Source organism: Onychostoma macrolepis, chromosome 12 (genome assembly GCF_012432095.1).
Source record: "Onychostoma macrolepis isolate SWU-2019 chromosome 12, ASM1243209v1, whole genome shotgun sequence".
NCBI lineage: Eukaryota > Metazoa > Chordata > Actinopteri > Cypriniformes > Cyprinidae > Onychostoma > Onychostoma macrolepis.
In genome coordinates, this window is record NC_081166.1 from 2660482 (window position 1) to 2732570 (window position 72089).

Sequence of the window (72089 nt, forward strand, 5' to 3'; positions counted from 1 at the left end):
TAAAATGTAATATATAATTGTTATTATATATTACATTACAATTATATCATGAAATAATATATATATTAAAATAAAACTAATTGATTATAATATAGGATAATAATAAAATACATAAAATATAATAATAAAATATAAAATAAAGCCAATCAGATACATTAGAATACAATATTATTATATTTATATTTGTTTTAATAAAATATCTGTATAATATAATTAATTATAATAACAGATATAATTGTGTGTATACAGTATTCGTTTTTGTTATTAATTACAGTATTAATTCATTTATAATAATAGATATTTCACAGCCCTGTATCCTTATCAGAAATAAATAAATAAATAATAAAAAGGTGATTGCATACATCCAAATCTACTGCAGCGGCCACTTTTGTCATCTGTTTAGGACTGTGTATCAAACAATAAATGCTTTTATCTCCCTGTTGTTTTCAGAATGCAGTGAGATAATCATGTCATATTTAATATGACCCAGCTTGTAAACTGATACGTGCCGGTGTGTCCTTGCAGGCCAAATAAAACATCGTTTCATCGTTGGTGCTAAATAACGGCTGCAAATTTACGGCAGGCGTCCTGAACTCATCGTAAGCACAGGACGCTTCGTAAAAACACCTCGCCATAAGTTTCAGAGGAGCTGATTTACCTCCCTGACCTTGAAACAGGTGCTCAGAGAGAGAGAAACAGAAAATGACCTCTCTCAGTTCTCAGCAGGAGCAGCGGATGAGTTCAGCAGAATAATATCAGCCAGAACCTCTAGATGTCAGACTAATGCAAAAACACCCAAAATGGCATGATTTACTTTGAACATGTTTGCGTTGTTTTGCCTGTTCAACACTCAAGACTGGATTTTGTAGAATCTTTCTGCAGCTTTTCTTCATATAATAATCATATAATGTCCATAGTCTGTCAAAACGACAGCATAGGTTATACAACTTGTGTGCTATATTTGAAGTTTTCTGGTGTGGTTAAGACACTAAAAATCAAGTTCTCTGTTTTCTCTTTTCTTCACTTAACTCGTGCATGATCTGCATTCATTCCATCTCAAACCTTCATCAAGGAAAGATACAAGAATATGAATTTACAGCCAGTGCAAAGCAGAAGTGATGTGCACTCAGAATATTTTAATATGCTATTAAGCTGCAACTTCAATTTCATTTTATGAATATTTTCCTTGGGGGTGGCAGGCATCAGCAGAGAAAGATAGAAATTTAAAAAAGATAAATAGTGCCATTAATCCAGAGTGTTTCACTTTCATTATCCTTGAAAATGAGGAGCTATTTTTCCAATGAAACGCTCCTAATTAGCTCCTTACACTTGATTCGCTAGCTAGAAAATGACCATGTTCAGAAAATTTTAATTTGTAATTAAGTGGCATTCAACATAATGTAATTTATCTTTATATACAGTTGAACTGACAAGCCACAGTCTGGATGTTGGTAAAGCTTTCAGAGGACAAACTAACTAGACTGTCTTGTCTTCTGTTGCTATAATTCACATGAATATGCATGATATGTATTCATGAAAGACGTGAGACACAACAAGGGGAACACAAACAACATACAGCGGACAATATATTTCCTAATATTTCAAAACTGTCCACGTCGCTCATATATCTATAATCTTAATAATATCAAAATCAAAGATTCACTGACCTATGAGCTGCAAAAGCTAATTTAATTGAATCAGACAATCAGGTTGGAGTATATATATATGTTTATTTTATATGTATTTATTTGTTTGTTTGTTTTTGTTTTTATTCATTTATGTATTTATGGCATAAATTGATCTTCAGATGGGATTTGAGTAAGAAATATTTTAGAAAACACATTTTCATTTGCATTTCACTCAATCAACAAAGTAATTAACACAAAGTAAATATTTTAGTATTTTTAAGTATTAAGTGTTATTATTAAGTATTTTGTATTTTTAATATATCTTATATCTGTTAGAAATCTATTTTATGTTTGCGTTCTGTGTAAAACAGCAAAATGTACACAAATATAATCAGGGTCATTACAGTACACAACAAATATTTTTGTTATTTGAAGTGCAAAAATAAAAAGAGATCATTAACAGAAATAAAATATAAAAAACGGTACTTGTTTAAATTTAGTTGATCCTGATGTACTGTATATATGTATGTGTATGCATATATGTATGTACATGTTTAAAAATTACAAAAACACCCCCAAAATGTACTACAACATTAAATACAATATAAAAATAAACTCTAATTCAAAATAATCACCAAAAGAAAAGAAAAATAATATATAATATATATATATATATATATATATATATATATATATATATATATATATATATATATATATATATATAATATTTATGATACTAAAATTAAATCCTTCTAAAACACATGGACACAATAAGAAATCATCCACTGATGTGAACTGGCATATTTCACCTTTTTAAATGTCATAATCATAATAAAGTGCTGTAGTTTTTCATTGATTCTTCTGCTTGTATCAGTGTGGAATAAAAGTGCAGGTAGGTCACAGAACACAGCGGGCGATCAGTTCTGCCTGAATCATTCATCAGAGCAAATGTGGAGAGAAATGGAGATCATAATGAGCCTGAGTCATTTTCTCCAGCTCCCATTACTGAACTGCATTCAGATATTATTTTCCTCTGAGTCAGAAAACAAAATGACAGACGGCGTGTGTCGTGTTTTACCCTGCCATTCCTCATATTAAGACTTAACTCACTCTTCACAGGGAATTTAGCGTGAAATGCCTTTATTATTGATATTCACTAAGGACGAGCATTGCTTAGACTTCCTGTTAGTGATATGCACACTAAGTATTCAACTTTGGCATGTCATTTTTGTTGCATCGTTTGCACCACAGGCAAGAAAGAAACATTAAATCATGTGTCTTGATAAGGAGGGGCGTGCTGCTACTTTACTAAGTCATTAGACTTACGGGTTTCACCAGGAAGATCATAAAACAAGCAGAGATTATCTAGGGATGAGAATATCATTCATAATTGATAGAAAACTTGCACAATTAGTACATTTGAAATCACTCGGATTGTTGAAGGCCTCACATCCACCTGCACTGCAGGATTACAAGTGATGTTACCGCAAGTCTCCAAATGCATCCATCTCTCTCTCTTTCTCTCTCTCTCTCTCTGCCCTCCCTCATTTTTATGGATGGATAGGACGGGAGTGTGTGTCAGGGATAATGGTTTGCGAAGAGTGAAATAGCAGAGAAAAAGGCTAATCAGCATGTGACCTCAGCTGACGGGTCGTTCATCTTCCCATCCGTCTGAATTATTTCCTCTGAAACTCTCACAAAGGGAAGCAGGACAATTTGTTTGTCTCGCAGTTGCAGTTTTTCTATAATCTGTTTCCTTTCCATTCCATCAAATTCTATTTTTTTTTTTTAAAGATGCAGTTCTTACAAACCAGCAGGGCTGATGACACATGAAACAATGGACATCTGTGAAATATAACACCTAATACAGAATCAATGACCTGAGCTCAGTCTGAATCATTGGAGGACATTTAAAAGGACAGTCTAAATATTCAAGATTTATTCAATAATTATTTAAACAAACCATAAAAATATAACCCAAATATTTTGGGGATCTGGAATTTATTTTATAATTTATAATTTTTTTTTTTTAAATGTTATTTCATATATATTTATCTCGTACTATTAATTGTAATTTATCTGAATGATAAACTGAAAAATAAATGTTTGTTCAAATTCAAAAATGGAATGTTGAAGTGATGTTCCAGGTGTGATGTCACTAACTAAATAAGAATTCAAAAATTTGAATATGCGGAATGGAGAATGATTTACATTACATGATTTACAAGTTTCTTCCATAACATTTCAGTATATTTTTAGAAAACATGCAATATAGTGCAGGCATCACAGTGCTTTCATAGTCACCGTATGAAAAAGAATATTGCAAAGATTCATCCCTCTCAATATTCTGAATCTTAAATCAGGCTTTTTGATATTTTAGTGTTCATATCAACTGGACAGCGGATGAAATCACACGCACACGTTCACAGAAACATGGAGCATTTGTCAGGACACGGCGATAATGGGGTGGTGTGGGGGGCTTATTCACACTATTCACAGACAATTTGTAAAGCGATGCGTGGAAGCTGGGCCGCAGACACCAGAACAGCTGGGGGTTGTGGAAGATGGATACACGTGAGCTGCGAGCGGTCCATTTCAATCTGAATGAAGACAAAAGAAGCACAGACGCTGCGAGTGTGTGTCCCGTCAAAGCCATTAGGTGACGATTTCAGGCGACCCAGAGCTCTCGGCTGCCACGTACACTCACACACACACACACACACACACACACATTCACAAGGTTAAATGGGAGTTCATAACCCCGGGCTAATTAGCATTTTTATGTAATTTCAAGTAAATGCTCTTTTAGTCAACAGCTCTATAATTAATTTACCCTTCAGCCCTGACATGAGTAAACTGACAGAGACAAAAAGTAAACATGTTTAGGTTAAAAACTGATGGAGGGAAAATCTTGTTTCAATGTATACATTTGCTGTATATAAATAGTGTTAATCAAGTAAATAATGAATAATAGTAAAAACACAATAGAAGTAAATGGGAAGTTTGTGTTGTGTGTGAATAAGCACCCCTATATATTTTCCTATGTGTAATACTTTTTAAAAACTAAAATTTCAAGAAGTCATAAACCATTATTAGCATTATTAGTGTGTCAAATATAGATTTTCAGCATTACTCTTTTTCTGTGCATGCATAAGCAATTTAATACAGAGCGTTCAGGCAAGGAAAACACATGGTTGTTAGGCAAACAGACATGAATACACACTCACATGAAGCTCGGCGTCGTCTCTGGAGGTCCCTGTTGGACAGTGATGTATTTAAGGCTCTGTGGGGTCAGATGGACTCTGTCCAGCACATCACCTGCAATCAATAGTGTTGGTAAAACAGCGCAGCCTGACACACACACACACACACACAATCACATAAACATGAACAACACAAGCTAACTCACATCACATGATCTTGTCCCACTAAAATTTCACACACTGTTTTTGGTCTATATTTTTTAACACATTTTATTAAATTTAACCAGACTTCTATGTGTGAACTGCTTTTTTTTTTTTTCTTTACAATAAATTACACTTGCTTTGATATTTTCTTATCTAAAACAATGCCATTCAAACATTGAATAATGCTATAAAAATAAAATAAATACATATTTTTTTAACAAAAGAAGTAAATATGTATATATATGTATATATATATATATAATGCATATATAACACTTTCTAATGCATTTATAAATATGCAATAATATATATAAAATAATGCATATATATATATAAAGAGCTGTTTTCTATGTAAATATATTTTAAAATGTAATTTATTCCTTGATCAAAGCTGAATTTTCAGCATCATTACTCCAGTCTTCAGTGTCACATGATCCTTCAGAAATCATTCTAAGATGCTGATTTGCTGCTCAAGAAACATTTCTGATTATTATCAATGTTGGAAACACTTGTACTGCTTCATGTTTTTGTGGAGACTGTGATAAATTTATTTTTCAAGATTCACAGATGAATAGAAAGTTCAAAGAACAGCATTTATTTGAAACAGAACTCTTTTTGTAACATTATAAATGAGTTTATGAGTTTACTTTTGATCAATTTAATGCATCCTTGCTGAATAAAAAGAATTAAAAAAATCTTACTAACCCCAAACTTTTGAACAGCATTGTTTATGGCAGTTTGGCTTCAAATGCAGGTTTTCTATTGGATGATAATTACAGTAGGCGGAGCTTAAAGACATCAATTTTTCTCTTCCTTCAGGCTGGCGGGGTTGATTCCACCGGTGTGCCATTCCTGCCCTGTTTACCTGTTAATAACTCCATGAGTCCCTCGAGCCGCCGTAGCCCACCTGCAGCACCGCCACACAAGATGAGCATGCCACGCCCTCACCCAGAGCAATGCCTGCTGGGAGCCGGCAGCAGATGTTTACCTGGCACAGGTGAGACCCTGAGATGAGACGAGAACAGCAAACAAGTGTTAAAGCATGTGTACAGCAGTTCACACACACACACACAGAATCCAGCTGTGCTGAGACGCCTGTCAGACCGAGCACTGAGCCGTAGACAGCGCTCAACAGATTCACCACAAAAACCAGCCGAGCTCCTTCAGACCACAGACACATTTGTATGGAAGAAAAACATCATCATTCCGTACGTGAGCTCGCTGAGGCCTGAGACTGGCGGTAATGGGCTGTTTATGTGTTTATTTGTTTGTTTGTTTGTGTGAGTTGGGAGTGAGGGAGGAATGATGAACGAGAGCTCGTTTCCTCCGCCGGCCTCCATGTCACAGGATGGATGAGAGCGGAGAGAGCGTTGCATCACGCCGATGGAGGGGGCACTTAATTACTCGTGATGGACTGATTGCGCCGCTGAGTGCCGCCCCGTGGCAGCCATATTGGGCCGCCCGCTCCGGGGTTCACAGGTTAGATTCACACCACAGACTTATGGGTAATAAATGTTCAGAGTCTAATTGTAATTGATCTTGGCGGTTTAACTCCGTGATTTCAGAGAAAGAACACTGCTGTCGCTTAACTTGTGAAAGTATGTTTTGTAAAATGAACGAAATGTTGAAGTCAGAGCAATGGAGACAGCAGGGTTCAGCTCCAAAACTTAGTGAGCTGACTGTGTAGGCAGGATTTTGAGGCGTTGCATGCACACTGCTGGCATCAAAACGGTAGTCAGCAGAATCATACTGCCTTTAATTAATTAAATACCTGGGAATATTTATTAAATAGTTTATTCTTGTATATATTGTTCAAAAGTTTGGGGTCAGTAAGTTTAAATAATATAATATAATAATAATAATATAATTTTATTCAGCAAGGATGCGTTCATTTGATCAAACAGAACACCATTAAGAAGAAATGTAGCAAGAAATCAATATATATCTAAAGGATCATGTGACACTGAAGACTGGAGAAATGATACTGAACATTCAACTTTGCATCACTGGAATAAATTACATTTTAACAGATATTCAAATAGAAATCCCTTGTTTTAAATTGCAATAATATCTCACAGTATAGTATTTTTACTGTATTCTTGATCAAATAAATGCAGCCTTGATGAGCAGAAGAGACTCAAAATCATTACATGATTTTAGGTGTTTCTCCCAGGGTTATTATAGCTAACAAACTAACTTTAAAAAAAAAAAAATTGTAATAAAATAAACATGAACTGAAATAAATCCTTAAAAACTTGTGACAAACTCCTACACTGTAAAAAATGTCAGTCTTCTCCAACTCAAATTTTTCTAGTGACTTTAAAAACTTAATTTTATCAATTGTGGCAACAGTCTGTTAACATCAGTTCAATGAGAAATAAAATGTTGAGCCAATTGGGAAAAAAGAAGTCTACCAAACCAAGTTATTGGACCAATTAAATATTTTAAATAGTAGTAGCATACATTTTTTGTTTTACCTAATTTAAAATGTATATTGCTAAAGCAACCTTACTGAATTGTTTACTCCCTGTTGTCCCAAAAGAAAAGGAAAAAAATATTAAATGATGATACACTAAACACTGCCACATTTTAATACTTTTAATGAAATATACAACAATATTGTGAAAATTCCTTAAAATTATAAATATATAGGAATTTTCTACACAGTATACCTTACAAAATCATGCATTTTAATTCTCATAAGATACACAAAGCTGATGAATTGCACCTTATACAATAATACATTCACAAATGTGCAAAAATGTTGAAAACACCATAAATAATAATAGTAATAATTTATCTGAGGTTACTTCAACCAGTGTTTTGGTTAACGTCACTGAATATTACCATTCTCACAAGAAGGTACTCTGAGCTCATGCAACTGCATATTAACTATGTAAACATTAAACATCAAATATCCTCACATATTAAAAATGTCAAAAACACCATCAAATTTAAGTAATGGGGAGGTTACTTCACCCAGTGTTTAGAGTAATTTGACATGAACTCTACCATTCTCACTCACAAGAGGTACTTTGAGCTCATGAAACTGCATCTTACACTTCAAACGTTTGCCAGAAAAACTCATAAGAGGTACTTTGAGGTTAAAATTCTGCCATTAATTACCCTCTTGTCGTTCCACATCAATAAGACTGTTGTTTCATCAAAAATTTCATCAATCAAATTTCATCATCAGATTTCATCAAAAATATCTTAATTTGTTTTCTGAAGATGAACAAAGGTCTTATGGGCTTGGAACGACATGAGGGTAATTAATGACATAATTTTCATTTTCGGGTAAACTATAATCCAACAATAATCCTTGTTGTACTCCAGGATGAGTGCATACAATAATCCAAAAAAGTACAATAAAATGCATTAACAAAGTCTCCTAAGTTGTCAAGCACCACCTCCTCTTCCAGGACAACGGAGATATTCAGCACACTTGACAGGGCCCTTGGAGTGCTACTGCTGCTGCTTACTATTTCAAGAATTCCCATTTTCATTACAGTTGTGTGGTTCTCCAATGGCTCTGTACTCTGTGTAAAAAAAACAAAACAAAACAAAAAAAACAGATAACAGATAACAAAAAAAAATAAAATAAAGATAAAATAGCAATGTCAATACTAATACTAATACAATACTAAGTCTACACTGGAATTAGCAGCCTACATTACACCGAACCATGTCTCATGGCAACACTCACTAAAGCAACTCCTCACAAATTACATCTAAGACCTAATAGTATTTGACACTAATATGGAATAAACATATATCCAATAAGAACTACTGTTAAATACTCACTGTGAAATTCGTAAGCTCGTGAGCTCAGACCTAGCAATGGTGGGTTACGCTAATGGGAACAAAAAATAGTTATAGCAGAAACGTATTCATTGTGTCTCATACATTTCATATATTCATCATAAAGTGAGATAAAAATAATTGAATTCAATAAATAGTAACTTTAGGTAACTGAGAGATAGGGGTGTGAGATATTGATATCTCAATATTTTCTGGGATTTTATCAATAATGATGATTAGACAATATTTTGCTGAGTGTGTTATTGTGCTGATATCTGAAGGACTACCGTGGACAGCTGGCTCCTAAAGTTTTTGATATTCTTCATAGTCTGTGTGGTGGTTAGTTCACAGCAGTGATGGAAATTATTCTTTTCCAATAAGTTTAAGGTTTAAGATACTTTAAATGTGAAATTAAAACCGCCAGTAGGTGGCAGCATGTCACTGTTAATAAGTGAGTCATTGCGATTGAACCGAATCATTTAAACGGTTGATTCATTCAGGAACGAAACAGTCATGTTGCTGTAATTGGAATAATTTTTGTTGGCGAAATTGAGCAATCCTGTGTCTAAAACGCAAGTCCCTTTAATATTAATTTCTTGTTTATTGAACTGTTGTATAAAATCAATATCATAATTGTAATAATGCTGCTTTTTGCAGGGAAAATGTAACTATATCATATGTGATCATTCTAAATATATTTTAAAGACTGAATAACAAAACAAAAAACGCACTGTAAATGCGCACTAGTCTAATTATCACGTAACGTTAATGTATTCGTGCACTCTGTAGGTTAGGCGTGTTTGGTTTGGTTTTTGCGATATATAGGATAATGTCAAATCCCAAATCCTTGAAACAACAATTACAATAATATCACAGACGATATATATCGCACACCCCTACCGAGAGGTCAGTATGGGCTAAACTAGGTTATAAACGCCAACATGACAACAGTAAAGGCGTGAATTCACTGTTATTCTGCAAAATACAATGTAGTACGTGAAACATGACTTAATAAATACAAAACTCAGTATACTCACCATAACTTTAATGATAGAAAATCCGTCTGTAAATGATGTTCTGTCGCCCTTCAGCATCGGCTCCGCTCTATGGCTCTATCGCGCACAGCTACGATTTCTCTCAGGCGCATGTGTACACTCGTTTTTTTTTTTTTTTTTGCTGCAATGCTTGTTCGTCTAATACAGATTTTTCACTTCTGCTCGATAGATTGGCTGAGCACAATTTAATATGTTCGGTGAATGTATTTTTATTTTTAACTTCAGACCATCAGCTAAAATTACTACAATGCATTTTATTTTTTGTTTGGGGATAATTATTGGGAGGCCATTTTTTCAAAAAATGTTCAAAATGTAAATTATTTACAGTGTAACAAGTTGCCAAGAAAAGATTTCTCATTTTCATTTAGTTTAACTTGATGTAAAATAACAAAAACAAAGTGAAATAAAAAATTATAAAAACTATATAGACATAGGCTATAAAAAACTAATAAAAATGACAAAAATACAAAAAAAAAAAAAATTAGAGAAAAAAACCCCCCTATAAACTACAATAGTATCTAATTGATACTAAAATAACACTGGTTCCTCCTAAAAATTGTTAGATGCAATAAAATTAGACACAAACTTGCCAATCAGAGCATAGTGTTGAGATCTCATTTGAGACCACTAGCATTTTTTTATCAAGAGAAAAATCTAAGTTTGAAACTTCAACAGATTTCGACACTATCAAAGAAATAATGATTATTTTATTTCTTATTATATCTCATAATAAAAATTGTTTTGCCTATAAAGAACACGTGTTGTGTGCAAATATGAGAAGCTGCATGAGAAACAGGGAGAAAGACAGACAGTATTTCAAGAGTGCAATTATTCATTCTCATTGAAAAACACATGTATTTATTTACCTGTCAAAGCATTATCTCTCAGTTAGAGGCGGACACTCTTCTGTTCCCCTTTCAACGGATTAATTACAAATTATTCACACAATAGTGGAATGTTTGTGTCCGGATAAATGATGAGAGTATTAGCATAACTACAGGCTCTAGAAGAGAGCGTGTCTGATGCCACGGGCCACACGGATGAGAGATGATGCCCAAGGGCCGACTTGGACAGACGGGCTGGTTCCCATATTGCACCGGGGTGCAAAAAAGCTGTTTTTTGACGCTTCAGAGCAGCGCAGCTGTGTGACACACACACACACACACACACACGCACGCACACACGCACACAGAGGCACTATGGACCTGCTTTAGGGCATGCACTGGGAAAACTGGTCTGTCACCATCTTCAAACTTCACATCATTAGCTACTGACTATAATCAATGCCTAATAAAACGCAGAGTCGATTAATCTAACGTCTGATTTGAGATGTGCTAAGAATAGATCTGCTCGTTTGACAAGAACACTTTTTTTTTAGTTCAGATGAGAGACAAGTTTGACCAGTAAAGCGTGAACAGTTTAAGGACTTATAATTTTCCATTTTCCCTTGACAGCAGCAGTGAAAAAGCCAGGCATAACCTCAACACTATTTATATTTAAACACTTCAGGGCACATTTAGGAATTCTTTCTAAATCTGCATTTTGTATGAACCACTGACTCTCATGAGCTGGATTTTACCTCCCTAGTGTGCTTAATATCAGACAGATTAACCTGATTATTAGCCTGTGGGACACTTCGGGATGAGCAAAATAAAGCAGAGCATGACTTGAGCTGTAACTGCACTATATTGGGTGTTTCTTCTTTTTCTTTTTATTTAAGAGTTATTTTTAGACTTTCTTTCTGCCTTTATCACAAAATAAGCGCATGCATAGATATTATATTATATCATATCATATTCCTCGCTACTTTGATTTTGGACATGAGATAAAAAGAAAGCGAGAAGGAGGGACCGAGAGACGGAAGATCGTCATCCTGCTGTTTTTTCATCTGTGAAGAATTTCTCATTTCATTTCCTAATTTATATTTTCAGCGCATTGCGTTTTACGACTGGCCTCTAAAAGGCATATTTCTGCGAAATCAGGTTTATGATCTAAAACGTGGGCTGAACAGCAGTAAAAGTTAAATATTGAACTTTCATTTCTCGGCATAATTTTTGATGCTTTTCATGGAAGGCAGTAACTTTAAATGGCCTGTGAATGTACTTAGACAACACGTGCTGAACACAGACACTACTGATGTCAAAATGCTATACTTCAGACTGATTTTTATCTAACAGAAAAAAATAAATAAATATATATATATGAAGAGTTCAGATGCAAAAGCCTCTAAGCTTCTAAAATGAGCATTTTTATCAGGCTCCTATGTTTAGATTCAGTACTATTTTTACTCTAACGGCAGTATATAGGTCATTTTCTATGCAATTAAAGTGAAATAACTGAACATAAATATAGGAGCCTGATAAAAATGCTCATTTTAGATGAAAATTTCAGACGGCACTTAGAGGCTTTTGCATCTGAACTCTTCATATATATATATATATATATATATATATATCAATAATTTTATATAGCCTAATATTAATTATTTTATAATATTTTTTATTATTATACTTGTTGTTGTTTTACATTTTTACAATGTTTCATTGCGTTTCATTTCATTTCACAATTTAGGACATGAATGAATGAATGAATGAATTTTTGTCACACTAATATGTTCTGTATATATGCCTATATATAGCTCTGCTGTCTGCATGCACATTTCTCTGGGAAGCACAGAATTGCATATGCATTGTGTGTGCGTGTTTCCATTTACTTACTAATATGCCTTTGTTAATAGACAACATATATCTAACAGCTAACTGATTCACCTTTTAATTTTGGGCCTAAATGGCAAGATCAATGGAAAACTGTTGTAATGATCTAATTAATTATGTCGAAATTAAAAGCGAGCGCAGAATCAATCTCTTGCGTGAAGCCTCCATCTGTCCCCTCACAACACAAGCTCGGGGCCCAGATCCCTTTATTTTACACTTTCCTGTTGACTTCAGGGTTTCATTATGTTTTTCTATGCCAATCGTTTTAGTGTTTAGTTAGTTAAAAGGTTTTAATTTCACTTTAAGTTTAAAAAGGTCTTGTTTAGCCAAAAAATCTGCAGTGTTAATGTGCCCATTATGTCACTGAAATATTTTATAAATATTTATAAAATTAAATTAAGTTAATAAACAATCGAATTATTATCATAAATTACAAAGAAAATCTAAAATAAATAAATAATAATAATAATCGAAAAATCGAATCTAATAAGAATAATATTTTATAAATAATTATTTCGGAATATGAAAATTATTTCCTACACGTTTGACTTTCGTGTGACGTTCATATGCATGCACATATTCAAAATAGTACACAGTGACAGAAATAATCATATCAGACTACTTAAAGCAGCTCTAAAATAGACGAACTCTTCGCCATTCCATAAGATGCATAACCATAACTGATAGCTTATACAGAGTCGCTCGGAGTCAGACTCACTTCTGCTGATGCTCGCTAATGAAGCGCGCGCTGCTCTGATCGATCAGTGACGTTACCATGAGAACGGGAGGCTGAGAGAACGAGGAAATATCTTCACCTCTGGCAAAATGAGCTTCCTCAATGCTCAGCAGAACGACGAGGGAGAACAGAGGAGAGCCGGAACGAACGGAGAGATCCATCTTCGGGATGAGTGTGTGTGGTTCCCGTCTGTGTTTGGAGAGGCTGAACAGCGCCGGAGAGAAGATGGATTAGTCACTGTCAGATCGCAAGGCCCTAATGAAATTAAGTCCCAAAATGTGTGATTTTTTTTTTTTTTTCTTCAGTTGCACGTCCTCAGGTGGGATCAATACCCATAGTGTTAATATTACTGTTACTATAAATATGTAAGAGTGACATTAAACTGTTAAATACGTTTTATTTCATTTTTTTTTTTTAATTGGTTTTGTTTTATGTTCTAGTTTATTTATAGTAGATCCATTAATGATTATGTGTGATTCAGTTTATTGCTGTTTGAATGCTTTTAATAAATGTGGCTTCCTCGTGTAGGCTATCTGAAACCCTGACGGACTCAAACACATAACGCCAAGTCCTGCTATGATTTACAGTGTCTGCTCAAATTCAGTGTGAAATTTCTCCAAGGGTGACAAAAACACTAACACTTAATTTTAGAAGTCTACAAAAAAAAAGAGCAAAAAACGCAGAGAGCACAAGGGCAGGGGGGAAAGGCTGGGAGGGGGTCTCACAGAGAGAGAAAAAAAACCCTAGCTTTGGGGAAGGTGTGCAACGGAGGGTGAAATTAGAGCCCGCAGTGCTACATATTGTACCAGAAGCTCCTCCAAAAACACCAGGAGAAAGAAAAATCATCCTCTAACCTAACTAGGAGGCAGACTAGCCGACTTGCCCCCTGCGTCCCTCAGAGATCCGTCCAAAACATTTCCACTTTACTACCGCTTTCTGCAGTCTTTATAGTGCCAGTGAGTATTTCATTCTTTGTTTATAAAATATCACCATGAAATAACTAAACATAAAATACATTCTAAAAAAAAAAATAATAAAAAAAAATTGTCACATTGTTAAATATTGCATGAGGTAATATTGTGTGCATTAATATTTTAAATAAAATGACAATTTCTCATAAATTTCACTTAAACCCTCCCGAATCTTGAAATTACATTTTGTAGTTAAATATTTTCAATGATTTATTTTTTAATTATTTTTATTTATTTTAGAATGATTTCCATCAAATCTGCAATTTAATATTCGTTTATTATATTTGCTTTCTCAAAGCGTGTTATTGCAGATCTCTGAGGGAAGTCGCACGGAAATAAGGTTGTGAATTATATCTTGTGAATTACAGGTACAACATCAAACAGTGAATAAAGGTAAAAGACTTACAAAAAGAAAAAGAAAAAAAAAAACTTTCTGTTTTTTCGCTGAGTCAAAAAAAGGTCCAGGTGTGTCTGAAAGAGGCCATCCCGAACTTTTCTGTGACCAAATTTAAAAGATATTCTCTGATATGATGAAACATTGTACACATGTATAATATTTACTTTTACCTCACACCTAAAAAAGTCTGAATTGAGACCGCAAATTAAGTAGGCTGCTACGTGTTAGAGATTTAGAACTAATACAGTAACAATACAGTGCTGCCTGCGATCAAGAGAATACAATACAATAGAACAGAATTTCAAAACTGTAACAATTCATTTTTCCTCAAATTCTGTAACGATGCAAAAAAAAATTAATATACAGTATATTTACCAAATATTTTTTTGTTGTTGTTGTTTTGTCTCCGGAGGATTTGGAGACGATATAGCGCCACCTACAGTCAGTCTCTGTCAGTCTGAGCCGATCCAAAGCTGCTCACCGCAGAGACGAGCGCAGCAAATCAAAACAAGATGGTGTTTAAATCAAACCATAATCACACCATCGACCTCTCCATTAATGACATCAGAGCTGCGCTTTTCCAGCAAGATGCGTATTTGGCATAGTATTTCGGAGGCCACAGCTGTGCGCTTTTATTCTGAGTGTTACTGTGAAATGTTGACTGAATGTGAAGGTTAATTTAATACAAACGCTCATTTTACGCATCTTATTACCTGTACGCTCGTTTGTTATTCGTTACGGAATTGATACGATTCATTAAGGACACGGAAGAAAATACGCAATTCTGATTTGACAGAATCCCTCATAAGTCGTAAACTATTATATCACAAAGAAAAGCAAATGATTTGCTCTCATCCTCGCTCAATTTCCACTAAACTCTCATTCACTCAGAGGCGCCGAGTTTCTCCCTCCCCTTTTGGAGTGACAGGCGGATGGAGCTTCATCTGAGCGAATCACAAAGTGCTGGAATCTACTGCCTTTGTCTCATACACTCATCCATAGTGGCGAAAGGGGGTCCGCGTGAAGGAGGGGGCTGGAGCTTTTACAAACCAGCACGAGCGACCCAAGTCCTTCAGTCCCGGGCCGTGCGCGCGTGCGAACGCATCGTGTTGTTATTGAGGGAAAGCTGGGCACAGGAAACCCGCAGTCTCCAATGGTTCTGCTATCTGTCATCCATGCGCAGAACCCAAACCCGGCAGCCCCGCACCTGCTAACCGAGACCACCGGGATATAAGAGATACTAAACACGCGGATGGATGGGACGAACGCTGGAAAACGAGTTCTGGGGAAAGCATGCGTGCTGAAAACATTTAAGCATTTATTGCTTTGAGAGCACTTTGTTCTGACCTAGAACGCACGGTCATGTCTGACACCTGACAAATCCTGCGTCCATTTGCAACTTTCCGAAGTTCCTTCCGCTCCTCGGCTGGATTCACCTTACATCTTCTCCGATTCTTTCAGTTGTTCTGTGTGTAAGAAAGACGAGACGGCGACTTCAGTTGATTATCTGTCTTTTCTCTGTTATCCGATGGATATTCACTGTAAGGCAGACCCCTTCTCCGCCATGCACCGTGAGTTACACTGGAGTTTATCTGGAGAATGTCTTTCACGTTTGAGCCAATTAAGATCCTCACTGGAACAGGAAATTATTAGGCTTCCGGATAAAAAGCTAAAAAAATAAATAAAATGAATAAAAAAATACACTGTTCTTATGTTGCATTTAGGGAAAATAAGATAATAAGTTGATCAATATAAAACAGAAACATTAAATAACTCGGTTAATAATCGAGATAAATATGCCTACGTGTGGTTGGTGGTGGAAATTAAAACATGCGGTTTTTTGCATTTTTATTTACCAAAAAAGAAAGTGAATGCAATTAATTGAAAAAGACCAAAATATTGACAATATTGGGGAAATTCCACTTTGATTTAAAGTAGTAAATATTCGTGATTTTTCAAAGCAAAAACTGTAAATTTGAAAATATAGGCTACCATAAGATTGCTAAATGGTTCTGCATCAAGCTTTGGACTTTTAATTGAATTAAAATTGAATCTTTTAAGAAAAACAATCAATATGTAACGTGATCAAACAAAACTGTTTAATAATTTATATCTAGGGAATGAAAACAATAAATGCTCGTGTAATTTAATCGCTCACCTACGAGTAACAAACCCCAGTGTTGTTTCAACAACCAGGACAGGAGTTTAATGTACATCACTAGAAATCATAGAGAGGAAAATAAATGTTAATTGTTCGACCCTATAGATAATTTGCGAAACGCTTAGAAAAATGCAACTGTGTTAGATCTACAATGGATTTAGAGATAAAATATATACAAAATATATATTTATATTTACGAATAGATATATTTATATATGCATTTATTTTTGTATAATAAATATAAATGCATATGCATATGATAATGTATTGCAATGTTTTAAATTATTATAGACTGTAAATAAACTGTAGTAATAATATTATTATACTAATAATATTGTAAATGTACTAATATAATATAATATATGTTTGTGCATGTGTATATGCGTATATATATACAAACGAAAATAAAGCAGGTCGGTTATGCAGAATTATTTCATCATTGCATATATTCGTTTGCGTCTGTTTATTCAGTAACGTGATGTAAGTACAGTCATTAGCACAAAGTGCGTTTGATTGCAATTAACCTTTCTTGCGTTTTCGAACTCGTGTGAGGCCGTACAGAACGCGTCTTTTGTTAATTGGACGACGAGCGTCACTGACGGGCTGTATGTAATGTTATGTTGTGGGTGTTTGTTGCTGTTGTCTCCGGTATAGGGCACGGGGGAGTGAACCAGCTGGGGGGGATGTTCGTGAACGGAAGGCCTTTACCTGACGTCGTGCGCCAGAGAATCGTGGAGCTCGCGCATCAAGGGGTCCGACCCTGTGACATCTCCAGACAGCTGAGGGTCAGTCACGGCTGCGTCAGCAAGATCCTGGGCAGGTGAGACCCTACAACATGAGATTTACTCAGTGCAAGACGCCCAATTGAAGAACAACGCCGCAGTTGATGTAAAGTGTGTTTTTCAGGTGTTTTGTGTTGTTTTTCTAATTTTTTAACCTTCACTAATTTACAATCAAATTTTAGAAGTATTAACGTAAGTCTCCCAGTTAATGAGCTCTCAACACACTGGGTGAATAATAATTCGAAAAGAATTAGCAACATGCTGCATGATGAACCACCCAACATACTGGCAAAGAAAATGAATTGAAATGAAATAAACTTGAGCTAAAGATCCATGATTTTAATTATTATCTTCCCAAAAACGGGTTTCCATATCAGACTGTAAAAATCCGAAAGTGCTTTAAATGCCTTTTATTTTCAAACTGAAAAAAAAAAAAAGCCAATAAATTTATTTTGGACATACGTGCTTACAAATCAAGTATTTGACTAATGATTTGAATACTTTTAAATGATTCATTATTAAAATAAAATTAATTTGCTAGTTCAGGCTATTTCAGCAAGGTCAACAACTAGAAGTAGAAATGCTAATGAGCTTGCCCATTCATTGCCTGTCCATTTTTATTAAATAAATAACGGATTTAATAATGAATTGATTATTAATCCAAAAATGTTTCTAACATAAATTGATTTTAGCTTAGCTTATTGTAGTTTGGTCATCACAGTATAGAATTCCGTTTCAAATAGATTTTTTTTTCTTTTTTTTTTTTTCTTCATCTTAGATTAATAAGTGGGTAACTAAAACAGATGGGCTGTTTAATGTCCTGCTGCGCAAAATTTTAAATTAGTATTCTAATCATATGATAATTTCCTACTAGTGCTGCTATGGGCCGTGTTAAGTAGCTTAGATAAAACATTTTCATGGCTTTGTTAGCACGCATCTGTTGTTTATTGTCATTAGGTTTGGTCAGGTTATGAAAATCAGATTTACACGTGTTTCTGCAGATATTATGAGACTGGCAGCATAAAGCCTGGAGTCATCGGAGGATCCAAACCTAAAGTGGCCACGCCGAAGGTGGTGGATAAAATAGCGGACTATAAACGCCAGAATCCCACCATGTTCGCCTGGGAGATCCGGGACAGGCTGCTGGCGGAGGGCATCTGCGATAACGACACCGTCCCCAGCGTCTCCTCCATAAACAGGTGAGGAAACCCAGTCATTTATCAAGAACTGATGTGCCAATAATTCAGTCTTCTTTTTCTGTCAGTAATTTTCGAGATAAAACGTCTTTGGCGTTTCTAGCTTCCGCCAAGAAGTTTTTAACCATATTAGCCTCTGTGGAAATCTGCAATAAAGTCATTTGATGATAGGCTATCTGTGTTTAATAACCTTACCTGAAAGTGGCCGAGAAGCGGACGGTTGCTATGGTTACCAGCTCAGGTGAAAGCGCAAACGTTTGTTTGGCGCACCTTGACTAACTATTAACCGTAGCTTTTAAACCTTTAAATTGAATTAAACCGCAAATATTTGAAACGTACCTATAGCCTATTTAAATGCAAAACTAATTCATTTGACGCCCCTCGACCTATTACAAATTATTAAAAAGTAAAATAACTTAGTAGGCTATAAACTTTAATCGAACCGTCCTTTCTAATTTACCCAGTCTGATCAAAATGGGACAAAAATGGAAATTATTTCCAAAACATTTATTTAAAAAGCGCTCATTTTGAAGTAAAAATGTTCTGAAATTCATTAGGCCTATAGTAGGCTAATTATCATATATTTTGGTTAATATTAGGCTGTCCATTGTTGCAGTATAAAGCTCTGTTCTGTGGCTTTGCCGGTGGTCTTGTGGATGAAATTCAATCCCCTGCTTCAAACTACCGCAACAATGACACACTGAAGCTCTAAAATCTCATCTGACCGAGTGAAAACCGATCAATGAACGGCGATCAGACCTGGTAAAAGAGACACAGAGCTGCTCGATTAGAGTTTATACCGCTATTTATCTGTTCCTTCTATTTTCCAAAATAATCTATATTAAAAAGAAGACTGGAGCTTTCATATTTCATCATTTTCAGATTCCTAAATTAATAAAATCAGGATTAGAGACTAAATTGCTTATTTGTGTATAAATTAATAGTCTAGAAAATACATTCTTAATGAGCAAATACTGCTGTGTTTTCCTTTATAACAATTCTTAACATTTTTTTTTGTTCCAACTGGAATAATGATCGATATTATAGCACCCAGCCTACAATATATGGGAAACCTGCAGTATGCATAATCCATAATCCAATATGATCCTATTTACATCCTTAAAATGCTGGTTTAGGGTGGTGTGTTAGACTTGTGTGGAAAATCAAACCGGTAAAAAGAAGCAGTGAGGCGCTGAACTTTGGTTAAGATTCACTCTTCCATAAAACCAGACTCTGCATTACATTTTAATGAGTCGATGGTGAAGAATAGAGCGCCTCACACAACAGAAGAGAAGGCTAGAAAAAAATTCATTTCATGCCTCATGGTCACCTAAAAAGGACCATTTCAACGTCTTTTGACATGAACTTGTGAGATAAATGCAAAATGTACGTTAATGTAATTACCCAAGCCTTTAAACGTCTCTAAAATCTAATTGAATTCAGTCTGGCTATTTTGAAACAGGAAACAGGTCTTTGTTTATGAGGGGAATTAAAATATGAATGTAGGCAAAAGTGACTCATTTTAAAGACTGTATTAGCAATAGCTTAACTTTGATGAAACACAATTTATTCCACTTTACGTCTGTTTATAGTTAACAGTATGTTGATATACTTATGCATGAAGCAATGAATGGATTATTGAATAAGGCTAAAACCAAGCTGAATCTGTTAATATAAGATCAAATTTTTTGGGAATTCTGATAAAAGTCAGCTTCCGACTTGCAAAAGAAGAGTTTGCGGATACATTAAGTCGTGGTGTACAATAAGAGAATCAGTTGCACCAGCAACATCTTGTGCTTTATTCATTAAAGCAAAATGTTGCATGAAAGAAAAAAGCCCTAGTCATGAGGGCAAACTGAGACCGGGCCTGTTGACAGCGAGAGGTTGATGTTCAGACTTGCAACACTTTTCTTTAACATACATTATTAAGTGTTACAGAGTTTCTGTTGTACTAAAGTGTCTTCACAGCCAACAAGTGACAGCAACGAAACCGGCAGACTTATAAAAACCTCCTCAACGGCGCTCAATATTATTGATTCGCATGTAAAGCAATTTTAATATTTCTTCCGAGGATTTTCAGACACAACCCAGACATTAATTCACTCTTCCAAATGACTTATTCGATAACAGAAACATAGATTGTGGATAAAGTCTGCAGATTTATTCTCCCCAGGCCATGCGAGGGGGTCAAACTATGGTTTTAAAGAGAGAAATGAAATATAATATTGATATGTTGTCACTGCACGTACTTTCCATTCTCTGTTTCAATGCCCCGAGGATACATCCTTAAAGCTGATGTTTATTTCCGCAGATATCAATATTAGCAGCACACTCATTTTAATGGAAATAAATTTGCTCTTTGAATAGTATCCGCGGTCTATTCTAAATATTTTTACAATCAATAATCTTCATGGGGCATGAAATGAAAAATACGTCACACACACAAAAAAAAAGGCATGGTTTTTGCATGCAGCACAAACGTGGCTTCCAGTGCATTTGTTTGCATGTGTCTGCTGAAACAGAAGCAGTGCCACTGGTGATGAATAGATCTAAAGTTTACAAACGAGCGTGACAGCGGGCCTTTTTCCCAAAGTGCCATTCAGATTAACAGAATCAAATGCTGGCGTAAGCTTGTACACCGCACTGAGCAACTATTGCTTTCCTGTCACATGTAATTTATAGCTTTCCATTTGCATCCCGGTACCCATGTGGCTAATTCAGAACTTTTTATCCTAGAGAGTCTAGATCAATAGAACCTCATCCACGTTAGAACCCATCCTGAGGCTCTCCTCAGGACCGAAACACACACATACACACAGAGGACGATTATCGAGGTGAATTGTTGTGATTTCATGCTTTGTTTGCAAGATCACTCAAGGCAAAAGAGCTCAGAGAGCTTTTCGCTCTATCTCACCTTAAAGGTACAGCGAGTCTGCTTCTCGCTCGGCTAAACGGGATCTGAACGTCTGCGGTTATCCGCTCTGTCTGCTCAGAGATATATAAAGTAAATCTGAGATTATCAGAGAGAGACAGACGGACAAAGCGAGGCACACTGCATTGGCTCTGGAGTTCCATGTGAGTGAATGTACGGTATTTACTGTGCAGGATCATTCGGACGAAGGTTCAGCAACCGTTTCACCCCTCACCAGATGGGACGTCTCTTTCCACCCCAGGACACACTATAGGTAAGATCACATCATTAACTCCAGGGGCCATCTTTGGACCTTTGTGGACAAGGTCATCCCTCCAAATCAAATTAAGGGCCAAAGCTTTCTGCTCAGAGCTGGATATTACCTGCATCTGGAGCAGATGACAGAAGAAAAAACACAATCAGATGCCTTCCTACTATGTCATAGTGGTTTAGTTCACAAGTACAGATGCACGCTAAACTTTTATCGTCTTTTAATTTGTTGCATGGCCCTGCATCATATTTTTTCCGAATGAAATCCACTACTTTTTTCTTACTAATTTTGAGGGGCTGAGTCACACTTTTTCAAAATATGATGCATTTCGTAGCATGTTTGCTTTGTAAGCTGCCAAAGTCAGTTGTATTGTTCCATAAACATCAGAAAAACAAACCATAAAAAAAATGATTTCTGTCTTCCTCTGAGCCAGATTACAACTATTTGTTTAATTCTTGGCCCATTTTTATATGTATGAATGATTCTGAAAATTATTTTGTGCCTAATCCATTTTTCTTTTGCAGATTGTAAGTCAAAGTTTTCATTTAGTATACTTCTTGTTTTAGTCGACTGCTTTTGTTATTGTAATAAGTGCATTCATTTATATAAAAATCTTCATTCTTATTTTGTGAAAAACTGTAGGAGATGGAAAGTTTTATTGGCATTTTTGAACTCAGCATCATCAAATTAGGTAATATTAGACATTTTTCTGCACATCAGCATAAATACTTGGCAGAGCTAAGTGTAGGGGAAAATTCTGAGACAACAGTGAAATGTAAACCAGGGAATAAAAAGAGAACATTTTAACACTCAATGGCATAAAATAAAGAAGAAATATACAAGATTATGCACATTTTAGGTGACTAATCAAATACAGGTAAATCAGTAACATTAATTATGTGACAGACGATCAGATTTTCTTGCTTTGAATCTTAAGATACTCTCAAATCATGCTGGAGAATGTGATCGTCAGCTTTTGTTCATGTAGCTCCAGTCCTGCTGTTATTATGCAAAAGAGAATTTGTGTTCATTCTGTGTTCATGCTAATCGTTTAAATGTAATAATATGCATTAATGTAGAAAAATCCCAAACACTCTAGTGGTCTCAGACTTTTGAAACCCAAAGTATCTTTGGGAAACAGATCAAATGCAAGAGATAAGTGATTCTAAAGTGATGTTATACACATGGGAAGAGTTTCCATCATCTACCTTCTCTCTCGCTCTCTTTCACTCTTTATAGTCCCCAGTACAGCATCTCCACCAGTCTCCAGTTCCTCCAATGACCCTGTGGGCTCCTACTCAATCAACGGCATTCTGGGAATCCCTCGCTCGAATGGAGAAAAGAGGAAGAGAGATGCTGGTAAATCTGCGGTTTCTCTCTTATTCACATTCTGTTGGAGGACATGCAGAAAAATATTCCTGAAGCCATGCAGGGCTATCACAATAGAATTCCTTTTATTTTTTCAACTTTAATCAGCAACAACAACTATTATTATTATTATTATTATTATTATTGCACTTTGTTTTTACATCATAGTTTTTAATATTGATTTTCATTTTTAATTCAGTTAATATTGTTACATTTTATTATTTCTATTTTTATTTATCTGTTCATAAGCGAGCATATGAGGTGTATATTTGGATAAGCAGAAAAACCTGCTATCTGATGACTCGCACTATCCACTGTGCTTTTGTATTATGCATTCACAGTCACTTTTCTGTTTAAATCTACTCTTTATTTTTGGCATATAATATTCAGAGCAGATTGCCCTTGAATGTGTAATGATTGGGTGCAGTATTTATCAAGTGTGTGATTCAGAGGGAGGCAGAGAGGGGTTTGATGTGGTGATGTGACCCCCACAGGAGCCCCCCGTTATTAATCTGCACTGCAGTGATTAAGAGAGCTTCAGTAATTACATGTCAAGATGATGTAGCCAACTAACAAACTCAGTCAAACAAGAGCGACAGTCTTAAGAGGACATTTAGCTCAAGGACCTCTCTCTCTCTCTTTCTCCCGGTACATCTGGTCAACTTTGCAGCCAATTCTGGCCAACGATCATCCACTTATTGTATGATTTCAGATTGGCATGCAATATATTTATTTCTTTTTTCAAAGAAAGTGATACTTTTATTCAGCAAAGATGCATTAAATTGATCGGAAGTGACAGAAATTATGTTTATCATGTTATAAAGGACTCCATTTAAAAAAAAAAAATGCTGTTATTTTGAACTTTCTATTCATAAATGCATCATAGTTTCCACAGAAATATGATGCAGCACAACTATTTTCAACACTGATGATAATAATAATAATAATAATAATAATGTTTCTTGAGCAGCAAATCAGCATATTAGAATGATTTAAGGATCATGAATGATCAAACGATGCTGAAAATTCAGCTTTGCATCACAGGAATAAATTACATTTTAAAATAGAAAACAGTTCTTTTAAATTGTTAGAATATTTCACAATATTTCTATTGTTACTGTATTTTTGATCAAATAAAAAGTCTTCTTTCAAAAATAATTAAAAGCCTTACAGACTCTGAACTTTTAAAATATTTCTTAAATACATAAGTCACAATATAAATTATTATTCATTAATATTTAATATTAATATTAATTTGATCAACAATAACTAATATTAATAGTACATTATATAAATGATTCGAAATATACTAAAATATAAAGTTTTGCATTCCTTTACATATCTCAGACAAAACTGTTTTATGCCTTTTGGCAAATCCAGTGACTAGTTTTACCTCAAAAGTTGCAATATAGTACAACAGTGAGTGAGAGAGAACTAAGAGAATTTATAAATGCACTTACATGTTTTCCTGTCTGCTGACTTAGACGTCACAGCTCACTGTCTTTGCTGGCAAAGGGTTTTGTGTACTGTGTACATTCACAGTCGCCAGAGTTGTCATGACGTCATTTTCTTGTGGCTCTAGAGAGATTATGTATGACATAAATGATGCATGGCAATAGGTGATTAACTTAACAGCAAAGCAAAGATAGCAGCATGCATGTCATGTGCCAACCATGCAACTGCCATTTACATACAGAGTTCCGCATTCAGCACCACGTGATCTGCTGCCCACAGAAAGAGTCGTTCTTGTGATTAGAGCGTTGCGCTCGCAGTCATTTGTGTTGCATTGGGTTCATCGGTTTTCTTGCTGTCAGATGCTGCAAGGGCGCAGGGGTGACATCAGCGGCGGCAGGAATGATGGGAGTCTTCAGATCTGCTTGTGTCTGTGTGTGCGTCTTTAAGATGATTGACTGTTTTGAGGGTTGTTCTCGGGCCCAAATGATCCTCTTGATGCGTGGCCATTTTCTTGATTTAAGCGATGGGGATGAAGAGGTGGAGGAGAGAGAGAGGAGAGGAGAGGAGGAGGGTAGGAGTATGTTATGTATAACTTCACAAACGGTCATGTGATACGTGCACACACACACACACACACACACAGCACAGACTGCAGACAACTGGAATCCAGAATAGGTGTACTTTATCTTTGCCAGACAAACCTGCAGCCACACACACACACACACACACACACACACAAACTCAGCTAAAGATGCTTTTAAAACAATGTCTTCCCTGCAGCAAAATCTAGTAAATCTAGAATGTAAAATCACATAATGCTGCATGTTTAAAAGTCAACATGCATTGTTGACTAAAACAAAAGTTGCCACTTTATAAGTAAGATGCACTGTAAACAAATGAGTGAATGACATTTTGAGTGAATAATTTCAAAGATTGCAAAAAAGAAAATCACAAAAATATTTTGATATTTATAATACATTTTCCTACATATTAAATTATGGAAGTAAAACGTACAGTAAGTTTACTTTGAAAAAATGTTCACTCAAATATTGCTAGTAAATTTCATTAATAATTACAAAGAAATTAATCTTGAATTTTGAAATTAAAAAAATCTGAAATACTATTCTCCAAAAATGTTTTATTTGTAACTTACTTTCATAATGTTATATATTTCCCCCCCTAGTTTTCACATTATAGAAGTAAAAAGTACAGTCAAATATACAGTAATTTCCCCTCATAAATACTACAAATAAATGGCAAGTAACACTGAATTAAACGTGAAATTCAGAAGTAGAAAAACTACACCAACGTGCACCAATAGTCTTTGTTTTTATTTACACGTAACTCCTTGAATTAAATGTGAAATGTGAAAGTAGAGAGGCTGAACTAGTAAAACATACTCTATGAATCCTTGTTTTATTTGCAGTGCATTTTACTTCCATAATGTGATGAATTTATCCCAGCTTTCACATTATGGAACTAAAATGTACTGTAAATTTTCAGGATTTACTGTCAAAGAATTTTCATTCAGAAATTGCTAATACATTTCACAAAGAATTACAAAGAAACGGTAAGTAGCATACTGAATTAAATGTGAAATTTTGAAGTAGAAAGGTTGGAATAGTAAACATAATCTCAATAATCTTTGCCTACATTTTTTTTTTTTTCAGTGCATTTTTCTTTCCCAAATTAATCAGGAAAACAGATGCATGAACGTGCATTAAGAAAGTGAATTTTGATCTGACTCGTTGCTTTGGACAGTTTCTTAAACCACCACACAAACAAGATGCACTGAAAACAACCGCTTTCTGAGAAAACCACAGTGAGTTTTTTTAACGCAGCACTGTCAGATGCAATGTAACAGATCTTAGTGGTATAAGGAGTGTTTTTTGGGTCCCGGTTGTGGCGGCACGCCAAGAGAGGCCAAGAGCTCCCGCGGTGCTTACAGTACGTTTGGAGTCAGCAGCGGCCTCAGACGCAGGGCCCATTACGAGCCGAGCAGAGAGATAATGCGCTGTGACACGCGTTATGTACACGGCGGAGCTGAGAGAGCAGGCCGCGGGGACACAGGTGTCACACCAGCCATTAATCTGACAGCGCTACTGTATTACTGCAAATTAAAAGTAGCACGATACAGAGAGAGAGAGAGCGAGAGACAGCTCTGCTATCCGCACGGACCCTGGCTGTCTGAGCCGCGGTGCTGCAAGTGACATTTAAGAGAATTTGCAATTCCGCCGAGAAAAGCTATTACGGCACAAATTAACATCTAACATCCACACATCCCAGCACCCCCCTTTACAGCTGTCTCATAAGAGCAGACCATTAAAAAGATGAGAGCAGTTTTACGCCGGCCAACCCAAGACACCACGGAGGAGAGAGCGAGCTGGTGCTGCGCAGCTTTAGCTCAGATTCTGAATATGTGTTTTTATTTTCATTACCATTAAACTGATTGTCTTGTGTTTATACTGGGAAATGCATTTAATCTTTAGTTGTAAAATTCCACTTTGGAATGTTTTTTTTTTTTTTTTGTCACAACATTATGGCTAGGATGTTCATTAAAAGATAAAAGTAAGAACCAAAACAACACAATATGGGAGGTTCTTGAAATACAAGCTTATGATTTATCTGCATATTGTTATTTTTTACATACATCTACAGTTTATGCTAAATGTGATGGTCACAAAGTAACAAAACAAGCAGTCCCATTACCCATTATAATCAACAAATCTGCCTACTGCATGTTGATTACAAAAGAGACTTAAAATTCATACACTATCCGTCCTAAATAATATGCAAGATTAGAATTAATATGATTTAATTATAAAAATAAGCATGACCAAACGATTCCCAGATGGCATAGTAATTCCAGTGCATTTTCAAGTGCATCCATACTCTAATTTTGCCAACATCAAACTATGTTTTTCAATTATGGCTAATATTTCATATGGCACTGCAGTCATAGAATACTATAAAGCAGTGGTTTTCAAACCTGTCCTGGAGGCACACCTGCCCTGCACATTTTGCATGTCTTCCTCATCTAACACACCTGATTCAAATCATCAGCTCATTAGTAGAGACTGCAAGACCTGATTTGGGTGTGTCTAATACTAAATGTGCGGTGCAGGGCAGGGGCAGGGGCAGGGGCAGGGGCAGGGGCAGGGGCAGGGGCAGGGGCAGGGGCAGGGGCAGGGGCAGGGGCAGGGGCAGGGGCAGGGGCAGGGGTGCCTCCAGGACAGGTTTGAAAACCAGTGCTACAAAGTATACTATATACTATAGTACAGGCTTTCCTTTAGCTTTTAAAAATCAAATTACCACAACTTTATTGTAGTAACTTGTTAGTAGTTGCTGTTAGCTAGTAAGATTACCATGTTAAACTTGATCTTGGACACAATGTTATTGTTTAAATTTAATTTAATTTTTTTCCTAAGTGTATATGTTTTATTTTTCTACATAGGATATGTTCCCCTCAGAGATAATTTTTTCTATATATCTTTACTGAATATGTTTATTGCAAGGTGTTAAGCTGACAGCTAGAAAAGTGCAAATGCAAATGTGCATTATAACTGGAGGGTTGCAATTCACATACTATCCATCCTAGATAGCATGCAAGATTACATTTAATATGCCTCAGTTATAGTATTGAAAACAGTATGTCAAACATGCACAGATGGTAACCTTTGCATTGGTTTATGCTTTTTTTAGGCTAGTTTAGGCTTTTTCAGGTTTTCCATGTACAAATGAGGACAAAACATCATTAAGGTAATTAGTTTCACTAGACGCTTGGATGCAAATGCAAATAGTACATGAAAGTGTTTTTACACCTTTGTACAGTTTTACTACACTCTCAAAATATGGGAAATACATACTTTAAGTCTGTAGTACAAGTATTCAAATTGGTACCCGTCCTAATTTACTTTTATGCAAGAAACCATGTAGGTATTGTATTGGTTTGCCACTTGGAAAGTCATGTAAAAAATCTGGGTCCTGCAGCAGACCCATAAGAGAAGCTGTGGAGCAGTTTCTCTCTCTCTCTTTCCCATGGGGTCAGGCCCTGTGGGTGTGAATCCTGCGGCGTAATGGAGTTGCTTATCTGCTCTGAGAGAGCGCGCTCCCTCGTTACCTCAGTCTTAATACTGACTCACGTCAAAAGGAATCTGCTCCACTCAGTCGCAGATCAATACCACAGCAGCAGGGCAGCACACATCGCAACTGTGCACCAGCGCCTCAAAGCCGGTGCCATTGAGGCTTCAGGTGAAAGCCATTACATAAGCACTAATGGGCAGTGTGGGGGAAAGTTACTTTTAAAAGTAATGCATTACAATGTTGCATTACTCCCTAAAAAAGTATCTAATGTCAATAAATGGGAAAACAAAATAACTGGCCGTTACTTGTTTGAAAAAAGTAACTAGTAAATTAAAAAGTAATACATTACTTTACTAGTTACTTGGGGAAAAAAAGTAATTGATTTGAAAATACTGCCTCATTCTATGACGACAGATACCCGTCGACTGTCTTGATCCACTGCGCACTTTAGTTTGGTAACCTAATAGAAACAGGGCAAAAGTGTAAAATGCAAATGTTAATAAAACAATATTTAAAAAAAAAAAAAACAGTATGAGACACAAAAACAAAAGCATTGCCATAATGGAGACTGAGCTCCATTAAAGTATCATAAAAGTAGTTTATATGACTTGGACACTATATAAAAAGTCTTCTGAAGTCATACGAAATCTCATTTGTACTTCTGCATATGCAAACTTGAATATAATGTACAAGGACAAAAATTAGATTCGAGAGCTGCTGTAGAAAGATTTCCAGCCAGTAATTTTTGTGTCTTATTCTTTTCACAAAGCAAAATATAACTTCAGAAGACTTCACTCTCAGATTAAAAGGTACAAAAGCTGTGACTGGAGAGTATCCTTTCTAAAGGTACACATCTGTACCTTATTTACCCCTAAAGGGTGCATTTTAGTACGTTAAATGTACATATTTATAACTAAATGGCACATATTAGTGCCTTTTTAAAAGGACAGCATTTGTACCTTTTTTTTTTCTCAGAGCGTTGCAATATAATAAACAATATCTATATCTACATCTAATATTCCTTGTAATGTTGTTTAATTTTTTTTATTTAAAACAGATTTTGCTGTAATATAATGATGTTGGTTCCTGGTCACAGTAGGAGTCACATGTGGATTCAGTAGTCGATTTTCTCTAAGCAGCTGAAGCGTTACGCTCATCGCTCCTGCCAGAACAACAGAGGAAGCCAGAGCAGTAATGGGCACACATGTGTGTGTTGCTCATCCAGTGAGTGGGAAGCTGTTGTCACTGGTCTGAATGACAAATGCAGTTGTATTGATCAGGTTTGTGGCCCAGGCTCCCTAATGGCACCTAATTAATGACTTCATTTGCCCCTGCGCCCGATACAGCAAATACCCACTCCACCTCAAGGACCCCCATGGGAGCTGTCCAAACAGAGCGCCTGCTCGGAAACATGCAGCTTTAACAGGCTGAAGGGGGAAAAACACATGGCTAAGTCAAGCATCACTATTACTATTGCTCAGAGACTTGAGGATGCCATTTCGGCATTTTATCAGCTACCTTGGAAAACACAGAGAGCAACATAGCAACAAAATGCAATACTATGGCAACTACAAAGAGCACACTAGTAACAGTATAGCAACACCCTAACAGCCAACTAGCTCACCCAACTAATCAGATAGCAATGCATCGCCCACTTAATACCCAAGTAATCATAGGTGCTCTCAGTGTTCTATGCTATGCTTATTGCTTAACAGCTTAACAACCACCTAGAACACCCTAGAAATGGCATAACAATGCCTTAGCAACTATTTAGAACACCCTAACAACTGCCTAGCTCAACCAATCAATCATATAGCAATGCATTGCCCACTAAATATCCCAGAAATCACACATAGAAACATAGAAATCACACAGAAACAACATAATGCCCTAGCAACCATTTAGCTCACCCTAGCAACAGCATAACAACCACCTAGCACACCAAATCAATCGTATAGCACTGCATTGCCCACTAAATACCCTAGTAACCACATAGCACAGGTGTTCTAGGAGTTCTATGCGCTGCTTAGAGCTTAACAGCTTAACAACCACCTAGAACACCACAGAAAAACATAATGCCCTAGCAACCATTTAGATCACCCTAGCAACAGCATAACAACCACCTAGCTCACCAAATCAATCGTAAAACAATGCATTGCCCATTAAATACCCTAGTAATCACATAGCAACAGCTTAACAACCACCTAGAATACCCTAGAAATGGCATAATACTCTAATAACTATTCAGAACACCCTAGCAACAACATAGCGACTCACTCAATTAGTCATAGCAATAGAAACACATTGCCCACTAAATATCCCAGAAATAACAGAGAAACAGGTTAACAACCACCTAGAACACCCTAAAAATGGCATAACAATATCCTAGAAACCATTCAGAACCCCCTAGCAACACCCTAACAACCACCTAGCTCACCCAATCAGTCGTATAGCAGTGCATTGCCCAATAAATACTCGAGAAACAGGTTAACAACCACCCAGCACCCTAGTTTTGCAAGCTTCAGAAAATGTAAAAATCTACTTGTGAAGACACACATACACACACACACGCACAAAAAGAGCAATGTCCAGTATGTGTGTGTGTGTGTGTGTGTGTGTGGTGTGTGAAAGAGCGCGCTGTGCAGAAAGAAAAGGTCACCGTGACAAGCGCAGTGGTAATAACCAGCTGAAATGGTGCCATCAGACAGACATGATTGATCAATTGAATTCAGCGGCAGTGAAAAATGTGCGATCAAGAAGAGTATTATAGACACGATGAGCTGGGACAGGATACTCATCAAGACTTCATTCCAGCCTGAGCCTCTTTCACTCCATCTAGCCATCCCTCTCTCTTTCTCTTTCATTCCCTTTGCGTTCATCCCCTCGTCTCTCTTTTCACTGATTCTTGAGTACTGGAACAAAATGGGATATAAAACAAAACAAAACAAAAAAAGTTAATGTAGCAAGTTTATTTATTTTTTTTTTATTTTTTTTAATGTTCACTGATAATCACTCATTTGGGTGCAACCCTCAGACTCATTGGACTGCATTAAAATTACAGAAATTATATAAAATGATCAAACCTTTCTTTTTTGAAGATTTTTTTAAATATATATATATTTTTATATAAAAGTAGATAATAGTTCTGACAAAAAAAAATACAGATAATAAAATAAATATACACTATAATCAGATTTTAAATGTTTTTGAAAGAAGTATCTTATGCTCATCAAGGCTGCATTTATTTAATTAAAAATACAGTAAAAACAGTAATATTGTGAAATATTATTACAATTTAAAATAACTGTTTTCCATTTGAATATATAGTCAAATGTAATTTATTTCTGTGATCAAAGCTGAATTTTCAGCATCATTACTCTAATCTTCAATGTCACATGATCCTTCAGAAATCATTCTAATATGCTGATTTGCTGTTCAAGAAACATTTCTGATTATTATCAATATTTAAAACAGCTAAGCTGCTTCAGGATTCTTTGATTAAAAGAAGAAGAAAAAACAACAGCATTTATTTGATAATGTATTTACATCATTTTGCTTAATGCCTGAAGAATAAGAGCCTTTCTTTTTCTTAGGTCATCTTTTTCTCTCTCTTTCTCTCTTCGGTCAATCAATAGAGGCAGAGCATGTCATACATCACGGCGCCTGTGGGCCGCACAGAGAACATAATAAGCTGCGAATGTAGAGTGACAGATTTGTAAGGGAGACGCGACTTTCCAGAGAAGGCGGGATGTGAAGCTATTTAAAGGAGCTCTAAAGTGTTTTGGCAGGGTGAAAAGAAGAAGAGAGAGAGACAGAGAGAGGAAGGTGTGAGGCAGTCTTTTACTCCGCACAAGGGTAATCAGGTCAGAGGAAAACCAAGAGAAAGTGCTGTTTGTGGAGCGTTATTTAACCGGTAAAGAGATTGAACAATAACAGCAGAGGTTTTCTTCAAGTGTGTGTGTGTCAGGTGCAGAGTAAAGAGGTCTTGGAGAATCAAATCAGTGTTGCACACGCCTGGAAAAAACAAGAGAGATGAGCATGCAATGCATTGTGCACATGTAAATACATACAGCTAATATAGGCCTATAAGTAGGATATGTGATATGACCAAAGATTTTAGATAGCATTAACATTATGTATTTAATTTACTCTGTTATAAGGCTCATGTCATGGAAAGAGTCCTAATATAGTTATTTGTTTCCTGGCAATTCAATTACAATGGAATAAATCCTATGTATAAATGCCTATTATTAGATAATCCATTAAATTAAATACTTCATAAATGAAAGGTAATTAATCCCATTTGATTTACTTGACGGACAAAAACCATAAAATCAGATTATTCATAACAAATGAATAGGTTAAGTCTGATATCACTGCACAAACAGCTTTAATAATAACAAGTGATGCCTGAGTTTAAACATTGATATATTTATCTCTGAAGAGATTAATAATCTAGAAATACTGTCTACATATTAATAATCTAGAAAAATAACTTTTTATGTATATTACGGGGATATTCCTGGTTAAATGCAGCTTTAAATGAATTTAATTAAGACATACAACAATACCATATCAAATAAATTTGGCCTTCAGTCTATAAAAATAAGTCAAAATTGCATTTAGTAGGCAATTTTGAAAGCATAGCCTCAAAACATTGTTAGACTAGTGTAATAAAATCACTTATTATCCTTGTCTGCGTAAGCCTTAAATATCCAACTCCTGTTACATCCACTGAATCCCGTAAAACCTTGTAACTTTCGCATGATACATGCAAAACAATGTTGTTTTCATGAAACTCCCATGACCAAAGATAACCGCTATTAAGATTGTTTATATGCCTAGAAGTGTAGACCACTTAAACAAGTTTGCCGGTCAAATAACATACATTTTTGTACAGAAGCAAAGAAAGTGCATTTCCCACCAGAAGACCTTCCCCATTGACATGCATTTTTAATGCATTACTATAAACGTGACATTTCTTTGGTTTTAGCAGATGAGGGACATTTTATCAACTGTCTTGAGTTTAAACTACTTGAGTAAAACAGTGGAGGCCTCTGCTCTCTGTATGAGGAAAACGTGACCTTTACTCATTTGGCTCAGACGATCCTCACTCATGTTCTAGAATATTCTTACAGCATGTAGTTGTTGTTGAATGCTGGAGTTTAAGGCTGTTTTCTGTGTCTGCAGACGGTTCTGAGGGTTCAGTGCAGAGCAGTGATTCTCAGGGCAGCGTGGAGAGCCTGAGGAAACATCTGCGAGCCGATGCCTTCACCCAGCAGCAGTTAGAGGCCCTGGACCGAGTGTTCGAGAGGCCGGCATTCCCAGACGTCTTTCCCACTTCTGAACACATCAAACCGGAGCAGGTGAGTGACGTCACCTTCTGTAGCTGGGAAATATATTCATATTAGACCTATTTATCCTTACAAACAATACAGTGGCAGTACTATAGTAAAATAAGATTTTTTAATGGCTATGCTCAGCAAGCAAAAATACAGTAGGCTAATTACAGTAATATTGTAAATTATATTATTAAAATTTTAAGTAACTGTTTTCTATGTGAATATATTTTAAAATGTAATTTATTTCTATGATGCAATGCTGAATTTTCAGCAGCCTTCTGTGTCACATGATCCTTCAGAAATCATTCTAATATACTGATTTTGGGCTAGGTTGTTGTCAGTTATTATTGGTGCTCAATTATTAATAATGGTTTTTATTAATATCAGTATTTAACAAAATGCTGCTTAATATTTTTGTCAGGATTCTTTGATAAATAGAAAGTTTAAAACATTTAATTAACATAACAAATGTCTTTACTATCAGCTTAATTAATTTAATGCATCCTTCTTGCATAAAATATTAATTTCTCTTTTTGTAAAAAAAAAAAATATATATTTTTTTTATTTAAAATATAATATATAAAACATAATATATTTATATTTTTAAAACATAATTTGTATATAGTATGTGTGTGTGTGTGTGTGTGTGTGTATATATAATTTATTTCCATCAGTAAATCATTACATCAATACTAGCAATATATTATATGATACTAGCAATATGAAAGATTACCTGAAAGAATAACATGGTATTATCATGGTAAATATCCTTAAAAAAATACAATGGTACTATGTCTAATGTGTTAACTTTGTCTGAAAAACCACTAAAAAAATAGTTCAACGTGATTTCTAAGCCAACTACAGTATTTATGGTGCGCTTCCAATGCTTTTTCTTTTATATCTGTGTGTGTATAAATAAACGTGTTGTTTATCAGTAAGTGCTGGTGTTGCAGTGATGCATTGAGGATCAAAGAGCAGAACTCCCTCCATTTATTGATTTTCTGATGGAAATAAAAATACATTCTCAGGAAAAACAACACGAGATGAGCTACTGCCCACTCAGCGGCACATGAGAAATGATGTCATTTCCTGTACGGCTCCTTCATAGCTGTTTACAAAATCTAAATGTGGCCAAACACTCACAAAGCAACAATGTTAGCAATTAATAACACATGCACACACAAACAGCAGCATATGAAAGCCTTTATGTACAATTTTGTATTAAAAGTGTTGGATTTATTATAATGGATAACCTTTATTTACTTTCATTAGACTACTAAACAACAAGTGACGATTAATTTCTCTCCCCAAAAGAGCGAGTCGGAGCCATAAAGCAAAGGGAACGGCCTAATTGAGTTCATTTTAATTTGGGTGCGATCGGGAGACATTACTCCGGCGATTAATCAGGCCGACAGCACTCACCTCCAGAAGAAGGCCTAATTTGCAGCTAATTACAAAACTGATTTTCACTGCAAGATCAATACCGAAATGAATTGGAAATGACTCGCAATCACAAAGGCCGTCAAAGAGGGTATTAAAAAGGAGGGAAAAAAGACGAAGGAAACACGGAAAGCCTTTGAAGGAAAAAAATGGGTGAACGGAACGCTCTAGAAAAATCAGTTTTAATTTAAAGCAATATTAATCAGACTATTTTCTCCCTTCATAGACCACTTTTCTTTTTTTCTCCGTCGCTATCCCTAAACCAGACCACTGTTCTATTTTTGCCTCTCTCTCTCTCTCTCTATGTCGGGCTATTATTTAATGGCTCTGTTCCAAACCTAGTGAGCTGCCTTGCTGTCTACTGCCTACTTAGGCAGCTGCCTTCTAAGGAATCATGATTACTGCAATAGAATCCTATAAGTGACCAATCTGAAATGCTCTGCATGTCTGCAGCTAAAGCTGCAACTAATAAAGAAATAGCACAATTCATGTGAAATGCATGTTTTATTATAGATCATTGATATATATATATATATATATATATATATATTTAGTTTAGTTAAAATTGTACTAATTTTGTTGTTTTATTATTATTTTATTTTAATATGTCTGTATAATTGTATTATTATATATTTCATTTTAATTTTAGATTAGATTTTTTTAGATTTAGATTTTTAAATTTTAATGATTGTAGTAAATGAAAATGAGAAATGTTGCTTCAGCAAGTGGCTGAAGTTCAGTTTTTTTTATATTTTTCTTTTATTTGTTAACATTTCTTTTATTTCTCTCAAAAAAAAAAAAAAAAAAGTGTGTGTGTGGTTTTAATTGTAGTTAATTATAATATCCCTGGTGCATATAACTCACATAATTCAGTGTTTTTTTCCCCTCATATATTTTTTTCTTGTTGAATATCCTGTTACATTTTTAAATAGGTAACATTACGCAAGTAAATGTAATTTTCGAATCATGTTTATATTTACTTTAATTTATATTTTAGAATTTATATTCCTCATGTGAAGCTGTCAGTTAAAAAAATTACAATTAGTTAACTATTTGTTTTTTGCTTTTTTTATACATATTTTTTTGGTTTATGTATGTGAGCTCAGTGAGATAAAAATATATAAAGCTAAATATATATGAGCTCATACCAATTTTATAGATTTTCACTGAGCTTGTTGCAATGCATTGCCTTGGCAGCCTGTCTTCAGATCTGGCCAAAAGAACACATCTTACCTTTTGGAGCAGCTTTTGATTTCCAGAGCGTGCCTATGATGCCTAAAACACTTCCTACATAGGCAGCTGACTATAGATATTGGAGCAGAGCCAGTGGTTTGGTTGTGTTTAGAGGCATTAAAAAGCCATTCTGGAGATGCTGAATGAGATAGGCTCTCCTCCCACACTTCTGCCAGCCATGTGCTCATCCTTTTCACTCTCCCCTCCATCTGCATGAGAAAAGCTTGTTCTGCTCCACGGCCTCTGCCGAAAAGAGCGGAACATCAGGCAGGGCCGCCGCAAACAGTTGTAGCCCACAATTAGAGTTTATCTGTGATAGAGACAGACATGGCTGGGGTCAGGGGCCTCCCCGTGACACACACACACACACTTACTCTGGACAGACATTCTCAACATGCAGACGCCGGAAGTCTCATCTCATTAAATAACAAAAGAGTTAAAAAAAAGAAAAAAAAAAAATCCCCCCCATCTGCTGACACGGTCTGAGGAGCATGTCTGTAATGGAAGGGGGTTGTGAAAATCATAAATCTTATCAATGTCATTTCCGAAGCGGGGCCTTGCAACTATAAGTGATTCAGCAAAGGCTAAAACAGCACTTCAGAAATGATCTTATTTACAGAATGAGGTGAACTAATCAAAGCCTCAATTTAAATTCATAACAACAACATGTCATCATTTTTACTTTCTCGAAAAACTAGAAGGGCTTTTGCCAATGGGAACACAACCGCCTCAAATGATGGCTTGTTGTAGCAAAATGATTTTGTTTCATAACACAAAGAGGATGCTAACAAATATTTCAGGGTGTTGTGAAGGGTTGCAATGATTATCATTAACAAAAACTATTAAAAACATAACTTTAGCTGGAATAAATCAAATATAAATATTTGATAAAAAAAAGAAATACCTAAATAAAAATTAAAAACTGATGATTAAAATAAGTTTGAGAAAAAGCACTAAAATTACTGACTGAAAATAATATAAAAATAAAATACAAATACAAAATAATAATTTGTAAAAAAAAATCTAATAAAAACGATAAAAGCAAAACAACAAAAAAAAAAAAGAAAAACTTAAACTAAATAAAAATGAGAAATGTTGCCTTGGCAAATAACTGAAAAACTGGAGCTCTAGCTGGGGGAAAAAAAACAACAACAACAAACAAAAAAACAAACTAAAAGTTAAGTGAAACTAATACTTAACTTAAAATAAATAAATAAATAAATACACAAATAAATAAAATTAATAAATAAAAAATGACTAAAAAAATTAAGTGAAAACAAAGACTGAACATATAAAAATACATTTAAATGAAAATATAAAAATAAATGCTAATTCTATATATTAATAGTATGTAAATAATACTAAAATAGCAGGTACTGAGACCAGCCTTAAGTTTTTAATATTCTTGTCGGCAGATATGGCTCGAGTATCTCTCTCAATGTAAATCTGTGGGATTTTAATATATATTTATATATGGTCAGGAAATGAACAATTGACTTAAAGTATGAGAAAATAGAAATAGCAATAACATATGTATAGATAAATAAAAAAATAAAATAAAAAATGCAAGAAAGAAGAACATTGTGAGGGCTAAAAAGCACGAAGCGTAACATAAGTGAGTTCTAGTTTGATTTGAAAGAGGAAAGCACAATAAATGACAGAGGAACTGAAGTCTGTCTGGTATATACAGTGTTGAGTGATGCTGACGTGATCTTGATGTTGCTCTGGTCTGCAGGCGAGTGAATACAGCCTCCCTGCATTAAACGCAGGCCTGGATGAAGTCAAACCCGGTTTATCCTCCGGCACGACCTCTGACCTGGGCGCCAGCGTGTCACAGAGCTACCCTGTAGGTAAGATCACATGATCTGTCCCATTCATGATCATTCACCCCCTCATATTCAACTCAAAGCTAATTAGTTATGAAGAATACAAATTCTCACACTGTGGCCTTGTGCAGTTATAATAATCAGTGTTAGTTCTGGCAGGTCATATTAGTCAAGCCCGCATCAGCTGATCCACGTCTACCTATAGGGATGCGACACCTATCACAGCACTCATATATATGAGGTCCTTCAGTGTTATCACCAGTTTTCGCGTTGCTGAATAATTACCCTCCTCCATCCCCAGCTCCTCCTCTCGTCAGTCAGGATTCAGCCATCTGCTCATCCTTTGAATCAGACTCATTTCTAAAATGTTACCTTAAATTGTTGAACTTTTACGATATATGCAATACATTTATGTCAGTTCTGTTCTGTTTATCACTGCTCTCCCTGCTCTCATCCATGCTAGGCTGCATGAATGCGCTGGGAGTTCTTGCCCAGAACTGAACCATACCGCCGATCCAAACTGTATGCTAATTGTCAGTCATCTTTGACGATAGTGGTCCTGACTGATATACTTTTTAACTCTTGAAAATAAAACTGGACGCAAAGTCAGTCGTGTTTTATCTATATGAATTAGATGTGCAGTTTTAAAACTCTCATGTGTAGTGATATTGGTCTTATAACGAGCGTAATGAAACCAGCTTCAGACTAACGAGCTGTTGCACAGAGGACGTTTGTTCCTTAACTGCGCTATCACAGCGCTGAGCTTCAAAATGATATCAAATATTAACATTTACATAAACAAATTCATCATTTGCTCATGGCAGACAGGGAACGTGGGGTATTTGTTTCTCCGTCTCTCTCTCGCTCTCTTGCTCTTGTTAATAATAAATGATGGGATGGTTAATTAAAACGTAGTGTGCTTGTTGTGCCAGTTATTAATGTGAAATGTGTGAAGTTTACTGACAGTTTTACGATCATCTTCAGGTCAAAGATAAATATACACCGCTTTTATTAAAATTCACATAATTACGCGAAAGCCATTACAGCCATCGCTGTGTGTGTTTGGCTGGTTATAGAGAGAGAGAGAGAGAATGTGGGTTTGTAGTTGGCAGACTGATTATCTGTTCATGGTAGTTTCACGTCACAACAGATTTGTGTGTTGTTTATATTAATCAGGTATAAATGTAATAATCAGGTTAATGTGCCATCATCTATTCCACCTTCATGAGCCCCAAACTCAATCCACTTTCTTTCTTTTGTGGAACACAAAAGGAGATGTTATGAAGAATATATATGAAAATGAAGGCTGTCAAGTAAATAAGACAAAACCACCTTTAAAATAGTCCATATGACATACAATGCATAAGTTTTGTATTTGGGATTTAGAACAACCTCAGGATGAGTAAAAAAAAAAAAAAAAAAATTCCGTAGTAATAAATGTGAATGTATTCCATTTTAAACATGCATGATAAACTTACCAAATAGAAATTCCAAATCAAAACAAAAATATTTAAATGATTTCCATTAGTTAGGCTGAGATCCAGTGTTTAGATGAATGGTTTCCTTAACGGAAAAGAAACACAGATTACACTCATCCTCCATGTTTTCCAACCCCAATTAAAATGCCCACAGTTATTGATCTTGTTGATTTTATGCAAGGGAATTTGCATAATCTATTAAAAATGAATGATTCATGAAGCAGCCGGTGCCAGAGGAGATGAGGGTTCTTGGTGAACTGTGAATACCTCACAGATACACATCTTTTATGTTCTCGGCTTGTCCTATTAAAAATCCTTACTTCCTGCAAAAAATAAATAAAAATAACAATAATAAATTAAATTAAATAACATTTTACATTTGTAATTATCACATTTATAGTAAAATATATTGTAAAATTTAGTAAAATATTTAGTAAAATATATTATTGTTCATTTCAAAAGCTTTAACACTAGATGTGGTTTACTGCTTCTGCTGAACTTTGTCCAGTTATATGGAACTTGCAGCTGAGAAATGCAATGAATTTTTCTCCGTAAAATAAGCAATAGTTTCTCTCTCTCTCTCTCTCTCTCTCTCTCTCTCTCTCCTGACAAACTGGCTATCCGTGTCCGCACCTGAGGGCACCACGCTCCTAGTCACACAAATTAATGCTTATTCCATCTTCACAAAAAGCACACTAACCTTTGAGCACACATTTGATAACAAATGACTTTCACCGTGCATCCAGGGAATTAGGGCAATTTGGCTCTCCAAACATCCTTTGCTTAGTTGTAATTAATTAGGGTGCCGTGTTTTTTGGCTGGTGATAAATTGCTGCATCCTGAATGTAGAAAATAGAGGTCAAACGTTTCCCGTAGCCTCGTTGTTGGAACATTAAGGTGTCCCTGTCATGGCAAATTTAATACAGCGATGTTGAAGCAAGTGTTTGCACTCAACCCTTTCGACTTTTTCAGATAATACTAAGGTCACCCTGATTTTCAACAAAGAGGTTTAGAAAATTCAATAGGCGTTACGTGTTTCTTGCCTGTTGACAGATTACTATTAGCCTAGCCATGTAATTTCTCAGTATTCCGTAAGTCAGAAACATACTCAAGTATACAAACAAGTTCTCTTGGAAGAGAAAATTAACTTTGTTGCATCTTGTGGCAATTTTGAGAATGCAATGCATACTTACAGTATGTTACATTAAAAATCAACATAGGCTCATTGGAAATACGTGCCTCTACCTACATTCTGCAAAACTCAAAAAAACTTACTTATACATACGTATCGCTGCAGTTTCCAGCTGGAATGAACACTAGAGGCAGTAAAACTCCCACAACTTGTATTCCTTTTCACACAAAGAATGATTTGCAGGTCCACAGTTTCGATTTAATGAAGCCTAATTTTCTTATAATTACTTGAGGAATATTATATTATGAATTCAAAACAATTTTAACATGCTGCGAGATTTGAAAACTGATGCATTTGAAGGTTTGCGTCACATATACAGCTTCATATGCATGAGTTTTCTAATTCAGTAGGTTTGCTCGGTAGCTCACCCGATTCGGCATTGCACTTGGGTGATGAAGAGCTTCGGTACGAACTCCATGAAACTACGGTTCAACAAAGCAGCTCAAATCCGCATAAGAAAGTTTAAATGCATTTGCAATCATGTTGATTTGTTAACACTATCGGGTAGGTTTAGGGTTGGGTTTGGTGTAGGGGATATTTCCAACACGATACAGCATTAACTTTTAGCGACAGTCACGGATATTTGAATAATGAACCACCGCAATACCTACCTGAAGCAACGTAATACAAACACAGCAATACGTGCCTATATCAACGTAACAAAAATGTGCCAGGGTCACGTATTGAACCCTCGTTTTAGCGAAATGTGCAGTAAGATATATAATAACGGTGCTGCAGAAATGTATTTAGAGGCACGTATTTCGAATGAGCCTGGGTTGTTAAAAATGGACATTATCACGCTATCCATTTCAAATTTCTGAATTTGCTGGGATTTAATTTGCTGAAAATTTACTGAGTTTGTTTCTTCATCTGGAGAAATTTAGCACTACATCACTTGCTCACCGATGGATCCTCTGCAGTGAATGGGTGTCGTCAGAATTAGTCAAAACAGCTGATAAACACATCACAATAATCCACAAGTAATCCACACCACTCCAGTCCATCAGTTAACATCCTGAGAAGACAAAAGCTGAAACAAATCCATCATTAACACGTTTTTAACTTCAAACAGTTGCTTCTGGCTAACATCCACAATCCAGGTATTGATTTCTCTAGTGCAAAGTTGTCTCATCTGAATCAGGAGATAGATTTGCACAGATCAAACACCATTTACAAATAGTTCTAAAGAAATACGTGGGTGGATTTTGATGTGAGAGACAACAGGAGATGGATTTCTTCTCTGAAGGAAGCGTAATTATGGACTATGGACTCATTTTAAAAACATCTTAATGATGGATTTGTTTCTTACAAACACGCAGCTTTTGACTTCTCAAGATAATAATTAATTCCTTACATTTATATAGCGCTTTTCTAGGCACTAAGATGTTAATCGATGAACTGGAGCGGTGTGGATTACTTGGGAATTATTGTGATGTTTTTATCAGCTGTTTGAATTCTCATTCTGACGGCACCCATTCACTGCAGAGGATCCATGAGCAAGTGATGTAATGTAATTTCTCCAAATTTAACGAAGAAACAAACTCATCTACATCTTGGATGGCGTGAGGGTGAGGACAATCTCCTTAAATGTTCATTTTTTTGCTGAACTATTCTTTTAATGATTTGTAATATCCATTTTGTTTAAATAAACAAATTAAAAACGATGATGCTTTTGCCAGATTTTTGACTTGTTCAAGTGCATTTTTAACTGCTGTTTAGCCTTTGCACTGTGCTGCATGTTTTTTCTGCTCATTGGCAAACCGTGCTGGTCCACACAGGATTACACTCGCTGAGCTTTGATGGACACTGTCCTGCTCATTAGAATTGAACCGGTGGCCAAGTTTCCCCCAGTGTCCCCAGTAAACCCTCCACATCTCCCCCAGCCCCCCTTTCCCGAACAAAAACATTAGTCTGTGAGGGGTGTCAGGCTTCAGCGCTCGGCTGGGTCGAGGCTTCACTGCGTTGGGTAGGACAGCCAAGCGTCAGCCCCAATTACTGCTCTGAATGTGGAGCTTCTTAGTGTTAAGAAGAGACATTGACTGTTTAGCGGAGGCCGGAATGGGCCGGTCGGTTTGACCCTGCTTACATCTGTCCTCTGTTCTGACCCCAAAAGGACAAGAATAAATCCTTTGATACACAGTGTTTCTGCAAATGTAGCTGCTGTGTTTCTGTCTCAGACCAAAAACAGATTCTGTACTATTTAAATGATTCAAATCATTATTTCAACAACAACAACAACACCCTTAAACATAAAGGAACTAGAATGAGTTTGTTTTGCATTGATGCCATTTTAGGTTCCTCAAACCTTTCAGTAAACAATTCTTAAAAGAACAATTATTTTTTTATCTTACATTTTAATAATCTAAAGAGCCTTTTCCCATTATAAAGGACCATTTGTCCAATGGGACGGTTCCATGGATGTTCTTTATTTGTAAGAGTGAAGTTCAAAATGAATTTGCAATCTATTGAGAATCAGCTGAATTAATTATTGTTTATGGCTGGAAAAGAAAGTGAGTGTTGGTGTGATTTATGTGTGCAGGTCGGGATATGGCCAACACAACCTTACCCGGATATCCACCTCACGTCCCACCTACCGGGCAGGGCAGCTACCCAACATCCACACTGGCTGGAATGGTTCCTGGTGAGTATCTCAAGACAGAAAAAAAGTGTTTGCAATTTCAATGAATTTTAAAATGACATTTAAAAAAAAAAAAATGTTTTATATAAGTACTGCAGCTGCTCAAGACATTATTTTCTACCAAAATAAAATAATTTTATTTTAAAGGCACAGAATAAAAACAATGCACTGGAGTTTATATTTATCATCAAAAAAGTTAGTCATTAAGACCTAAAAACAGTAAATTCCTGCACCAGTAATTTTCCAAACACTTTCCAATCTGCCCTTTATCTAACAAAGAGAGAAAACCCACCCCAAACTGATAGTATTTTATTTATTATCTTAGTAATTAATACTTTTATTCAGCAAGGACACATTAAATTGATCAAATGTGACAGTAAAGACATTTATAATGTTACAAAAGATTTTGGTAACACGTTATTTTAGGGTCTCTTAACTAGTTGCTTATTATCATGCATATTACTAGAATATTAGCCATTTATTAGTAGTAATTAAGCACATGTTAATGCCTTATTCTACATGACCTTATTCTACATCCCTAATCCTACCCAATACCTAAACTTAACAACTACCGCACTAACTATTAATAAGCAGCAAATTAGGAATTTATTGAGGGAAAAGTTGTAGTTAATAGTGAATAGTGAATAGTGACCAAGATTTCTATTTTGCTCTTTTGAACTTTCTATTCATCAAAGAATCCTGAAAAATATGAATCACAGTTTCCACAAAAAAAAAAAAAAAAAAAAAAATAAGAATGTTTCCTGAGCAGCAAATCAGTATATTAGAATGATTTCTGAAGGATCATGTGACACTGGAGACTGGAGTAATGATGCTGAAAATTCAGCTTTGATCACAGAAATAACTTACATTTTAACATATATTCAAATAGAAAACGCTTTTTTTTTTTAATTGTAATAATATTTCATAATATCACTATTTTTACTGTATTTGCCTTTCAAAAATGTTTAAAAATCTTACAAATCCCAAACTTTTGTATAGTGTAGCTGTCTAAGAACATTAAACTGGAATACAATACAAAGTATTTTAACACAAAAAAAAGACACATTTCACCCAAAAAATAAAAAATAAAAAATAAATCATAATTTACTCGCCTTCCACTTGTTTTAAATCTGTATGAGTTTCTTTCTTCTGCTGAACACAAAGGAAGATATTCTGAAGAATATTGGTAATCAAACAGTTGCTGGTAGCCATTGACTTCCATAGTATTTTTCTGTACTATGGAAGTCGATTGCTAACTTCTCTACACTGATGAAAGCTTAAATAATAAAATATTAGATTGACTCACATTTATGAAGTGACCAGACACTGATACCAATCTGACTCAATAAAAGAAGTACCGCAGCCTGCAGACATTCACAGAAGCAGCATTTCACCGGTGTGTGAATGCAGGAAGCCTTTAACTATAGACCATCAAACTTCAATTGACTAAAGAATTAACTGGTCCAACAGATTTCCAGACGAAAGGCATTTTGTGATCACTCAGCTCAAACTAATTCGTAAAATGTGGTTCGATCTTGCATGATTTTTAGCCGCTCCAGGTAATAAGAGCAGCAGAAGCAGCTCTCTGCAGACGTGCTGCTTCACTGAGAGATTTACTGACAGCCCTCAATGCGGCCGGCGCATATAAAAACACCTCTTTATTATCCCATAAAAGAGAAACAGCGTTGGACCAACATTGTTCAGCACGACGCTCAGACTTTCTTCCTGCACAATCAAATTACAGCATAGAGAAAGAAACTTTGGAGAAGGAAGCGACACTGTTGTGCAGTCAGTCAGCAGGACACAATGGGTTTTAGAAATCAGACATTACAAATCTATATTTTGAAATTTTTCAAAAAAGTTTGACATTTTAATCAAATTTTCAGCAACTGTGATGTAAAATGGATGGTGCATTATTTTAACATGCATGTCTGTGTCCCATTTCAGGGAGTGAATTTTCAGGGAATCCCTACAGCCATCCACAGTATACGACCTACAATGAAGCCTGGAGATTCAGCAACCCAGCAATACTGAGTGAGTGTCGCCAACCGTCTGTCTTTCACAGAAATGTACCATGGTAAACATAGTTTCTGTCAAAATATTATAGGAATAGTATTTGTTACAAACAATAAATAAATAAATACAACTAAAAAGTAATAAATATTTAAAAAAAATAATTTAATTTAAAAAATCACTTTATATATATATATATATATATATATATATATATAATTTCAAAATTTAATTTTCACTTTGACTGGTTAACTGTCTGTTGCGAGCCAGAGATTAATTAACAGTCCCTTAAGATTTAAAAGAAATTAATGCTAGATAATAATTCATTAACAGTCCCATTAATGGATTTTTTTCTGATTTTAGCGGTCCAAAACGACAGAATCTGCTACAGCTTTTCTCATTTGTGACTTTTTATAGTATTATGCATTGAAACTTTACCAATAATCATTATGTAATAAATGTAAATGCAGTAACAATTAGTTGTGAATGTTTTAGTGCACAAGCTAAATGTTCTAATAAATCATATGATACATATTTGTGTTTTCTGAAAACAACATGATAAAACTATTGCAATTGTGTTCAAATATTCTCCCGGTCATTTGCATAATCAGTTCAATTTAAATGGCTTGTAATTCATCTTGGGTGAAGTTTATTATATGTAACAATTTCCAAAATTGGTATTATTGTAATAGGTGGAATTTGCATTAGTTATTGTGAAAGCAAAATCCTGGAAGGACTGCCATTCAGTAATAATATCATACAATATGATACTTAAAACAAATATGCATTTAATATATTAATATGCAGCCATTGTCGTGGTATATTGAAATGGTACATTCCTTTCTTATTAACTTTCAGGTTCCCCCTATTATTATAGTGCATCCCGAGGCTCCGCCCCCCCAACTGCTGCCACTGCCTATGACCGCCACTAGTTACCACGGAAACCAAATTAGGCGGCACGCCCATGGACTCGGACTTCATATTCTGCCAGTGTGAGCAGTGCAGCTGATTGGACATCATGCGGTCACATGATGAAGAACAGGCCAATCAGGAACAAAAACATCTCAACGACAATTCAGCCATTCTCACGAGTCCCAACGGGCTCGACGAGGGAAAAACGAACAATAAATGTATATCTCAAAGACTGAGGGTAAATATGATTTTTAAAACGGAATTAACATCTGCTTTTTTAAATACTTTTATATTTTGTCCTCTCATTTATATTATTCATCGGTATTCACACTTAAAGTGCTTCTAGCATATATATGTATTGGTTGGTTTGGATAGACACTGAAATAAATCACATCAGTGCTTGGACTTTTTGTTTTAAACAAACATTGTTAATATATAAAAGCATTTGCATTTCAGATTGTACTTTTTCGATGTCTATCCAAATGTACAAAAATGTCTAAACTTTATTTATGAATACCTACAATATGAACAAACACATCTGGACAAGGAAAACTTTTCCAACGCATGGTTGTAGATTCTCCGGACTGCACAAAAAACGAGCAGTAAAACTCAAAACTTGACACTCCACTCATCGCACAGTAAACTATTGCTCAATACAGTATGTACTCAAACTCAGCATGGAAATACAAAGCAAACAGGCCTTCTCCACGCTCTCAACGCCAGCAGAAGATCTCTAGCACACTTCTGTGAGAAACAATCAGATACCAACAAGAAAGAGATGAAACCGGACAAGAAACAGAGAAACTGTCAACCCTGGTCCTACCGAGACCAGATTTGATTATAAGTGGAAGATACATTTTTGTATGTTTTTTTTGTTTTTTTAAATGACAAAAGTATCATGAAGAACTCTACAGTATGCATGGATTGTTTTCCTTCATTATGCATTTTTATGTGTTTATCATAGATCAAATTATGTCAAATTCTCAGGGGGGAATTCACTAAGAATGTATAATAGATTTAGCACTTGATTTGTGCAAAACACCGCAAACTCTATTTCAGCCAGATGCATAAACATAAGTCATTATGTCAAGACTGTTACTACAGATTCAAATTTTTCAAATTCAGAAATTCAAACTCAAATAATTTTTTTATTTTTTTTATTTAAATTCAAATTCAAATATTTTTTTATGTAATTGACTTTAAAAAAAAAAATCCTGACCAGTCTTGCAGGGAAAAAAAATAAATAAATAGATGACTAACTTTTAAGACTAGTCTAAGCAGTTTATGCAGCTGACCACTGGTCAGCAATAAGACCCAGGTTTTTGTGCTGAAATACAGATGCAGAAGCGGTTTAGTGAATTCACCCCTCAGTGTTATTGTTTGCACTATGGGTTGTGCTCTTTATGAGATGAGAACTTGCTCTTCGGTCGGATTGGATGCTCAGTGTTTTGCTCTGAATTTTGGAAGCATTTGAGAAAAACAAACATGTACTACTGATCAGATGAAGCACTTAATCCTACAAATGTGTTTACAGAATAGTTAGCAGCTGTTCAATTAATCAACAGATGGGTTGGTCACTGGTTATCGGCTTTATGATTTACTTTTCAGAACTCTGCTTTGGGAACTTCAAGCTGTTTCATTAATGCAAAAAAAAAGACCTTTTGTTCGATGCTTTACAACAAGTGCAATTCTGCTAATCGTTTTTCATATTCACGTACTGTACGCTCCAGTCTGAATTCATGTTCTGACAAACAACTTTAGTTTTCATCGAATATGTTACAGTTGAGAGAATGTACTTGTATCACATTTGCCAAAGACTTTTGTTGATGTATATTTTTATTTACAGTCTGCTGTTGCATTGTACAAGCAGTATTATAGTGAAAACATTTTCGATATATGTACAAATCCTATGCAGAGCAAAGAAAAGCTGTTGTATGCATAAACTATAAAACTACTGACATGTTTGTTTTGTTCATTATTTATGTTATTTTGTGAAATAATTTTTTTAATAATTTTCTGTGTGAAATGTCATTTCTGTACTGTAAATACATTCTGATCAAATCTGCTCTGTCTCTCTGGTTTCATCTGTAGAGAACTCAAATGACTTACAGACACACACACACACACACACACACACAGGTTGAATACAAACAGGAATACTCTAATACAGTGGTTTTCAATCCTGGTCCTGGGGACCCACTTCTCTGCACACGTCTCCCTTATCTGATACACTCAGTTCAGTACATGGATCTCTCTCTTAACGAGCTGATGATTTGAATCAGGTGTGTCAAATAAGGGAGACACACAAAATGTGCAGAGCAGTGGGTCCCCAGGACCAGGATTGAAAACCACTGCTCTAATATAACATAACACATCTAACAGCTTCTAAATCAAAGCAACACATTGTCTTTTTTTTATTTTGAACACTTTACTTTCTGGACTTACCAAACTTTACTGCCACTATAATATAGAGACTGCAGATATTCAGTACAATTACTGCCAAATGGTAGAAACACATGTCAATTGGCTGGATTTAACTCTTCTTGTAATGTTATGTATATAAGGAATTTCTTTAATGTATGTACACTGTAAAAAAGAAAATCGTTTTTTCAACTTAAAATAATTTGTTACCCTGCTGACTTAAATTTTTTAGTAAATGCAACTAAAATATTCCAGTTGTCCCTTAAATTAACATTGAGTAACTTAAAATTTCAAGTTGACTAAACTAAAAATTTTAAGTCAGTGGGGTAACAAATTATTTTAAGTTGAAACAACTTTTGGAACATTTTTTTTTTTTTTTTTTTTTACAGTGTATTTAAATTATTATTAAAATCAAAACTTACATAGAAATAGAAATGTGGATTGATTGTATCCTTACTATATGAATATAAAGTTGGTTTATGATGGAGCCCAATACTACAATCATTGTTTAAAAGAGAATGTTTTTATTTATTTATTTATTTATTTTCACAGAAACCCTGTGAAATCTATTTAGTACCACAAAACAGTTATTTAAAAATGGCAAATTAAATATTTAATATGTCAATATTCAAATATTTGAATCTCTAGAGCAGTCTGATAAAAACAGCTTAGTAACATGTTATGCAAAATAGTTATATATAGGTAATATTGGAGGAATTTTACGAGATTTACCAGTAATTTCTTGCAATATCTATCCATCTGACCATCTAACCATCTATCTATCTATCCAAAATATACATTTAATTCTAACAGGAATTCTTAGGTTTCTAACAAAAGTTACTGTGGAAATGCAGCATCTATTAACTAAGAACACACTATAAATTTACATTATTTGTTACATTAAATTTCACTGTCCTCAATTACAGCTTGATGTTGATAACTATAAGAAGGTGCAAATAAAGAACAGGCCGTGTGTTAGTCTGTAAATAAAATGTAGCATTAATTCACTTTCAGATCTCTTTCAGAAGCATTTCTGAGGCTCTCCTGAGAACAATCCCCTCGAGGCTTTAGAAGCACCTCGTTGCTTAATGGACTGAGTTCTATTTTGTTTATTCACAAAAAGTAATTAGGGAATTTAAAGCTAAATAGATGAACTTATTTAAGGGTGCCAGAGATCACAATGTGGCTGGGAAGAGCGCCAGAGAATGTTTTCTTTATGATTTGGATCACCAAGCATATAAAATGTATAACCTCTCCAGGCCCTGAAAAGCAGAAATAATATTTTCGAGAAATGGGGATGAATTCAATTAGCAGAGAACTCACAAAAAGAGGGAGGCATCTAAGCAGGAATTCTCACACTGGATGCAATGAGTTTCTCCCATCTCTTAATCCTGCAGGCTTATGGAGAATTGTTTGGCGCTTCATTATTGATTACGAATAAAGGAGAAAAGACCAAATTGACTGAGGTGAGTTCATTCTGCTCAAACAAAATCACTAGCCCTAGGAGAGACGTTTTATTTGTCTATGAACAAAATCTGACCGTTAAACTCCTTTTTTTCTATGGTGAAGCTCCTCAAAGAAAAGATGAGGCCTTTTATTGGTTTTTCTAGCATGGGAAATGTTTTGCAATGTTGATTTTAATGCAGGTGTGTCTTATATACACATATATTAAGAATATTGTTATAAATTTGCTTAAATTAATATTACAGAATTACAAATTACCACACCACAATTATTGTTACTATTTTAAAATCATTATAAATTAATATAATCATATTAATATATATATATATATATATATATATATATATATATATATATATAAAATTAATTTATATAAATTAGTATTAACTATGCACAATGGTAATCATAGCTTTGTCTAAAATACAAACTATAATTATTGTTACTATTTCAAAATCATAATAAATTAATATGGCATCTCTTTCAAACGGTGTAATTTTTACATGTTTTACTTTATCGATATTTAATTGCAATATCAATAACTACTTTAACCGTGACATTTGGTGGGAAAACTGTGTTTATCCTGGTTTAGCTGAAGTTTTCTGTGTAGTTTCATCTCTTCAGCTGGTGTTTATCTCTCCGCTCCCTTGACTGTCGTATATGTTTGTCATTCAGGCCTTGTTAGGGGAAGAAAAAAACCCTCTGTTGACTCCTTCCCTCCCCGAGCAGAGAATTCCCTGTGGTAAAATTATTCCATTTAGATGGAAACTTTTTGTCACTCCTGTCTAAATTGGCATTTCTGGCTCTTTTACTGAAAGCAGTAAACTGTGAACCTGGATGCAGCTGTCAATCAAACAGAGCGTTAGTTCAGCGTGCCAGATGACGGCATTCGGGGAGGGGAGAGAGAACAGAGAGAGCTGCCAGCTGATTGGCTCTCATCAGTACGGCAAAAAAAAAAAAAAAAAGCACCTGCCACTGTCAGAGCTTTTCAAATGCTGCACACACACACATAACATCATATAGACTGTTTGAAACATGCAGACCCATACATCTTTGACAACTAGTCTTGATTTTACAGATAAAGTGTGTCATCATTAACTTACAGGGTTTATAAACTCACAGTTTAATGATCTGAGCACCTGCTGCATGAACACAAGCCTCCATTCACTAACCGTTAATGAGCGGATCTGTTAGTGCTGTGGTCAGTTACTTACAAGCATGTGACCGCTAATGTTCAGCAGTGTGATCAGAGCGCTGGACGCTACAGTAGAGTTACAATGACAACACCGTCAGATGCTGGTATCACAAAAACCAAATCAAGTTGCATTCATTTTGCCTTCAACATTTAAGTGCAATGAAATTTTTTGTGTAATGAAAAATGAAAAAAAAAATTTTTTTAAAATCTAAAAATCTAAAATTCTAAAATAATTCTAAAATATATTTACAATTTTTGTTTATCATTTTATTTTATTTTTTAATATACAGCAGTTTTTTCTTATCATTTTACTTGTTTTTTTGGGGGGGGGGTTCACTCATTTGTATTGTAAATATTTGATATGGCATAAAATCTTTATTTTTGTAAATTAAAGGGTAATTCCAACTTGTTTCCCAACTAAAAATCAGCCCTGAAGGTTGATAAAGAACACGGTTATATAGCTACAGTATATTAAGAATATTTATTTATTTGAATAAATGAATAAAATATAGTTTCTTAATAATTTCTAAGTTAATAAATAATTTCTTAATTTCTTTCAAATTAAACAAAGTTTCAATACAAATGAGGAAAAACTAAATAAAAAATGCACAATAAGAAACAGTTTGAAGCTGCAATAATATATCCTTATAAGAAAACAAACAAACAAAAAACACAATTTTAATGATCCCAGAGACTAGAAAAGTTCCCATAATTGAAGATTCTCCCACCAGTATTAAGATCAATTTAATCTTGATTATATATACTCAATTACATTACTTACAGATATTGTTAACAAAATGTAATATACAAACTCATAATAAATGTCTGTAGATTTTTATTACATTTCTCAGAATGAGACAGTCTAAACAAAGGTGTCATGCTGATGAATTAACAAGCCATGCGTGATTCAAACATGGCCATTTTAGCAGCATTAGCTTCCCATCAGGTCATAAACGTGTCGCAGTTTCACAACCCAGTGCACACCGAACGCCAGCTAACAACGTCTGTCCACAGCTTGTTTAAAATAAACCACCGTTACGACATAATTGCAGATTTCGTTATCACTTCGTCCTCTCAATGAATCTCATGCGCTCGTTTTCATTACGAGACTGAAACAAAGAAAATCAGACGTGTTTCAAGTCTTCAGCGTAACCGCACAGCAAAGCTGTCACTTTAATACTGAGAATCTAATTGGATTTGGCAATAAATAATGGGTCTCTTAAGGAAGCATCATGGCCAGTCGTGGCCCCGTGTGGTGCCGGGTGTTAGCAGGCCGTCCCAGGTGCCTGATGGATGTACAACAATTATAGATGATTTTTGACTGAGGAGATGCAAGGTCTTCCAAGAGATCATTGGTGAAGGTTTAGTGATCAGACCTTCTGAAGCAACACATAAATAGATGCAAAACATATTAAAGATGTTTAAAATGGAGCAAATGAACATGAGAAATATCACATGTGAAAGGTGTTCACACTCAGTACAGCAAACGAGAAGAAGAGTGTGAGAGAGAGTGAATTAAACGACGCCAGCACTGCCAACGTGCTGCCCGGTCCATCCAGAGCCAAGCGTTTCTCCCTCACCACTCAATAATTAGCCCTAATGGCTATTGTGTGATACATGATGCAATTAAAAGCTAATGTTATGCACGTATGTGATTACCGCGGGCAGAATGACAGGCAGTCAGGGGTCCTGAGTGTCCAAACACGTGCAGATCTCTCCGGAGCGCAAACTCTCACAGTGATCAGTCACGTCTGTCACGCTAAAGACTTCTGAATGTGTGGAGCCATAACACTGAAATTGAAGAAATTACAATCCTGTCATTTACTTTACTCCCATGTCGTCCAAAGCCAACTTTTTTTTTCTGTGAAACACCAAAATTTAACTTAAAATGGACAAAAAAGCAATAATGAAGCATCCATTTATGACTTTACGAAATATACATTGGATATATTTGTTATTATTACATAGTGTTTCATAATATACTGTACGATATACTTAAGTGCAAATAGTATCAACCACTATTTGAAGCAAATTAATAAATAAATACATGAATTAATTAATGAGCATCTAACACTATTTACACGTTTATTTGAAAAAAAAACACTAAAATTACACTAAAACTACAGCTATTTTCATTCATTCTCCATAAAACTTGTGCGTTTTATTGTATTTTATGTATTGTAAATGTGTTTAAATTGGCAGAATTTCTATATTTTTCTAAATTCAAATTCATTGTTATCTACGTTGTTACCCAATGAAATTGCACCTGAAGTTTGGTTGTTTGTTTATTCATTTATTAAATAATAAAAATAGAATTTAGAAAAACTAATTAAAAAACACAATAGGAACATGTTTGAAGGTACACACACACACACACACACACACACACTGCATATACATACATGTTATTTATTTATTCATTCAGTCAAACTCAAAAAGTTCCCTGATAGATAAATTGAATTTTGGATATTTTTACTCTATTACATGACCTACAAAAATGGTTTTCAAAAATTAATACATAAGTGAAACCTATTACTCCACTGTAGCTCTCAAATCTCATTCTCCACATCGCATATTTATTCTGGCACGTTGTGTTTGCTTAAAACATCTGCTGTCAATGATGTCAAACCTGCTATAATGCATCAAATGCAGTTTTTCAATTTGTCCATGATTGCAATTGAGATTTCAGGCCTTTTCAGAGGGAATGAAGGGGGAAACAGCTACTTCTACTTTTTGCACTTTTCTGAAACTCAACAATAGTGTCTGTCATCATTCATTTTCTTTGTATGTATAGTGTGGCTAACTTGCCTGAAAAAAAAAAAAAAAAAAAAAAACAGCTATACAGATCACAACATCATGAGGGTAAGTAAATGATGACAGAATTTTAATTTTGTGTGAATCATTCCTTTAACAGCAGTAGAAAGAGTCACGTTATCAACCTCCATCCTCTCGGTTCCCACTCTTTCTCCTGTATATCTCTCCTCTCCTCCCCCTCTCTGTCAGAGTAAACTCATGATGAATTACCCTGTCAACCGAATTCATTCAGGGACCAATTAATCCAGCAGAAATAAACTAGAGCCATCAGACACAGAAAAACCCTGAGCAGAGAACCAGGAGCTGCGCTCTTTAGGAAAGAAAAAGGGCTGAAAAGGAAGAGAGAACAAAACTAGCAAGGGCTCCTCTTTCAGGAGAGAAACTGAAGAAAATAAAAAAGCAAAAAGTGAGTGGTCTCCAGGGACGGCGATGGAAGTTAGCCTGACAGGAGTTGGTCATTTAATGCTTTAGTGCACCGGAGACACGTCCTGTCATAGCGGACAGTATCACGGGAGTCCCCTGGCACTGCCTTTATTAATTAAACCGAACAGAGCAGGGGCGTCCCGCAGCCAAACGCCAACTCTGTCACTTTCAGACCCATAAACACTTCCTGCTAGAAATACTGCTAACACTTTACTTGAAGCCTTTATGTATAATGCATTATATAGGCATTCATTATTTGCATTGTAATGCATTTTATATTTACATAAATAACTGAAGCCAAAGTTAAAATGCATTATATTCGCAGATTCATTGTTATTTTTGAAATAGTTTGTTCGTCATGTGTTTTAATGTATTATACTTTCTAAAGACGTAACAATGAATAGATAAGTATTATAATGTATTATTTCTGTGGTTATAATTATTCATGATAGTATACAATGCTTTTAAGGTACATTACAAGGCATAAGTATAGTTCATCCAAAAAAAATATTAAAATCTTGAAAATGTTCTTACCCTCAGGTCATTCAAGATGTGGATGAGTTTGTTTCTTCATCAGATTTGAAGAAATGTAGCATTCCATCAGCTGCTCAGCAATGGATCCTCTGCAGTGAATGGGTGCCGTCAGAATTAGAGTTCAAACAGCTGATAAAAACATCACAATAATCCACACCACTCCAGTCCATCAGTTAATATCTTGAGGAGTGAAAAGCTGTGTGTTTGTAAGAAACAAATCCATCATTAAGATGTTTTTAATTAACGCTTCTTTCCAAAATAGTCCATAATCTATAATGATGCTTCCTCCAGTGAAAAAGTCCATCTCCTTTTGTCTCTCACATCAAAATCCAGCCACATATTTGTTTAGAGCCGTTTTGGACTGTTTTGGCTTGTAAATGCTTGATCTGTGCAGATTTTTCGCCTGATTCAGATGAGGTGACTTCTTCACTGGAGAAAGCAATATTATGGACAGATGACTCATCTTTTAGCCAGAAGCAACGGTTTTAAGTTAAAATGTCTTAATGATAGATTTGTTTCTTACAAACATGCAGCTTTTTGCTTCACAAACTGTTAACTGATGGACTGGAGTGGTGTGGATTATTATCAGCTGTTTGGACTCTCATTCTGACGGCACCCATTCACTGCAGAGCATCCATTGCTGAAACACTGATGTATGCTAAACTTCCCTAAATCTGTTCCAATGACCAAATAAACTCATCTACATCTTGGATGGCCTGAGAGTAAGCATACATTTTCAGCTAATTTTCATTTTTGGGTGAACTATTCCTTCAATGCATTAAAACTTCTTTTATAATGCACTATATAGTATTAAGGCTTCAAGTGTTGCAGAAATACTTACTTTAAAATGTCTTAAGAATTTCATGCAACCATTGAGGTGAGATGACCTCAGACAGGGTCACGATCAGGGTGTGATAACCATGTAGCATGAGCTTCCGTCCTCCATATGGCTGATGCCAGAGAGCAGGAAACTCAATAGGTTGTTGTCCAACACTGCTGCCTGAAGTCAGTTCTCCTCTATTGTGCCGAGGCTGATCAGGCAGTGAATATTTCATGGCTCTTTTTTTCTGCTCCTGCAGATTAAGGGGGGATCGGACAGCTGGAAGGCAGCTGAGTGTGACAGGTGTCCTTTACCTGGAGCAGGTGGGTGGAGACTGCGCACCTGATTACAGACGCCTCCACCTCTTTATGGGTTCTATCGCTGAGAGGAAGAACATTTTACTAGTTCATTTTACACTGAACAATGTCATCTGGGATGCTATTAGAGTAAGGAATATTCTGTTTGTTAAATAATTTAATGTTTAATGTCTGGCATAAAAAAATATGCATGCGATTTGCATTTACAGTAAATGTACCAAACTTAGTGCACAAGCTGTATAATAGCACAGAGGATGTTAAATATGCATCTAATACATTTTGAAAGTATAGCCATACCCCGTAAAAGTCAACATAAAATGAAAACTGACCCCGTTTAATTTATTAATATGCATTCCTGGTCTTGCTGTGAAGGATTTTTCAGTGCACATCACTCGGAGAGAAAAATATGTTTGAGTTCACAATATTTCATGATAAATATAATAACTTACTTTGCCTCTAAAATGACTTTACATCAGAATTAGATATCCAAAACCATTCAGAAGTTTGCTTTCAGCATTTAAATTAATATTCTGCAAAGATGCTTTAATTTGATCAAAAGTGTCCGGAAAGATGTTAAAATTTTACAAAAGATTTCTATTTCAAAAGAATCTACTTTCTAAAGAAAAAAAAAAAAAAAAATCATGGTTTCCACAAAAATATGAAGCAGCACAACTGTTTTCAACATTAATACAATAATATAATGTTCCTTGAGCAGCAAATCAGAATATCTGAATGATTTCTGAAGAATCACGCGACGCTCAAGATTGGAGTGATGATGCTGAAAATTCAGCTTTGCATCAAATAAATAAATTATATTTTACAACAGAAAACAGTTATTGTGAATTGTCATAATATTTATTAATATTGCTGATTTTACAGTCATTTTAAAATAATAAATTCAGCCTTGGTGAGAAAATCGTATTAAAGTTTATTTAAGAATTGCTTATTAACTTTCTTTTCAAAGATATATATATATATATATATATATATAATCAACTCATGTCATAACCCGAAAAGAGTAAAAAGACCTGCTGAAAGTACAATTTCACTGCGTATAACCAGGAAGAGGAGGAAACATACTGATTGTAGCATAGTGTAATGCATTTATTCATTTGGCAGACACTTTTATCCAAAATGATTTACAGTGCATTCAAATTAGAATAATTGCACTGCCAGTATACGTGTTCCCTAGGAATCAAACCCACAACCTTGATGTTGCTAACTTCATGCTCTAGCATGAAAAACTCTTCCAGACTATTTAAACATTAATATTCCCTACAGTACTTTAACTGTTACAAACTGCAATGCCTCTGAGCAAAGGAAGACAACTAGAGAGCGCTTATAGGTTGTTCTGCTGCTGAATATAATTAATTAAACGAGTCTAATTAGGAATGTGAGAGCAGGTGCAGACTGTGGGTTGACAGCGCAGACAGCGACTGACGATGGAAAAAAACCTCAGCGTATAAAGGTACAGCATGACAAAACAACTTTCTGCAGTTTGTCATGTGAAACCCCAGAGGAATACAGCGTGACAGAGAGAAAAGACCTCGGCAGCACGCGGGTCAGAAGCAGACGGTTCTTCAACGCCTTAAATACACGTTTGCGCTAGTGAGGTGCTGCTCAAATCATTACGCACACATATGCTGAACATCGCAATGGCTGCTAGAGCTCGACTGATAACATGATGCAACACTTTCTCAAGAGGTTTGCGCTCCAACATCCAACCTGCTGCTAGAGACTGTGAGGCTTTGTCAAAATGACTTCCAAGTTTCTGGTGCAGAATTTTCAACAAAGAAAGAACATGAATTAACCTCGTCATGTCATTAAATGTCAATTTTCCTGATATTATTTGAGAAGTACTAACCTTGATACACGGTCATGAAAGTCTAGCGACTCTACACTGATCTTCTCTCTGACATCACATTCTTAATGACGTGTTCCCTCACATCACTGAACAAACTCTAATCACCAACTCTCAGTGAAAGAGATCTTGCCATTGAAAATAATGTCAGTGTTAATACTTCTCAAAGTTAACATGCAATCAAAACTCACTTTCTCAGTAAACATAGCTAAAATGTGTTCAATTCATTAGTGCACATTAATCTAAAGAGAAAATGTATGAAGTTACCAAACAGAATACATAATATTACCAAATGTTCACGAGTCTCTCTGCTGCAACAGAGTAGTAAAAACGAGAGCTGGAGACAGAGAGTGTTTTGTGTGTGTGTGTGTGTGTGTGTGTGTGTGTGTGTGTGTACTAGTTTTTGTGGTTTACGGGGACAAAATTTGTATAATGACATGGGTATGACAGAGGTATTACAATTTGAAGGTGGTTTATGAGGACACTATGTCCCCGTAAAACAAAAGGCTTAAAAAAACATACTAAATGGTGTTTTTTTTTTTAATCTAAAAATGCAGGCAGTTTCCTGTAAGGGGTAGGTTTAGGTGTAGGGTTGGTGTAGGACAATAGCACATACAGTTTGTACAGTATAAAAACCATTACGCCTATGGAGAGTCCCCGTAAACCACTAAAACAAACGTGTGTGTGTGTGTGTTCGGAGACAGTCCAGTTTGTTTAAGTGCACCTAAGAGAGAGGCCACGCTCCATTTTATCACCATTTGCTCTCTAACAGAGTACAAATGTGGCATGTGATGACAATAATGAGGCCTGATATCTGAGAATGAGAGTGGCTTGAGCGGAATAGCAAAGCAGAATGTCTGTGTGTGAGAGAGAGAGAGGTAGTTCTGCAGAGGGAACTGACTGTTTTTAGTAAGAAAGCAGAAGATTTTGTCCACATCTTATTATATATATGGATAACAAAAATGTGTTAAAATCACCAAGAATTATGACTTAGCCACTAGCAACTACCCAGTACAACCTAGCAACTTCATAGCAACACCCTGACAACCACCCAGAACACCCACCCTAGCAACTACATAGAAACACTCTGAAAACCCCCCAGAACACCATAACAGCCTGATAACCACAGAACATATATAGCAACATCCCAACAACCACCTATAAAACCATAGCAAATACATAGCAACACTCTGAAAACCACCCAGAACACACTAGTAACTACATAACACTCTGATATGCAAACAGAACACCCTAGTAACACAGCAACAGCCTGACAACCACCCAGAACACCCTAGCAACTCCCTGACAACTACACAGAACAATGTAGCAAAAAATATAGACTCCCTAACAACCACCCCTAACACCCTACCAACTACATAGCAACAACCTGGCAACCTCCCAGAATGCCCTAGAAACTATATAGCAACACCCTGATATGCACACAGAATACCATAGCAACTACACAGCAACACTCTGAAAACCACCCTAGCAACTCCCTGACAACTACACAGAACAATGTAGCAAAAACATAGCGACTCTCTGACAACCACCCCTAACACCTACTGTATCACCCTGACAACCACGGAGAACACACTATCAACTACATTGCAACAACCTGGCAACCACACAAAACACCATAGCAACCACCTAGCAACCCTTTGGCAACTACCCAAAACAACAGTATTGTTGTAGTGACTTTTGATTAATATTCTAAAGTGTGTTTCCGTGCAAACTCTGCAAAAGAAATGTGATTAGACTATAGTCACACTGATAAAGCGTGTTAGTCTGTCAGTTGTGGTTGGTATATCACACTGAGGGTTTTTTTTTCTTTAATTATCAAGGGACATTTGACACCGTGAATCATCGTTAGCCTGTCTAAACGGCCGCAGTCAGAGGTTTTCACTGAGGTAAACGGCACAATTAGCAGCGCGCCGAGCGAGAGGAGGATTCAATTTGACATCCATCTGTCTTGATCCATCTCTTCTGATCACGTGAAATGCTGAACCAGGGGCTTTAACATTCAATTACGCTCCTCAGGTTAATCCTGAGTAAAGTGTCAATGTTTTAATCATGAATTAGCAATCTATGGTGAAAACAGCTACTTCCAGGTGCTGGCAGGGCTTTTTCCTGAATATAACTGACTGATTTTTCTGATTGAATAAAGAATCAGTATCTACATGGCTATAGATTATTTATAGATTCTTTTTTATTTACTCAGAAAATCTATTTTCATGGCAAACCCAGATAATAGAAAGTGAAATCATTTAACAATCATTCTTACAGCAATATACAGTAAATGTTGCAATTATATAAACTCTTTCAGTTAGATAGAAAATCTATATTTTCTCAGAGGAAGCCTTTTTAAATATGTCCATTACTGAAATTTCTGAATGAAACTGTTGTCTTATATAAATATATTAAATTGAAAAAAAAAAAAAAAAAATGAACTAGATATCAGCATTTAACACATATTTAACACCAATAAATTTTGCCATCAAAACAGCTTTTAATAGGATTTTAAGCAAAATTTAAACACTAAACCAAATATGAAGCACATTCATGAAACACACACACACACACACACACACAAATCAAACCATTGTTTTGGTCAACAAAAATTAAGTAATAGCACAATACAAACTCAAGTATTATCATATAGTTGACTATCGTGTTCACCCAAAAATATCATGAAAATATAATTTGATGATACTGGAATTTTACTTTAAAGGACAGAATACACACACACACAATAATAATAGTTTTTCAACTAGATGTTTGAAACCAACTAACAAAACCACTACTAGAAAGAAGTCTACCATGGGCGAGGGTGAAATTTACGTCCTGTGCACAAAATGTAGTGGCAAACAGAAAACTTAAGACTGAGTGAGCCGTGTGTGTTTGACCTCCACAGGTGCAACAGAGTCATAAACACAGCTGGTGTGATTCAGATTTAAACTCACACACAACCTTTCTAACCTCCTAAACCGAGCAAAGCAACCCCTCAACACACACACACACACACACCAGCCAGACCATCATTAGCCTGCGGGGACAATATCAATGTGCTCTAATGCTTTACAGCTCAGACCTGATCCACTACCGAATTAAAATGCCAGTTATTGTTATAGTTCAGTTGTCTGCTCTTGTTAATCTTGAATAGACTGTATTAAGCCAGATAGTTACAGTATACATTTACATGCTGCATTACAGGAACCTGAGAGCTGAAACTGAGACAGATGCAGCTTGCAGCAGTTGATGGCAGCCTCAAAACAGAAACATTCATCCTGCTCTGGTGCCGTTTTCACTTTCACTTCATTTTGACAAGTCTTGGTTGTCTTTAGGTATTATCATGTTTACGTTATATTATATATTATATGGGTTGTGTTTGAAAAAAGAAAAGAAATTTGCACACTTGCTTTTGTATAGAGGGCACAAAAAGCTAAAACTTTTTTTATGTATAAACTTTATAAAAACTATATTTTAGAACACTTGTTTAGAGCATGTTAAAAATAAGGAAAATTACACTTGTGTGAAAGATACATTTCCTGAAAACATATGTTGTGCAGTTGTTATTGTTAACTAAAAAATAATAATATTAAAAATAGTTAATGTGACAAAATAAATATGCTGAAATAAAATGGAAAAAAAAAACTGATGAAAAACTTAACTTACAAAAACCTAAAACTAACTAAGTTTAAGTATTAAAATGAATAAAACTAAATTAAAAATTAATTGAAACCCAGTAAAAACAAATATAACATTTTGAAAAATAAAAATAATAAAAATGACAAAGAACATAAAATTACTAAAAACTATATTTAAATTAAAAATTAAAAGGAATCTTAAAATATTAATAAATACTACAACAGTATATAACTAATACTAAAGTAACACTGATATGATTTGTAAAATAAGTCATTAATTTATAAATTATTGTTATTATTTTAAAGTATTAATTGGTAAATGATAAAACAGCATAAAATTACTAAAAACCTCAAGTAAAATTAAAATGAAAGTATATAGGAAACTTAACATATCAATAAATACTATAATAAAATAACACTGATTTTGTGTTGCTTCCCAAATAAATATGAAGATATTTAGATATTTATATTGGGAAGCAAACCAAACAAAGTAAAAACTCATTAAGCCATTCTAAAATTGTAATCTGTTTCTCACACAAACAGCAGTATTCCAACATAAATCAAATAATAATTCAAATTTATGTAACACATCAACAAAGTATGCAAGACTGTTGCCACATGACCTCAGCGAAACACACTGCATTGTGGGATAGAGTCTTTCTCTGTTGCAGACAAATATGTACTCAGTATTCTGCTGTTCTATAGGCATATGTGTCAAACACTCTGAATGAATCTTTTGGGTCATTTCCCGAATCATTTGCATGCCTCAGAACTCCCCGCGACTATGATTTACGCTCATTGTCAGGCGTTTTCTGCACAGCGCTGCGTTTTCTCCATATTGATGATCAGCGCGTGTGACTCTGCCTGATGCTGCTCCTGATTATGCAGGACTCTCGCCGCTGTTAATCAGCACGGACAGAGGTTACAACAGCTCAATACGAGAGATGCTCCAGCTTTGATCCGAACAGCCATGCAGAACATTCCGGCCAAAGCGTCAGAAAGTGTGCTGTCAGGCCTTTTGGATTTAAATTAAACCCTGTTAACCCAGAGAGGAAGGAGAAGGAAGACGGAGAGCAGAAGTCAGGGATGTGCCATTTTCTCTGACGTTCAGAGTGGACGACCATTAACAATTTGTGTGCACAGCAGAAAGAAATAAGTGCCTGCTGACAGATGGATCAATCCTGCGTTTCAGGTGGAGAATTCTTAACTACAGAAGTTCTACAGCTCAGCAATGAGTCATATTAGGGATACGTAAACTACCAGAACTTTAGCTTAGATCGGTAGTAAAGCAGAAGTTTGCCCAAAAACATTGTATGCTCGCCCTCATGTTGCTTCAAACTTATTCGATTTTCTTTCTTCCGTGAAAGGCTCAAATGTGGTGCTTTTAGCATCATTGATCTCATTAATACATCTTTGTATTATACATGTTACAAAAAAGAAGATGGAATGATAGTTTTTGGGTGAACTATTGTTGGCTTATGTGAGGGAAAAACACAGTTAGGAACTAGATTTGATCAGTTTTGATATTCTTGTCTCTACACTGCCAAAAAAAAAAAAAAGAAGATTTAATTATAAAAGGTAAAAATAAAAAAACACAAGAAAATTACTAAAACTTTAACTATTATTAAAATTAAAACAGAAAAAAAATCATAGTATATCAATGATCTTACAACGGTGGAGTGTAGATATGGTTTTAATTCAATTTTATGAGAATTTACTTTATTTTAGTCAAAATTCTTGAATCAGATATCTCAGAAAAGTAACAACCATGATTTGAAACTATCATTCATTTCTGTAGCACAAACTGTGCAGGACGAGTTACACCAACAAGTTCGATATTCAAGTTTAGGAATTTGTCCAACAACCTAAAGTTGTTGCAACTGCAATAGAGATTCTGCTAAATATGTCAAAACAACTGTTTATTAAATTATCTCATAATACACTGAAGACACCTATATTGTGCTATATTCTTCAAAAAAAAAAAACACATTATCATGTATCTAAAGACTTAATCGTCTCAGACTGGGCGGACTCATTCCAAAATTTCCCAATGGATTTCAGAGTGAAACAAATCTACAATCACGACCCGCTGTATCTAATGCCTTAATGAAGAAACACGCCTTTAATTAACAAACCTCTTACAATCCTGATTATGTTCTAAAGGGGTTCTGTTAGGCTTCGTCCTCTTAAGTCCAGAAAGCGCTAATTGATAAGAAATGAATCCCAGGGCTATGAGATGTTGTGAGGGTCACTGGAGGCGGATGATGTTCTGTCTATTACATCCAGACGAGCAGAGCTTTCAAACACACCTCAGGGCACAATGATTTCCTGATCACAATCAAAACGCTCTCCGTTCATTAATTTACATGACCCATATTTGCCAATTTGGAAGAGTTTTCCAGGCCTGTATCTCTGCTTTGACAATGAGATGAAGTTGGAGATACGTTTTGGTTTACTATGTCTGCTGTGTTCCAGCAGAGAAAGTCAGTCATACAGGTTTGAAACAACATGAGGGTTAGTAAATAAAGACAGACGTTTTATTTTTGGATGGTCTAGGCCTACTCCTTTAAAGAAAGAGATGAGACTGTGATCCTGCAATTAAAGACTTGAGGAAGATTCAGCTGAGGCCCATGGGACAATTAACTGAGATTTAATGAAGTCCCTTTTGTTTTCCATCAGATCCTCTTGCTTTTTTAGTTGACTTGCACTTGTCTTTTCACTCTCTTTTGCTTTGAGCAGAAAGCAGTTAGTTAATGGGCCCTGTGTGATCAGATTGGTCTATTAGGGGAATAATTTGAAAAAGGACTCAGAGAAAGAGACAACGTAGTCAGTCTACGGGCTATTTAGGGTCAAATTTGAGCTGCATGTGACCATCAGTGTAGGTCTTTGGCTTGATAATCATTTCAGATTACATATCATATCTGCAAAGTCACTGACTTTATCAAAAAAAAAAAAAGATAGAGAGAGAGATGAGTGTAATGCTCCTGAAATATTAGCTAATGACACTGAATTTTAAATACCAAAATTTAGACCTAGAGACAATCCACATGTTTAGCAGCATTAATTCTGGAGTATTTTTCCTAAATTTTTGAATAAAATCAACCAGCTCAGAGATGAATCACAGCATCACAAAACATGTTTTGAAGCAAACAACATGTGTTGTATTTTAATAAAAATAAATAAAAATAATAATAATACATTTAAAGGAAAACAAAGACTGTGCTAATGTTAACTTTAGATTCCATGAAGTGCGTTGCAAATGACAAAAATGAGCCATAAGTGAGTATACTATCTATAGGCCTAATACATTTTAATATTTTGCATTAAAAATATATATTAATACAATGTGAAATGCAAAATATGTGACCTCAACCTTGTGTATGGTAGTTTAAACTTTTTATTTGTTAATTGCTAAGTGAAAGTCTGTCCAAAAAAAAAAAAAAATCACTAAATGCAGTTTTCCTACCTTTTCTAGTGGGAAACAAGACACCTGAATCGAGATAAAATTCTAAGTGGGAAGATATTTTTTTCTGTAGGCTATATGGTCAATAAACTACCATTCAACGTGAGCCATTTGTGAGGAAATCTAATACAGCACTTTATAATAGTTTGTTTTGCTTTCTCACATAGTGGCAGAGCTGCAGAATAGATGATCGAGGTTCCCACAGTTGGCAAACAGCAGAGATTTGCTCCACTCCGTTCAGCCGCACACAGGGAAGCGCCATTACCCGCCATAGACGCCCTCCCTGCGCGAGAAATGAGCAATTGACCCCGGCTGCTACTCTCAAACTGGCACCGTATCAGAACCTGGGGGAACGTGTTGTCATCTGAATGAGATAAGTTTATTTTCTTCCGTCCGGCATTTGTTCCGATATGCGGGGAGTCTGAACGAGGAGAGGAGGAGCAGCGGGGAACCCGTCACCGACACACGCTGCGAAAAACAAGAAACGGCCGTGAAACGTTTGGCCATCACCCAAATCTCTGCCTCCACCTTCTGCGTGGGCTCCCAGCCTCGGAGAGAAACAGGAGGCGCCAATATTGTGGAACAAATTTCCGCTAATGTGAACCTGCTGGTGGGGACTCAAGGGAGGAAGGTGGACTCACATGACTATTCGAATGCACTTCACTGCTTTTATCGCTGACTGTGTGACGGTGTGCTGTTTCTGAGGCCTCAGACGGACAGAGTCTCTGGCCAATCGCAGCAGTCAAACCCCTGCTGTCCGTGCCGCATGTCTGATGCACCTGGCCAAGAAAAGTGTCACACTGCCCTTCTTCTGCGCTTTACTTTGCCCTTGAGGTTTGAAAACAAAACCCCACAAGTGTCTGTCAATAAACACTAATATTAAAGGGGTGGTTTACTGCGATTTCACTTTTTTCATTTTAAATAGTGTGTAATGTTGCTGTTGGTGCATGAACAGTATCTGCAAAGTTGCTGCGCTGAAAGTTCAACGTAAGCAAAGATATCGTCTTTTAAAAATCAGGAAGTTTAATGCCTACAAAAACGACTCATACGGGACTACAACGAGATACTTCCCGGGTTGCATACGTAAAAAACCCATACATTTGCATCAACCCCTCCCTCCGGAACATGCCAAAGAGGCAAGGCCATGTTCTGCGGCTTTGTCGAAGAGGAAGAGTTATAGTGGAGAGTTGTAGCCATGCCGTCGAAACGGTGTTATTTTCACCCAGCTGTCAGGTCTTCTGTGTTCAGGCTTCCTACGGACGCTGTAGTTCGTCAACAATGGTTAAAATTTATGTTTGATTATGTTCCTGACAATTACAATCCTAATTTAGCTCTCTGTGCTGCGCATTTTACGGAAGACAGTTCAATGTCGGATTCACACAGAAACTATTACTAAAACATGGAGCGGTTCCAACTTTAAAACCACAGGCAGCAGTTGTTGGGCCACAACCTGTAAGTAAGATTTCATAATTTTAAATGTATTTGCATGTATAATTTCAGACGTAATGTTTTAGTTTTATCAAGGACGTAAACAAATGCCAACGCTGGCTTTAGTAGCCAGTTAGTTAAATGATGTTTCGTGTGTCTTTGACAAACGCGTACAAACATTTTGGACCCGAATTTGTAATTATGTACTCATTTTGTAAATGTATTTTCCATGTATACTTTATGACGTAATTTTTCGATTTGATCAAGAACGTAAACACAAGCCAACGCTGTTTGGTTATAGTGGCCAGTTAGTTCGATGCTATTGTGTGTGTATAAGACAAACGTCTATGAACTTCAAAAAATGATATGTAATCACAACAGCAAACTTCCATTCAGAAACTTTTTGTAAGAGCCGTGCTTGCGGAAGTTCTGCTTGACTCTCTTCATTACCGCTTTCTGGGTCTGATTCTGGCTCAAACTGATACGGCAATATTGACACCATTATTTACATTTGACCTGAGCACACGTAACTGTCGCCCGTGAAGGTGATGGGCGTGAAGTTTCCAGACAATGTGCAGTACACAGTTTAGCCAATCACAACACACCGGCCCAACTAACCAATCAGAGCCCATCGCCTGTTTCTGAGGGAGTGGTTTCAGAGAATCAGGAAGTCAACCGGTCGTTCAAATGACAGAGGAGAAAGCGGCTTACAATAAAGGTGAAATATATGAAAAATAAGGCGTTTTTTAACAAACGAAACACGAAGACATGTTATATTGCACCCCATAAACACAATCATGCACAGAAAAAAAGCAGTAAACCACCCCTTTAATACATTTATCTTGAATCAGGGGTTAAAGCTTAAAGCTCGTCATCATTGAGGCCTACTCACTCTCATGTCATCCAAACACGCATGACTTTCTGTCTTCAGTGGAGCACAAAAGGAGACGCTAGTCATGCTGTTAAACTCCAAAAAGCATCATGTAAATGTCATAAAAGCTGTTCATGCAACGTCTGCTCTGTTTTCTAAATCAATACAGCAGAATTCTTTAAACTTCCAAGCTAACAGAGAATGTTCAAAGAACGTTTTTTATTTTTTTCACATTGCATGTTTTTTAAGTGTGACTACTTGTTTCAGAATGTCCAAATTTAAAAATAACATTCCCATCATGTTTGCATGTTCCTTTAACGTTCTTACCAAAAAAGAAAAGACAAAAACTGACCGTTCAGAGAACATTCAAAAATAAAGTTTTCATAAATTATTGAAACGTTAGCAAAATGTTCTTTAGAACACATTTTTGTTAGTTGGGTTTACACAGCATCTTAATAACCCAATGCTTATGGGGGGAAAAGTTAAATGCATTGTAATTGTTAAAAATCTAGCACATAGAACTATTACAAAGCTGTCTGAGGCATCTTTTATTAATGAATATGTTAGTTAGCTCTACATGCTAACAGCTTTTCAGTGAAACTTGTACAGCCAGTCAAAAACTTGTCCAAAAAAAATCTAAATAAAACCAATAGGAAATTATATTTTACTTAAATAAATAGATAAAATATATATATATATTCTGTATTTATTTTGAATTATACCATTATTTTGATAATTAAGCTCATTACTACACTGTGAAAATATTATAATATAATAATATATCATAGCAGTAGTTGTGGTATATCTAATGCAAATAAACAACATGATCTCACAGAATTCCGTGTAAATAAAGTGCATTTATTTAAAAATAATAATAATATATATTTTTGGGGTATAATTGTTAAGAAAAGAATTAAAAATACTGAAATTAGGCATTGTGCATATATATATATATATATATATATATATATATATATATTATTTTATTTATTTATTTATTTTTTTTAGGTGAATTGTGACCAGGGCTTGTTTTTCTGAAATTCACATATTTAGTTTATTATGAAGAGTTGTCAGGCAAAAAAAGACTCTTCTCGGTCTACAATGGCATAGCAGCGCTGAAGAGTCCAAACACACTCCTTTTAGCAGTAAAACCCTTATGAAACACTCCAGACCCACAGTAAAAAGCAGACCTGTTAGCAGTAAAAGAGCCCATGGACCCTCGTGCGCTATTGTTACACGAGCAGGAAGGCGCATCATCAATCTGAAGTGTATGTGTGTGTGTGTTGTGTGTTGTGTGTTGTGTGTGTTTGTTTTGGGGGGAATGGAGTTGGCGAATGTCAATGATTTCCATAGCAACAGCGGGGTCCCCAGCTGTCATGTCTGGGCAGAGATATGTGTCATGAGCCTGGGGACCACTTAACCTAAACGGGAGTTTAACTCTGGGAGTTCAGGGTCTGTCTGCGCAGATTTCTGCTTAAAATGCAAAGATGGGGACCCAAGGGGCCCCGGAGTACCAGCACCCATGTCATCTAAGAAACACGGCGATGCACACTTGCTCTTTAGATATAATTAAGCCTCAACGGCAGGGAAGTGAACTGGAGAGGAGAGGGAAAACACAGAATTAGATGAAGGAACAACATCCAATCACAAGTCTAAATGGGATTTCTTTAAAATCATAGCTGTTACTCATAGACAGCAATGAGATGAAGAGCGAGTTCAGACTTTTAATGCCAAGAGACCAATCAAATCTTATAAAACTGATGAATTGTAGGATAAAAATCTGAGATGAAGTAGATCCATAAATAAAACATGCGATTTATGAGCTTTTAAAAAGCAACTTCTGCTATAAAATTTGCTTGGTTGCTTCTAAAGACAAAAAGAAAATTATAATCACTAAAGTTTTGCTCATTCAATGCTCATGAGACTTTCATTTAAGCATTAACTTAATATCGGTTAATAATAATTACTTAAAACACATGAAAAGACTATATGAGTATAAAGCTAAAAAAAAAAAAAAAAACAGGGAATTCTGTCACAAATCTTGTCAAGATCATATTTAATAAAAAATAAAAATAAAAATTATTTCACTTTCAGAACACAGAATAATTTTAGCCCAGTTTTAAAATATTTGTAAAAATGTATTGTTATTATTATTATTTTTATACAATATAAAGCTATCAAATTAATTGTAAATATTTCCATATTCAGATTGAGATCAGGGATTTCATAATTGCAGATATTCTGAGCACATTTTAGACAAGTAAAACTTTTTGTATTGGCATTGTTGTCTCAATCAAGCTAAATAAATAAATAAACACTCAATTTAATTATATATTAAATTAAATAATAATATATTTAATATATTATTATTATTATTACTATTAATATTATTATTATTAACATATATAATATAAAGCTATAAAATGAATGTGGACAGCAGCTCAGGTCATAGGAAAAATGTAATTCATATTTATACTGATATCAGAGATTCTATGACTGCAGAAATCTGGGCACAGTTTGAGACCTTCTTGAAATCTCCTCTGAAACTCTACAGAAGACACGTGAGATCACAGATAATTTTTTTAGGAGAATAATCATAATTTATACAAATTATATATTTGCTCTCTATTTAATCTCACTGCTGTCTAGGAGGAGCTATTGAGACATTAAAGAGATCTCATTCACCATTTTTCTTTCCAATGCTTACTAATTCTGATTGATGCTCATATCAATATCCTCTATGTTCCTCATCTCCGCTGCTCTCAGAGAGATCATTATAAACTCGTGAAAGTGATGTTCAGCTATGCATTATTAATCTGCCTTCATTCTAATTACCAGATCGATAATTTCTTGGATAAGTAGAGCGTTTGGTCGGGTCAGCGGAGGCCCGACTCTTTGAATGAACAGAGTGTATTTTTCCTTGACACATTGCCAGCGACAGCTCCAACATAAAGCCCCTGTTGTCTCTGAAAGGGAAAACGCCGCATTGTCCTGGACGGTCCCCTTCTGGACGGGAAGGGCTGGCTAATCAAATGCCTGTTTTCCTCTGCAGCTGGTTTTCAGAAGGTAAAAAGGAGCTGACCTCCACCTCCCCTCCATCCGTATGCTCCATCTCTCTCCCCCCCAGGGACCCTTCAGCCGGCTTTAGGGGCAAAATGAGGTGTAAGTCTATTAAAAGGGTGTTTGTGCCCCAGTCAATGTCCCAGCGGGAGTCCCTGCTTTCTCATTCAGGTGCAGCTAATTTCCCTTATTCTGCTCATGGCCTGACATACGGCCGCCACGCAGAGACAAGGCATTAATAAACGATTATAGAGATTAGACAGCCAAAGGATGAAGGCCTAGGCCACACTTCAAAAGAGTGCTAAAATCTGCAGTTCACTGCTAAACACCCTACCAAACACCCGAAACACCCTAGCAACTGAATAGCAGTGTGCTAAAAACATCCAAGATATCCCTTAGCAACACCATAGCAACCAAGCAACAACATAATGTGATAAAAACATTCAGAACATTGCAGCAACCTCTTAGCAACAGCATAGCAACATGCTAAAGGATATTCAGAACACATCTGAAACCACTGAACAATGCACTGACAACCTCTCAAAACACCCAAGCAACAGCATACATGTTAAAAACTCAAAATACCTTAGCAACCAAAATCCACCTGCAGCCTCCCAGAACACACAAGCAACAACATGGCAACACATTAAAACACTGAAAATATCATAGCAACACTAATTCATTGGCAACAACAAAGAACACACAAGCAACAACATGGCAACACATTAAAACAATCAAAATACCATAGCAACAATAATGCCCTG

The 72089-nt window shown here is 35.5% G+C and overlaps 1 protein-coding gene across 4 annotated transcripts; it reads left to right on the forward strand.

Annotated features, from left to right (window-relative positions):
- The first annotated feature begins 15740 nt into the window (after window positions 1-15740).
- On the forward strand, window positions 15741-48968 carry pax2b (paired box 2b). Of its 4 annotated transcripts, none has more exons than XM_058793595.1 (10): window positions 15741-16283; window positions 17528-17693; window positions 18657-18854; window positions 21957-22036; window positions 23273-23392; window positions 34130-34305; window positions 38690-38804; window positions 43990-44091; window positions 46036-46122; window positions 46960-48968. In XM_058793595.1, exons 1-10 carry the CDS (start codon window positions 16241-16243, stop codon window positions 47031-47033), a joined length of 1161 nt encoding a protein of 386 aa, XP_058649578.1. In that variant the 5' UTR covers window positions 15741-16240; the 3' UTR covers window positions 47034-48968. The 4 variants fall into 4 exon arrangements, with proteins under 4 accessions (XP_058649578.1, XP_058649576.1, XP_058649579.1 ...); XM_058793593.1 differs by having other exon boundaries at window positions 46979-48968; XM_058793596.1 differs by having other exon boundaries at window positions 38690-38800; window positions 46960-47082.
- The last annotated feature ends 23121 nt before the right edge of the window (window positions 48969-72089 follow it).

What these genes read in the sequence shown, in the direction of transcription:
- pax2b (XM_058793593.1), top strand. Translation starts at nt 16,241, where the DNA reads ATGGATATTCACTGTAAGGCAGACCCCTTCTCCGCCATGCACC. An exon ending in AGCGTCTCCTCCATAAACAG is followed by an intron (nt 18,855 to 21,956) that starts GTGAGGAAACCC and finishes TTTACTGTGCAG; the next exon opens with GATCATTCGGACGAAGGTTC. An exon ending in ACTGGCTGGAATGGTTCCTG is followed by an intron (nt 44,092 to 46,035) that starts GTGAGTATCTCA and finishes GTCCCATTTCAG; the next exon opens with GGAGTGAATTTTCAGGGAAT.